Below are 59105 nucleotides of genomic sequence, written 5' to 3'. Positions count from 1 at the left end.
GTTAGGTTGACGGGCCGACTGGATAGCTAGTGCGAAATCCAGATAGGTTGACGGGTTGACCGGATATTTGGCAAGAAGCTCAGCTAGGACAACAGACCAACCGGATAGCTGGCATGAAGTCTAGACAAGTTGACGGGTTGACAAGATGTCTGACAGACTGGTAAGTTAAGGTAAGTCACTGGAGGAAAGTGACCGAGTAAGGATGCGTCCCGGTTGAAGGGACAGTAGGCGTCAGTCCAGTTTAGATCCATTTGGGATCCCTAAGCTGAGACCTTGACTAGTCCCTAGTCCTAAGAGGATAGGAACTAATTAATTCTGCTCATTATTATTATACTAACATTTATCTTGTAGGTTATTATTTTTGTTTATTGGACTAACGTTGTTTTGCAGGACAAAGGAGCATATTTGCCTTAGGATAAACAGTGTCCGAAGGCACCTTCAAGCTTAATAGAAGGCGCCTTCGTACTATTTATAGAAGGTGTCTTCCATAGCTATGGAAGGCACCTTTTGCAGGATACATTTTGGCCGAAGTTATGGATAAACACTGGGCTATTCGGGATCGAATCTGCCTCATTGGAGGCGCCTTCCATGGCTATGGAAGGCGCCTTCCATGCCTTATATAAGGCAACCTTGAGAAACCTTCAAAATACAACCGATATATGAGCTACTGCGCGTTCATTTAAGCTTCCGACTGCTCCAGGCTTTTGCTACGACCTTGCTACAAAACTATTGCGCCCAACGACTGATCCAAGAACTTCCGATCGCGACTGACAGACTGACATCTACACGAGCGTTACCATTCTGATCTTTAAGTGTCAGTAATTTTTTTTGTAATTAAATTACTGCAAAATGACAAGTGCAGTGTGTTTACGCATCGTTCTACTACTGTTGCTCCTCTTCCTTCCACTTGCCGGTGACTGACTTGAGCGTCGGAGGATCAACGTCGATGATCCCTTCCCTGGCCTAACACTAACATTGCTTGTTTTATAGAGCGGAGCAAGATCTACATCTGATCAATAAAACCACCACCTTCTCAATTTTCCAACTCCTCAGTTTCAGACATGATCAATTGGATTAATCACCCGTGTGTTACATACCTTCTCGGTGGCATTCATGAGAATTCTAAATGTTTATGAATGAATACCAAGCATTTTAATATTTGATTACTTGCATGTTATTCTGGAATGATCTTGGAGTTCTTTTGTGAGTACTCCTCTATTCTGTTTGAATACTAATAACAATCTTCTCCTGTTTAATTTCCACACATTTACCAGTTGTCCTTTTGCATCCACATTCATGAGATGAGGATGGTATTTTAGAGTTTCATTCTTGAAATATGCGGTCAAGAGGACTGGCGGCCGCTGATTGGGTACACAAAAACATTCCTAAAGTTAATATGTGGATTATGTTTCTGCTTTGCCACAGCAGAACTGGAGCACTTTGACAAAATACTGTTATTTTTTTAATACTTGGGGCTCAAGGAAGGAACTAACCTATCTCATGTTATTTCAATGTCAAAAGCAGTTGCCTTTTAGTTGTTAAGTGATTCTTATTGCCATTCTAAAATTAGGTAAGGAAAAAAATTTCACGGCATTATGTTAGTCTGCATCTGAAGACTAACATAACATAATTAGGTTGATGCTTTATTGTTCTGATGATGCTTTATTAGTCAGTCTTGCAATGAACTCGAGGATTCCAATGTTTTAGTTAGATCCGAGTAACTTTAATTTTTATTAGTTCATTTGCAGGACTTGGACCAGTAAAATGTTATCAACGCAAGCAATTGAACATCAGAAACAAAATAATAATAACAACAACAACACCACCACCAAGAGAACAAAAGGTAATAAAGTCGATGTTAGCAATTAGAATCAATGTTTGAATATCCAGGAGTTCTTCCTCCGGCCTGCTTCCTCTTCTTTCGGAGGGAAATCATTCTTGATGCATGACAGCAGGCGGCAGATCCCTCCCGGTTCCTTCCCTCTGATCATGTCGGCGAGGGTTGCAGCCTGTTCAGTCGATCCGTGACACAAAACCAAGACAAGAAAAAAGGCGTCTTTAATTAATTAGATATCAAATAACAGAATAATCATGAAAAGGGGAAAAATTAGATATCAAATAACAGAATAATCATGAAAAGGGGAAAAGAAAAAGGCTATGTACCATGAAGAGATGAAGAGATCGTAGAGGGAGGATGGGTTGAGCTTGACCAACTCTTTATCCCAGGCACTGAGCGCGGGATCCGAGACGGGCTTCGATGAGATAGAATAGGAGAAGAAGGAATCGGAGGATGCGGCGGCGGAGGAGGTCGACAAGAGAGAAGAATTGACGGTCCGGCAGTACTCGAGGGGGAGGGGGAGGGGGATGACGCTGTCGGATAGGAGGGCCGCCTCCTCCTCCTCCACCTCGATCCCTTGCTCCTCTATGACCTTCGATAGGACGGCCACCTTCTCCTCCAACTCGATCCCTTGCTCCTCGATGAGCTTCGACAGGAGGGCCACCTCCTCCTCCTCGATCCGTTTCGGCTTGCAGGAGGTTTAGGGGTCGAGGGTCGTCAATTATACACGGGCGTAAAATCTCGATTTGTTGTCCTTTAAATTTCACTCGATTTCCAATTACCTCTCCTGTCCAGTTTAATCATAATTTAAACTCCTCTGAATATCTGTGGGGCTGGACCCAGGGTGACGATTTCACCTTTGCATCGATCCGTTTCTTCATCGTTGCCGAGGGTTAGGGTTGTATGATGGTTTTATTAATGCTGCGGCTTATTTATGAATTATGATGCTGCACGAAAAAATTAAATATGGTATATAATTATAATTATAGTAATAAATAGATAAATTTATAAATATTATTATTTGCTATCAATTCGAGATTTGGTTAGAAGGCCAAATATGTCAAATTCGGTTAAAATGCCAAATATGGTAAAAAAAAAAAAGAACAAATATAATGTAATTAAGGCCGATAATTAAAAAGTCAATTCAAATTGGTTCTGTTCCGGAGATGATAGCAATTAGAATCACTAATTAAACACTTGAAGTTCTTGCTCCGAAGTCCGAACTGCTTGGTGGATACAGAAATAAATTTTAACAAGGGCTATAAAATACTAAATTAATAAATTATAATTAGATTGAGGGCTATAAAATACTAAATTAATAAATTATAATTAGACTATTATTTATTGAAGTATTGGTTAACACTTAGGCTGCGTTTGGTAGGGATGATATGATTAGAATTATGTTTTAAAAAAGTTATTAATATGTTGTTTGATAGAGTTGATTAGGGGTAGGATTAAGGTTGATTAGGAGTGTGATTCACAATCCCTAGGCATGAGGAGTGATTAATAATGCTACCCCTAATCGTATCATAATCAACCCAATTCTAATCCTATCACTCCTACCAAATGGAGCCTTAGTGACATATATTAGGTGGTCGTTGGATAAGAAACAGGAGACAACTTCGTCCTGCGATTTTTTATCTTTTGAAAACGTGGCAATATTTGTTCATTTTTAATTGTTGAAAAGATATCTTTTTTCGATATATACGACTAGAGTGACATTCATCCACTCGTCTCTCATTCTGTTAAGTAAATCAGTCTTTATTATCTTCATCGCAGAAAATACTCTTTCAACAGAAGCGGTCGCAACTGGTAAAACTAATATCATCTCAATCAGATGATATATAAACCAATGGATAAGCTTGATTTTTTAGAGTTTCAATAATTTTCTAAGCAAAACTTCTCAAATTTTCAATTCCAGAAAAATTTGGATCATGTCATATATTATGAATGAAATTCTTAAATTGTTGTTCAATAATTATATAATCATTTGTTGAGAAGTCCTCAGGATATAAATCACAAAGTCGAACTAGTTTCTAAACATTGAATTCATAAAAAGAATTCCTTGGATGAAGACATGTTATACAACTAAGCAATTCTGTGTCAACTTCTGAAAAACAAGTATTCATCTCTTGTATAACTAAATCAATAACCTAACATTGTAATTTGTAAGAATAATAATTAATAAGTAAAGAAAATCTTATTGACGAATATCACACAAAGAACTCGAAAAGGGCATATCACACAGGCAAGCAACCAAAAAAGGGCATATCACACTGGCAAGCAAACAAAAGGACATTTTAACGCATTTTCTGTTGGGATCTTAGATGGCTAGAGGGGGGAAGTGAATAGCCTTTTAAAAACTTAAACACAAATTTCTACAAAGAAACTTGTTAGCACAGCAGAATTAGGAAACTAAAACAAAGAGGAAACAAGCACACTAACACACGGATTTACGAGGTTCGGGGATAACTTGCCCCTACTCCTCGACGTGTCCATAAGGTGGACAACCCCTTGATCTTCGGTAGATCACACCCCGGATAAATTCCGGCTAAAGATCCTCCTTCTCAGTGGAGTAACCTCTCCACAAAGTCTCAAGAAATATATATGTTAAAGCACAAGACTTACAGGGCTCGGTAGCAAAGAAGAATGAACTAACGCTTACAACCACGCGAGGATCAGTGGAAACAGAGAACTCACAGATAGCAGTTTCTCACCCGAGAGCTCAAGAACTTAGCACACCTCAACGATCAACAGAACGTTTTGTTTTCTTTTTTCACTTTCTTGCTTTCTTGTTGTTCTTTTCTCTCGCTTTTTACTGCTTCTTAAGCCCTTGTTCTCTGCTGTCACGGATCGTGGTCAAACTGCACAGAATCATCGCTGCAGCCAATCCCTCTTCCTCCTTACCTGGTTCTCTGAACTCACACCAATGAAATCACAGTCTTCACTGGTGTCTTCTGAGCTCGAACCAATCACCAGGAGTCAAGCGGATCACAGCCAGATCACACCAGTAGCCGTTGATGCTTCAAATGCACCATGCGCCGCGAATCACAGCAGAAAGGCCATTTGTCGTATTCCTCTTATGGACTTAATTTGAAATTAGGCTTGGAATGATACCTGTGATCCTGCAAACTCAAAAGCTAACAGCACAGAGGGTTACATCACAAGAATCAGGCAGATCAAATGCAGTGGAGGAATCGCAGAAACAGCGAACAAATCTGATTGTGTGTGGACCGATCGATCCATGGACCGATCAGACATATCTGATCGGTCTGCAGCTCTGATCGTGGAGACCGATCGACTGCAAGTGGATCGGTCTCCACGACCGATCCCCGCCTTCTTCTCTTCGCAATACCATCTCCGATCGGTCTCCAAGACCGACGATTGCACTCGAGTGTTTCCGATCGGTCTGCATCGATTACACTTAGTGTGCTCGAGTGTTTCGATCGGTCACCGCACCGATCCATGGAAACTTGTTTCCACTCGGTCCGCCGACCGATCCACCGCCTTATCACTGGATCGGTCTGCCGACCGATCCAATGTACCATGGAATGTCCACTTAGGTCCCTCTCTGACCTAATCCGGAGAACAAACTACCGAGCCCTCTCCGACTTCGTCCAGTCCAGAGAACGAGCTACCGAGCCCTCTCCGACCTAGTCCGGAGAACGAGCTACCGAGCCCTCTCTGACCTAGTCCGGAGAACAAGCTACCGAGCCCTCTCCGACTTCGTCAGGTCCAGAGAACGAGCTACCGAGCCCTCTCCGACCTAGTACAGAGAACGAGCTACCGAGCCCTCTCTGACCTAGTCCGGAGAACGAGCTCTCTCCGACTTCGCGTGCCAAGTTTCCAACTTGGACTTTTCCCTTCCACTTGATCAACCTTGATCATTAATCAAACCGAATTTAATTAACATCTGATACAAACTTAAATCCGTGTCAACATCAAAACAACAGCCAGGTCAGACTGTATCAACATTTTCGACGACCTCCAATCAAATAATTGTCTTTCATCTCCGGCACTGGGATCTCACTCAACTCACAAAATGTGTTGTTGACTTTATCTGTAATTGTATCTCATCTTTCTTCCCTAAATATTTGAAATTGATCTTTCACACTCTCAAACAAACTTATGACTTGGACAATATTTTGATGCTTTTGTTGTAACATAAGTGATAACTCATGTGTCATTCCCAATATCATCTTCATCAGGTGAAATATGAAAACAAACTCATAATTCTCCATTTTATGAATCAAACTTTTGACAAACTCTCTACTATCAAAAGAGTACTAGAATCATCACAAATATTCTCCAACACTTGTATCACTGAAGGCTACATAGATAATAGACAACCCAATGTCAAGTAGTGTGATCCCCAACGAGTATCTCCTGGCCTTACTAAATTAGTTTCTTGATTTTTGTCACTGCTTGTACTAATCTCTCCACCCTCCAACATTGCAACAATCCTATCATGTTCAATTTACCTAAGTTGTTCTCTCCTTTTTACATGACGCTCCCGTCGTATTGACAATCATAGTGACATAGTTAAAAAAATCACTCACATTGAGATTTCTCTTGACAACAACAACAATAACTAACTGTAATTGGTGAGAAAAACACTGAATACACCTTGCATATAGATTTTCTTGCAAAATGAGAGATTTTTGTTAGAGTGTATACTAAAATCCTAGCTTTTTGTAAACATTTATTTTTGAAATAAAAAATCACATTGATCAAATGTCTACATTTATATGCTAAGTGTAGTTGTTCAATTAATTTATATTGTAGATAACATGGTGTGTGGTGTCACACATAGAAGATCAATTGCTTATAAATTATAAAAAGTAGCTCACGACTAAGATGGAAAGGAACAAGCCATTGGAATAGTCGTAATGTAATTTGATATTAGTTTATCTTAACTATAAAATTACACTCGTATACTCTGAGTGTATTGAGCAGGACCATTTGAGGTAGTTTCTTTTTATACTGAATGAATAAAAGAACAAGACCTCTGTTATTATGGAAGTGTGTACTCTTAATCCTAATATAATAACAAGCACATATACTTAATATTTATTTTTTTGATTTATCAAAAGGTGTGATTTAGTTCGATAAACCAATAGGCCCGATAAGTTGGGAAATGATATTATTTATATGTGTGTTATTGATTATAAAAAGAAATTGTATCCTAATAATCTAGGTTGATAATATCCCCAAGAGGAGCTCTAAGGATTGTCATGTAAACCTTGTAGGTGGACTTAGTCCGACATGACGATAAGGTTGAGTTGTACTACTCTTGGAGCTAGATATTGATTAAGTGAGTTATCAGTAACTCATTTAATTAGTGGGCATTAGATATCTTAAACACAAAGAGACTAACACACTCATGATAAGAAGAAGCCCATATAGTAATATGAGATTGGTGCGGTAGTTCAATAATAACTCTTTAGTGGTATGAGTTATTATTGATCAACTCAAGTTGGGTGTTCGAGGCGAACACGAGAAGCTCAAGTTCATCGGGAGACCAAAACCAATTCCTCCCCTCGGTCCCTATCGTAGCCTCTTATTTATAAAGTGTTATACCCACCCATACCCACCTTCTTACCCACCTTAAGGTGGCCGGCGAAGCCTAGCTTGGAGCCCAAGCTAGGGCCAGCCAAACCAAGGTGAGATGGTTTAAGAGGAGGCTGACCCTAGCTTGAACACAAGCTTGGTGTAGGCAGCCACAATAAAATAAAAGGAATTTTATTTTTTAAAATCTTTTCTTATGTGAAAGAAATGATTTTAAAAGAGAGTTTAAAATTTAAATCTTTTCTTTTATAGCTTTCTACAAAAGATTAAGAGAAAGGTTTGATATCTTTCCTTATTTGTAGTTTAAAGGAAGATTTTAATTTTTGATAAAAAAAAAATTTTTTGTAACCATCCTCATGATTTAAAAGAGAGTTTTAAAATTAAATCTTTCCTTTTATAGTTTTTACAAAAGATTAAAAGAAAGGTTTGATATCTTTCCTTATTTGTAAATTGAAAGGAGGATTTTAATTTTGGAGAAAACTTTCCTTATTGTAATCATCCACATGTTTTAATAGAGAGATTTTAATTTATAAAAGTTTCCTTTTATAACCAATCATGAAGGGATTTTTTTTTTAAAAGAGAAATTTTTATTTTAAAATTTTCGGAAACAAATTAGGAAGTTTTAATTTTGTGTTTAAAACTTTCCTTGTTTGGAGGACCATGAGGTGGTCGGCCATTAAGGGTTTAAAAGGAAAATTTTGATAAAAATTTCCTTTTTAAACAATGGCAAGGAATATAAGGAAGTTTTATTTATAAAATTTTCCTTATTTGCCAAGACCAAGGAATATAAAAGAGAGAGTAGAGGTGTCTCACCTCATAACCTATTATCTATTATTTCTCTTCTCTTCCTTGGTGTGGCCGGCCCTAATCCTCTTCCTTCCCCTCTCTTCTTCTTGTGGTCGAACCTCATCATCTCTTGGAGTTCTTGTGGTGGCCGGATATTGCTTGGAGAAGAAGGAGAGAAAGGAGGCTTTGTTTCTAGCATCCCTTGGAGTTTGGTGGTGGTGGCCGAACCTCATCTTCTCTTGGAGTTCTTGTGGTGGCCGAAAATTGCTTGAAGAAGAAGGAAGCTTGGGTGGATTCTCATTTCGGTAAATCGTCGCCCACACGACGTCCAAGATAAGAAGAGGAATACAACAAAAGATCGTGAGGTCTATAAGCTATAAAAGGTATAACTAGTTATTAGTTTCCGCATCATAACTAGTTTATCTTTTTATCTAAATCTTGAAATACCAAACACAAGAGGCTAGTGAATCTAGGTAATCAAATTTATGTTTTTGATTTTGTGTTTCTTTTGTTTTTCGAACTTGTGATTTGATTGTTCTTTTTGGTTAGACCTAGGGTTACTATAAGGAAATTAAATATTAAATTTCATTGAAAGACTTTGTCTAGGAAGTGGTGGATGGTCTCATATCCAAGAAGGCCTAGTGCCTCGCCATGTTTAACCTGGAAGCCAATCTTTGAAATTAATATTTAATTAAATTTGTAATATGGGTGGATTTGGATCAATAATGTTAAGCATCGTTTGCGATCCAAGTCTAAACCACTAAGAACATATAAATTGAATTTAGAATCAATAATGTTAAGTTCCATTTGCGATTCTAAATTTAATTTCTAAAGAACATAATAGGTTGTTAGGAAAGGTTTAAGACTTGTACAAAATTTTTATACAGGGGAACCAGTACGATATTCCGAATAGCAACCAACAATTTTAACTCATTGAATTCACCCCTATATTTGAAGCTCCATCATATCCTTGACCTCTCAGTCTAGATAATAATAATCCATGTTTCATAAATAAAGCATCGATAACATCCTTCAAAGAATGAGAGCTACGTCAGATACATCTATAATTGCAAGGAATCATTTAATCACCTGTCCTCTTTTGTTCACATATCTCAAAACAACTCTCATTTGCTCCTTCACTGAAATGTCTCGAGAGTCATCAACCATTAAAGAGAAAACATTGTTTCCAATATCTTCAAATATGGAAAGTGTGATCTCAAAGGCACAAGCATGTGTAAGGTCTTTTTGAATTCCTGGAGAAATCATTTGATTGTTTCCGGGAGCATTTCGATTAACAACCTTTGAAACTTCCTCATTTCGTTGATTGTACCATTGAAGAAATTCAAGAAATTTCCTCTATTTAAAGAATTACTTGACTCATCATGTCCATGGAAAGACAGACCCTACTTCAAAAGAAATGACGTAACATCCAACATTGTTGTTAAACAGGTGCGATAAAAAACCTCTATATCTTGCCCATGTGCTTGTAATATATTTGAAACACTATGTCTTTGATTTTGAAAAGATTTAAACTGTACTCTAGCATGATTGTGACAACTATCTATGACACTATTATGCAAATTAAATCTTTCTAAAGCATTTTTCCAATTAATGAATCCTGTTTTTACAAAGACACCCTCTTTATATTTGTGAAGACTCGATTTTAGACATGATGATGAACACTAGTGGAGATATCTTTGAAAGTTAAGTTAGGTTCGACTCCTAGAAATCTTAATATCATAAAATTTAACCCAAGTTTATGATTACTTTGTGTCATGTGTAGGTTTGGATTTTACTGATTTCGGGTGTTGGATCTAGTTACTCATATGTTTCTTATATGCACTTCATCATGATAATTTAATGAGTCACATGTTAATTTTATATGTTTTAAATTTTTATTCTAGTTATATCTATATTTTTCTTGCTTTCTAACAAAATGACTTAGTGAGTCATATGCTAAAAATTTATGCCTATGTTTCTTTTAATTTTATCATGATAACATAATGAGTCATGTGACAAACCTTTTATGTAATTTGGACTTGTTCTAGCTATGTCTATATTTCATGTGCTAAGTTGTAATGATATGGTGACCCTTCACCTAGCCTTTTAACAAATGACCCTCCATCTAACCATCTCTTCATATGTCTTGGCCACCCCTTCATCTAACCATGACCCTTCATCTAATCATGACCATTTACCTAGCCTTTTTAATGAATGACCCTTCATCTAGCCATGACCTTTCACCTAGCCTTTTAATGAATGATCCTCCATCTAGTCATCTCTTCATATGCCTTGGCCACCCCTTCATCTAGCCATGGTTGACCTATAAATAGCCAAGGCATTATCTTCCAAATGCACACTTGACTTCTTTGAAAAACTTCTTGTCCAAGTGCTCTAGAAATTCATCCAAACCTCTTCCATATTTCATACAAGTTTCTTCCTAAGTTTCAATCAACAAGTGCAAGTTTAAATCTCATAAAATTTCTGTCCAAAATCGAAGAAGTTTCTGACCAGGTTGATCCGGTGGTAAGGATGGGGGACCCTCATGGGCGGAGGATCAAAGACACGTGGAGGTCAACCCCAAGTTCGCGCCGAACGGAAGGATGCCCTGCCGAACAGAGGATGCCGGGCCGAACGGAAGGATGCCGGGCTGAACAGAAGGATGCCGTGCTGAAGGGAAGGATGCCGGGCCGAACGGAAGGATGCCCTGCCGAACGGAAGCATGCCGGGCTGAACGGAAGCATGCCGAGCTGAACGGAAGGATGCAGGGCCGAACGGAAGGATGCCGGGCTGAACGGAAGGATGCCGGGCCGAATGGAAGGATGCCGAGCTGAACGGAAGGATGCCCTGCCGAACGGAAGCATGCCGGGCTGAACGGAAGCATGCCAGGAGCTTCCCGGGCCGGACAGAAGACAACCTGACCATGGGCGGGTTTCCGACGCTCATAGTGAAAAGGGTCACCTGGCCGAGCGGATAGCCCGCTCGGCCGAAGCATAAAGCATCGTTGCTGTGGAACACTCTCAGCCGACCACCCGGTCGGACCGATACCTACGCCCGGTCGGACCTATGCCTGCCGAGCAGCTGGCCGCTCGGCGCGGGAACAGAAGATACAAAAGGACAAAGGAAACATCGGGGGAACATCTCCTGACAGCGGGTATGTTCAACGACCAGGCCATACGCAAGATCTTACAACAGAGGATCCCGCTGTCCCATCATAGATGTGCTCGGACTATAGCAGTATGGTGTCAGATAAGCTCTTCTGACAAGCCCATACCGAGGTATGGACAGAGGACACGTATGCAACTCGGTATATGTGCCCGAGCCTCTTCACAGCTCTATATAAAGGGTCCTCACCCTTCGTCGGAGGTACACATTCTTGCATATTCGAAGCCACTACTTTGTTGTCCACTTGCCTGACTTGAGCGTCGGAAGGTCGTGGCCGGGAACCCCTTCCCGGCTTGACTTCTTTGCAGATTCGCCGGAGCCCTATACGACCGGCCGGAGATCTACGTCATCCGTGCGGAGAGCGCCACGTGCCCAGCGTCCGTTGATTCAGCGTTCGGACAGGATCAATTTGGCGCCGTCTGTGGGAACGCTCCTACATCTGATCGGAAGCAATGGACGAAGCTGGACGATCGCACACGGTGATGCTCTCCACGAAGGAGCTCGACACTCTAATCAAGGCAAGAGCAACTAAGCTCGTGGAGCAACAGAGAGAGAATGCGCAAGCCGAGCGGCTGAAGCAACAAACAACGTCAGCATCAGGTGGCCGAGCGGAGGCACCGCCTGCCACGGTTGCATTTCATCAGGCCCTATTCCGAATGTCTCATGAAGTCGCAACAGGCAAGGCTTCCCGAGCAGACGCCTCCCCCGAGACAAAGATCCAACCGACATTAAAGGGGGAGCACCGCCGAGCGGATGAAGATGGATTAGGACTTGGATCAACCATGAAGCGCAAATTATCTCCAGCCTTTCCGGGGCAGGGTGAAAGGTGCGCCAATGTAATGTATGCTGTATATTTTCCGTTTGGCTGTATATTTGAAATGCAGGAAGCAAAATGTTAAAAAATGCAATTGGCATTATCCGCCGAGCGGCCTATCTCCATGATGTATAAGACCCGAGCCACCGACTCAATGGCGAAGATCCCGTGCCGTTCGGCCGGGCGTAAAAATTATCCAAGCCAAGTCATCGAAGACGAAGACCCCTCGTCGCTCGGTAGGGCGTATATCATCAGTGTTAAACTTGACGTTAAAAATCGAGAGACGAGCCTGTTGGTTGCTACTCGGAAAACCTAGAGGTTCCACTGTACAAAAAATTTGTACAAAGGTCTGAACCTTTTCTTAGCTACCATGTGTTCTTTTAAATTAAATTTTGGATCGCCTGCGGAACTTAACACGTTTGATCCAAAACTTAATCTATTCGTTCTTTTAGGTTTTGACTTGGGTCTCCTGCGGAACTTAACACGTTCGACCCAAATCACCTTAAGTTATTAATTCCATTAAATATTAATTTCCATAATTGGTTCCCAGTACTGACGTGGCGAGACACATGGCCTTCTTGGATATGGGAGCAACCACCATCGACTAGACAAAACCTTTTATGGAAAGATAATATTTAATTTCCTAAAATAACTTTAGGTTAACCGAAAAGAACAATCAAATCACAAGGGAAAGAAAACAAAAGAACACTATATCGAAAACAAATTCGAAACTCTAGAATCGTATGCCTCTTGTATTTAGTATTATTTCCAAAAATAACTAGTATGATGCGGAAACAAAAATTACTAGTTATACCTTTTAGAAAGACCTCTTGATCTTCTACCGTATTCCTCTTCTAACCTCGGACGTTGTGTGGGCAACGATCTTCCGAGATGAGAACCACCAAGCACCTTCTTCTTCCTTGTAAGTTTCGGCCATCAAAACTTCTTCTAGGATGAAGAGGTTCGGCCACCACCACCATGCTCCAAGGGATACTAGAAACGAGGCTTGCTTTCTCTCCTTCTTCTCCTTCCTTGATCCGACCACAAACAAAAGCTCCACCAAGAGATAAGTTTCGGCCAACAAGAGGAGAGAAGAGTAATAGGGCCAGCCACCAAAACCAAAGAGGAGAGGAAGAAAAAGAATAGAGATCATCAACCATGAAGCCTTCTCTACCCCCTCTTTTATAATCCTTGGTCTTGGCAAATAAGGAAAATTTAATAAAAATTTCCTTAATTCTTTTTCCATTGAAAAGGAAAAATTATTTAATTAAAAATAATTTCCTTTTTCAATTTATTTGGCCAGCCACCTCAAGCCCCAAATCAAGGAAAGTTTTAATTAAAACAAGAATTAAAACTTCCTAATTTGTTTTCAGAAATTTATAAATTTCTCCAATAATTTAATCCCTTCATGATTGGTTTATAAAAAGGAAATTTAATAAATTAAAATCTTTCTTTTAAACATGTGGATAAAAAGAAAGTTATCTCTAAAAATTAAAATCTCTTTTAATCTACAAATAAGGAAAGATATCAAATCTTTTCTTAATCTTTTATAGAAACTTATAAAAGAGAATATTTAATTTTAAACTCTCTTTTAAATCATGAACATGATTAAAAAGAAAAGTTTTCTTAAAATTTAAAATCCTCCTTTAATCAACAAATAAGGAAAGATTTCAAATTTTAAACTCTCTTTTAAACATGTAGATGATTTACAAATAAGGAAAGTTTTTACCAAAAAATTAAAACCATCCTTTTAAACTACAAATAAGGAAAGAGATTAATCTCTTCTCTTAATCTTTTGTAGAAAGTTATAAAAGAAAATTTTTAATTTTTTAAACTCTCTTTTAAAATCATGATATCCACATAAGAAATAATTTTAATAAAAATCCTTTTTAATATTCTAGTGGCCGGCCACCTAAGCTTGGGACCCAAGCTTTGGCCGGCCACCTACATGGCTCATCCACTTGGTCTTGGCCGACCCTAGCTTGGGTTCCAAGCTAGCTTGACCGGCCCCATTGGATGGGTAAGAAGGTGAGTATGCGGTGGGTATAAATCTCTATATACTAGAGGCTACGATAGGGACCGAGAGGAGGAATTGGTTTTGGTCTCCCGATGAAATTAAGCATCCCGTGTTCGCCCCGAACACACAACTTAATTTCATCAATAATAATTCATTTCACTAAAGAACTATTATTGAACTACCGCACCAATCTCAAATTACATTTTGGGCTCCTTCTTATTATGAGTGTGTTAGTCTCCCTGTGTTTAAGATAACAAATGTCCACTAATTAAGTAAGTTACTGACAACTCACTTAATTAATATCTAGCTCCAAGAGTAGTACCACTCAACTTCATCGTCATGTTGGACTAAGTCCACCTGCAGGGTTTAACATGACAATCCTTATGAGCTCCTCTTGGGGACATTCTCAACCTAGATTACTAGGACACAGTTTCCTTCTATAATCAACAACACACACTATAAGTGATATCATTTCCCAACTTATCGGGCTTATTGATTCATCGAACTAAATCTCACCCATTGATAAATTAAATAAATAAATATCAAATATATGTGCTTGTTATTATATTAGGATTAAGAGCACACACTTCCATAATAACTGAGGTATTTGTCCCTTTATAAAGTCAGTATAAAAGAAACGACCTCTAATGGTCCTACTCAATACACTCTAAGTGTACTAGTGTAATTATATAGTAAAGATAAACTAATACCTAATTACACTACGACCTTCCAATGGTTTGTTCCTTTCCATCTTGGTCGTGAGCTACTGTTTATAATTTATAAGGAACTGATAACATGATCTTCTGTATGTGACACCACACACCATGTTATCTACAATATAAATTAATTGAGCAACTACATTTATCATAAATGTAGACATTTGACCAATGTGATTCTTATTTCTAGATAAATGTTTATACCAAAAGCTAGGCTTTTAGTATACACTCTAACAGAGCCGGCGTCTATAAACCCGCCGAGCGGAAGATCGTCGAGCTCCGACGTTAAAAATAGAGAGACGAGCCGGCGTCTATAAACCCGCCGAGCGGAAGACCGTCGAGCTCCGACGTTAAAAATCGAGAGACGAGCCGGCGTCTATAAACCCTCCGAGCGGAAGACCGTCGAGCTTCGACGTTAAAAATCGAGAGACGAGCCGACGTCTATAAACCCTCCTAGCGGAAGACCGTCGAGCTCCGACGTTAAAAATCGAGAGACGAGCCGGGGTCTATAAACCCTCCGAGCGGAAGACCGTCGAGCTCCGACGTTACAAATCGAGAGACGAGCCGGCGTCTATAAACCCTCCAGCGGAAGACCGTAGAGCTCTGACGTTAAAAATCGAGAGACGAGCCGGCGGCTATAAACCCCCAGCGAGCTCCGACGTTAAAAATCGAGAGACGAGCCAGCGTCTATAAACCCTCCGAGCAGAAGACCGTCGAGCTCCGACATTAAAGATCGAGAGACGAGCCGGCGTCTATAAACCCTCCGAGCGGAAGACCGTCGAGCTCCGACGTTAAAAATCGAGAGACGAGCCGGCGTCTATAAACCTTCCGAGCGGAAGACCGTCGAGCTCCGACGTTAAAAATCGAGAGACGAGCCGACGTCTATAAACCCTCCGAGCGGAATATCGTCGAGCTCCGACGTTAAAAATCGAGAGACGAGCCGACGTCTATAAACCCTCCGAGCGGAAGACCGTCGAGCTCCGACGTTAAATATCGAGAGTCGGACCAGCGACTATAAACCCTCCGGCCGGAAGTAATGTTGTTTAGCGGTAATTCCAGTTAAAGCCATGCATGTATTCAACTAAGCGAGTCCGGCGGACCAAGTGTGCAAGCGGGTGGGTTACCAAGAGTACCCCTTAAACATCTGACGAAAATCCCATTTGCGAAACGAGATATATCCAGCCGAGCGGACTAGCTATACAAAATACTTCGTGAGAAATCCCTTGCAAAACGCAAGAGAGGTGGGATGAGAGGCGATTAGCGAGGAGAAGCGGAGGATGGTTTCTTGGATGCGCCGCTCGGCACTACGGACGTCCAGTCAGTCGGACTATGAGCCTCCTTCGACTAGACTTGAAGGGGAGGCATGTGATCCGGTGGTAAGGACGGGGGACCCTCATGGGCGGAGGGTCAAAGACACGTGGAGGTCAACCCCAAGTTCGCGCCGAACGGAAGGATGCCCTGCCGAACGGAGGATGCCGGGCCGAACGAAAGGATGCCCTGCCGAACGGAAGCATGCCGGGCTGAACGGAAGCATGCCAAGCTGAACGGAAGGGTGCAGGGCCGAACAGAAGGATGCCCTGCCGAATGGAAGGATGTCGGGCTGTACGGAAGGATGCCGGGCCGAACGGAAGGATGCCGGGCCGAACGGAAGGATGCCCTGCCGAACGGAAGCATGCCGGGCTGAACGGAAGCATGCCAGGAGCTTTCCGGGCCGGACAGAAGACAACCCGACCATGGACGGGTTTCCGACGCTCATAGTGAAAAGGGTCACCTGGCCGAGCGGATAGCCCGCTCGGCCGAAGCATTAAGCATCGTTACTGTGGAACACTCTCAGCCGAGCACCCGGTCGGACCGATACCTACGCCCGGTCGGACCTATGCCTGCCGAGCGGCTGGCCGCTTGGCGCGGGAACAGAAGAGACAAAAGGACAAAGGAAACATCGGGGGAACATCTCCTGACAGCGGGTATGTTCAACGACCAGGTCATACGCAAGATCTTACAACAGAGGATCCCGCTGTCCCATCATAGATGTGCTCGGACTGTAGCAGTATGGTGTCAGGTAAGCTCTTCTGACAAGCCCATACCGAGGTATGGATAGAGGACGCGTATGCACTTCGGTATATGTGCCCGAGCCTCTTCACAACTCTATATAAAGGGTCCTCACCCTTCGTCGAAGGTACACATTCTTGCATATTCGAAGCCACTGCTTTGTTGTCCACTTGCCTGACTTGAGCGTCGGAGGGTCGTCGCCGGGAACCCCTTCCCGGCCTGACTTCTTTGCAGGTTCGTCAGAGCCCTGTACGACCGGCCGGAGATCTACGTCATCCGTGCGGAGAGCGTCACGTGCCTAGCGTCCGTTGATTCAACGTTCGGACAGGATCACAGGTAAATGGACTTTTCATTTCGAGTATAGCTGCAGAATAAATTACATTTCATCAATTTATATTGCAAATTAATTTCTTTTTATTCCAAGATGCATTGTTATCACTCAAGTTAGATATGGTAAAGGGAATTTCTGAAAATACGATAAGATATGACAAGTTATGGCCCTGATACGGTGGGTAATAATAATCGATATATGACCTCACCCCTTAGAAGAATTGTATATAGGGGACTGATCAGTAAAGGAAATTTTTGAAAATATGATAAGATATGACAAGTTATGGCTCTGATGCAGTTGGTAATAATAATCAATATACAGCCTCACCCCTTAGAGGAATTACATATAGGGGACTGACCAGTAATACCATGGAAAACAAGATGATTAATAGTGCTATGTTTTTTATTAAGTTATGTTTCTATCATAAATTTTGAATGTCTTTCTAAAAGTTATGTTTTCGATTAAGTTATGTTTCCGTCATGTTTCATTTAATATGATTTCGTCATGAATTCCGAATGTCTTACTATGTTTTGTATTCTGTCGTGCTATGTTCGATCGATCCCACTTACTGAGTGTTTTCCCAAGCATTCAACCCCCCTTACTCCCATCCCTAGATAAAGATGAGGAACAAGTCGAGAAGGAGGAGCGAGAGATGTTTTGGGGCGGGTAATGAAGCCGTGTCCAAGTGATTCATCCTTTTAGTTCATGTTATCTTTATTTGTACGCTTTTACTTTTGGATTGAGTCTTTCATTATATTACTACTGGTTTAGTATGCACTTTATGAGGCTTATTTGTTTTCGAGTATTTATATTCACGAGCAACGCCGGTGTCACGTGCCTAGGTCATGGGGCGTGACAATATTGACCTCCTTTATTTGATGGTTTAAAAAGATAATACCATAAGCAAAATACCGTATCTTTTGATATACTATATTCTAGCCATGTATATATTTTATACCAACTATCTTGGAAACTCTTTTCTTGATTACCAAAAGATAGGGGTGAGCATTCGGTTAATTCGGTTAATTTGATATTAATTTTGTATACTTTTTTTTATTGTTTCTTTAAACAAATTTATTTAATTCGGTGTTAACTAAAATAATTAATTCGGTTAATTCAATTTTAGTAAAACTTTGATTTGATTCGGTTAGCCAACACTAAATCGATTTTTGGTTAATTCAGTTAATTTATGGACCGAATTAACCGAATACTCACCCCTACCAAAAGATCTTTTTGGATACATATGCCCAATTGGTTGGTGGGGCCCCCTAGTCAAGTACTTTCTTTGGACTTGATCTCGAATAGAAATATCAAACTCTTCAATTAATTTTCGTAATCCCAAAACACTAACAATATCATTTAAATCAACATGAGATTGAATTTCCATAGCTTCACTAATTTTAGGATTATTGGAAGAACCTTCATGAAAACTTTTAGGTTTAAAAAACCTTTACATAATCTACCTAAATAAATAATTAAAAATAAAGTCATGTACATTATGTAATAAAATTAATATTCACAATTAATTTAAACCCTAAACCTCTAATTTAAATTTATATAAAAAAGTAAAAAAAGAAATAAGAATGGTAAAAAAATTAACCTTGAATTATGTGAATGACTTGACCGGTGGTAGCCTAGTGGCCGGGGGCTTCCCAATAAGTCAATAACTCTGCAAAACAAGCAAGAAAATAACCCAATGAGTTTACTGTTTACCTCGAATAGCACTATGCCATTAAATAATATTGATTTTCATACTTGATAGTGAGTAGTCAATAAAACAATTTAAAACACAAGAGATTAAGAGAATAAAGTCACACATAATCCCATCAATGAATCAACACAAGAAAAAAACAAAAGTATAAAAAAAAACAAGAGAGGGAGGCAGCGGACCTAGTGGGTGGCTGCTGCAGTCGGTGGGCGGCAGACCGACGGGTGGCAAACTGGTCCATGGTTGACTGGTGGGTAGTGAGCCGGTAGACAGCGGAATCAATACAAGAAAAAAAAGCAAAAGTAGAGAAAAAAAACAAAGAGGGAGGTGGCGGACCTAGTGGGCGGCTGTTGCAGTCGGTGGGCAGCGAACCGACAAGCAGTAGACTAGTCGGCGGGGGACCGACAGACAGTGGAAATGCAGAATCAACACAAGAAAAAATAAAAGTAGAGAAAAAACCAGAGAGGGAGGCGACGGACCTAGTGGGCGGCTACTATTCTACGGACCGGCGGGCGGCATACTGTTTGGCGGCGGACTGGTGGGCGACGGACCAGCAGGCAATGGAATCAACACAAGAAAAAAAATAAAAGTAGAGAAAAAAACAGAGAGGGAGGCGGCGGACCTAGTGGGCGGCTGCTGCAGACAGCGGACAATGGACCGACGGGCGTCGGACTGGTGGGCGGTGGACAACGGGCAACAGATGACTAATGGTGGATGGCGAAACAAAGCGTTGACTGTTGAGGCGGAGTTGCTAGAGGGAGAGCAACACAATTGCAACGAAGGGCAAAAAAAGATATAGATACTTATTGGGCTTGGGCTGCAAAGTGAGGCTTATATATTTTATTTATAAAAAAAATTTAAAAATAGATGAAAACCTTCTTCCACTTCCATATCTGTCCTGTGGCTGTCAGACGCCAAACTTCTCACGCCACAGGCTCCACTTTGGCTCTTTCTCTGTCAAATCTTGGCGAGGGCTTCAGCCCCCTCCAATCCTCACCTAAATCCGCCCCTGCGAATGACTTCCTCTTCTTCATCAGAGTGAAATTGTTCTAGCTCCGGACTTCTTCCTCTTCTTCAGGAGTTGTAGAATTCTTGATGCGAATAACTAACATGTCTCGTTCGATTCTACCCCTTTAATCATTGATCAAAACTAGAGAAATGGCATGCTCACCACAGTGGCTTGATTGTTGATTGAAGAAGACCTTTTGCTCGGATAAGAGACTTCCCTTCGATCCTGCGCACACTTAGATGAGCAAACAAAATGTCAACGTCCAAAAATTAGGAGAGAGTTCCTGACGAAAACCCTCCGACACTCAAGTAGTATGAGTTCCAGCCGGACAAATGAAGAACAGTGCATGCGAGAGTAAGCTTGAGATGTTGACGAAAAAACCTTCCTTGTTAATGAAGAGGACCCCTTTTAATTTATATGTCACCTCTCATAACTTCTATAATCATAAAATAGTATATAATGTTAAAGGTAGTTGGATAATGAAAAGTACATAACCTGTGTAATAATTATCCGAGAAATCTTTCCTTATCCACATATATACCTCTTTTATTATTTATAACTTAGACTTTTATTATTTTCATTCTACTCCTATAAATCCATCAATTTTCAATCTTGTCTACTTTAGAATTAATAAATTGACCAAACAAATAAATTTAGGGGTTTAATGTTATTAGCGTAACTTTATTTGTTAGTTTTCCTTGATTAAGGGAATTTATTGGGGGCAGAGAGTAATTAAATGTGGCTCTTTGGATTCGCTGGATTATTAATTATTATATACATTTATGTCAGCTTCACTCTTCCTCAACTTCCTTCGAATTCCAAGCGACATTGGTGGAATTTTAATTTTGGATTCATATATTTAAATGAATTAGGAGGACAATTAAGAGCCATCAACCAATTTTACAATGAATCAAATAAATATATGCGGACTCGTCCCTCTCACTTACTTTGTGCCAATCCGTCTCAAGATCAATATAGAAGAGATAAATCATGGACGACTATTAGTTTTTGGAATAGTGACTAACACATAAGAGAAGTATTTACCTCGGCTTTGTCGAGATTCAAACTCCAAACCTCATTATAGCAACATCTCATATGCTAACCACTAGATCCATCTGAAGAGATAAAAAAAATATACTTACACTAGCCTGTTGGAATCGTCCCTCTCACGTTCTAGTTAAAGTATACTTATACTCTACTATAATAAATCAAATAAATATAATTTCCAAAAAATATTCAGTTGACTAAAAAATAATAATTTTATTATAATGGGATAAAAGGTTAATTTCTTAAAAAAAAAAAATCTCATACCCTCTAATTACTTAGACAGTCGATTATAAACTTATACCATGTGATTCTCTCCCTTCGTATAATTTGAAAATGAGCTGTGAGAGAGTTAATTTTTAGTAAAGTCGGTAGAAATATGACTGATTAGATTTTCTAAATTATTTTTTTTATAGATGATTGTGAGGTCAACCGTGTAGGATATGATCTTTGTAAAATAAATCAAATAAATAGGCTTGGATCAATTCTCAATAGGTGCGAAATATCCCACTGATTGTCTCAACTCCTACTTGCATATGTTGTTGTTGCTGATGAAGTAATTCATGATTTACCTCTCTTTCAGATAGTGAGAGCCACTTTAGAAGATCGTCGAGGTGATGATTTTACTTTTACTATCAATAAATCAAATAAATAATCCCCATGAATTGACACAATTGGTACTTATATATATGATATTATAATAATAGATCGTTAGATTAATCTACAGTGTGCACGACATACATTACAAATTACTTGACCCTTATACAAAGGGTCACTATGTCGGAAAAAAATTGCCCCCATGGGCTAGATCAGTTGGAAGGGTGCCTAACGTTTATAACGGAAGTTCAGGGGTCAAGGGTCGCCAGTTGTACACGGGCGTAAAATCTCGATCTGCTGCACTTTAAATTCCACTCGACCCTTAGTCACACCTCTTACCCAACTTAATCATGATTTATCTCCTCTGAATATATATGGGGTCGGATTCAGGGACCGCTAAGATAGCGGTTCCACCTTTGTAACTATGACGGAAAAAAATTTCATGATTTATGTCCCTTCCTAATCATGTAGGACAATTTTAGAGAGGTCTCCGAAAGAGAGTTATCACTTTTCAACAAATCAAATCAAATAAATTCCTACTCATGATACAACGGACGTTCCATAACTTTGATCCTAACTACGATGCACTTAGGACATTTTCACCCAAATAAAAAAAAAATCTGACGTCAACGGCTGGGCAAAGGATATTTGTACTTTCCAATTTATGTTGATTGACCAAAAACTTAAATTAATTACCGTTCAATTAATTAGTTGAACGGTAAACCTAAATTATGTAAATAAATAAAGTTATTAACTTCTCCTCCGTCACGTGCAATTATCAACTTGTATAATTATATGTTTTGCAGAATGAATTATTATTATTTAAAATAATAATAATAATAATAATAATGTAATACATCTTCAAATATAAATAATCTACAAATGGTGTCACTTGGTTAATTGACAAATACAAATTGTTTTTTTTATCATTCTTCAAGCAAAAAAAAAAAAAAAAAAAAAAAGAATAATAGAAAAAAAAATGAACTTGTAGGTATGAATTGGAATATTCTTAATAAAAAGCTAGAAGAATAGTTAATTATCAAATAGCAAGAGAAGAATCTTGCAAGGATGTTATGTTGTGTGATGCTAAAGTTGGTATAGGAAAAACATATATTTTTGTCTTATTTTTTTATATTATTTTACAATTTAATTTGGGCTTCGTTAATACAGTGATACTACAATAGAAGTAGTATCTTTGTATACACTTTAATTAGTCCCCAGGACGTAATACAACTGGGGGCATATGATTTTGTGACTGAAAGGTTCAGGATTTGATCATCAGGGTGTCATTGTCTGGGATTAGCGTCTCGATTATGCGCTTTCAACTATGTACTTGTATTTATCTCCCTCCATATGCATGAGACCGATTCTAGGGGGATTGTTGATGTGACAGTTCCATAATTTTTTTTATACACCTTAATTATAAGAAAAAAAATTCAAATTATTTTTATTTATTTGAAAAGTAAATTGATTAGATTCAGTTTAAAGGGTCGGGTCGGATCGGGTTGAAACATGCATCTGTTGCGAGCGTTAATTAATTGGATTCTAAATGGGCTTCAAAATGGGCCATAAATACTGATTACTACCGCACCCTCTTCTCCCTCACGAAACCCTGCTCCGCTTTCGGACGCCGACGCCGACGCCGACGCCGCCGTCGCTTCATGACCGTATGAGATGGGCGGCGGCCGCCAAGAACGCCCCTTTTCTTCTCCGGAGAATGGGGGCCTCCTCCCTCCACTCATCCTCCTCCGGAGCCTCCTTTTTCGATGCCCTCGGGCTCGCCGCCTGCGATCGCGTCCTCTCCGTCATCAGCACCGTGCCGGACTTCGAGCCCCAGCTCGACTTCCTTTCCCCGATCCTCACCACCGCCGTCGTCGCCGAGGTACTCGCCGACGCCCCCGCCCCCCGCCTCGCCTTCCGCTTCTTCTCCTGGGCCTCCCGCCAGCGCCATCTCCGCAGCTGGGCCTCCTACAACGGATGCATCTCCATCCTCAGATCCCCCGGAGGCTTCGACTCCGCCTGGTGCGCCCTCAACGAGCTGAAACAGCAGGGCGTCTCTGTGTCGCCGGCCGCTTTCACCGCGCTCATATCTGCCTATTCGGCCTCCGGACAGGTCGAGAAAGCCGTGGAGGCCTTCGAGAGGATGCCGGAGTTCAGTAGCCGCCCCAACACATTTGCCTACAACACCATGCTTCAAATCTTCGTCGAAAAAGGTGTGATTGTTCTTGCATTGGCAGTTTACAACCAGATGATCAAGTCGGATTGCCGTCCGAATCGGTCCACCTATGTCATTTTGATGAGTGGGCTGTGCAAGGCTGGGAAGACGGAGGACGCACGATTGTTGTTCGATGAAATGCTACATCAAGGTATAACCCCAAACACAGCTGTGTATACGGTGTTCCTCTCATCCCTCTGCAAGGCCAACCGGCATGATGAAGCAAGTGCGCTGCTGGAATCCATGAAGCAGAAGAATTGCAAACCAGATTTGGTCACTTACCATGCACTGTTGAATGGCTTTTGCAACTCAGGGAAGATCAGTGAAGCTTTTGAGCACCTGAGAAGATTTAAAGAGGATGGCTTTGTGCTAGGATTAAGTGGTTATAGTTGTTTGATAGATGGATTGTTCAAGGCCGGGAGGTTTGAGGAAGCGTGTCATCATTACAAGGAAATGCTGGAGAACGATGTGGTTCCTGATGTTAAATTGTACACAATAATGATCAGGGGTTATGCAATAAATGGCAAGGTTGAAGAATCATTCTCGTTCTTGTCCGAGATGACTGGTCGTGGTTTAGTTCCTGATACCTCCTGCTATAACACCTTAATCAAAGGTCTTTGTGACATCGGACGCTTGAATAGGGCTCGCTCATTGGTCTTGGAGATCTCACAGAACGATCGATTTGTTAACTCTGTCACGTACACTATTATGATTTGTGGATTGTGCAAGGAAGGACTTATTGATGAGGCTCACAAGATATTTGATGAGATGGAAAGTCATGGTTGCATCCCAACTGTGATGACATTCAATTCTCTGATCAATGGGCTTTGCAAGGCTAGGAAGTTGGAAGAAGCTCGGATTTTATTTTACAAGATGGAGATGGGCAGAAATCCCTCTCTATACCTTCGGCTCTCGCAAGGCGCAAATAAGATTCACAACAAGAGCGACCTTCGCCAAGCGGTTGAGGACATGTGCCAATCTGGTCATGTGCTTAAAGCATACAAGCTTCTGCGTAGTATCATAGATTGTGGGGTGGTACCTGATATCGTCACATATAACACATTGGTAGATGGTTTATGCAAGGCAGGGAACCTTGACGGTGCTATCAAACTCTTCAAGGAAGCTCATTTAAAGGGGCTCTCTCCAGATCCAGTCACATATGGGACACTCATTGATGGTCTTTTAAAGGTCCATAAGGAGGATGAAGCTTTTGCTCTTCTTCAACATATGTCACCAAGTGGTTGTGCTCCAAGTCGATCAGTATATAGTACTCTAATGAGGACATTGTGCAGGAAGAAAAGGGTTTCACAAGCAGTTACTCTTTGGTTGAATTATCTCTCACAGTCCTTGAAGCTTCCTGAGGATGCTGATAAGATTGCCACGGTGCGGAAACTTTTCTTGGAAGGCAACCTGGAAGAAGCCATTAGAGGCTTGGTTGAGCTGGATCAAAATCATGGTGTACTTGGTCCGTTCCCCTACACAATTTGGCTCATTGGGTTTTGTCAGGTAAGAAAGATCGATGAAGCCTTCCTGATTTTTCAGATCCTGATGCAGGCCAAGATCCATCCAACCCCTCCCAGTTGTGCACTCCTTATCAATTACCTATGCAGGAGTTGGAAGCTAGAATCTGCATTGGATGTTATGTACTACACCTTGGACAAGGGATTCATATTCGATAGGCAAGTGGGAAATCGCTTGTTGAAGAAGCTCTGCCAGCAAAACAAAAAGGATGCTGCCCTAGATCTCGCAGAAAGGATGCATCTTTCGGGCTATGATATGGATGCATATCTCCGAGTAACTACAAAATTTCTGTTGTACTATTGGCCTGGTGAAAGATGAGTTGTGATGCTACGCAAGTGATTGAACTGATGAAGATGCAGTTGTGATTTTTTTATTGTTTTTCTTTCTTCACTCAGAACAGGTTGATTGATAACCATTGTTGAAGTGGACATTTGTGGGTTTCTGTAAGCCACATCCACATTCTGTAACATTAATGAGGAACTGGTTATTGAAAAAAATATATATGATTTTGAGTTTTGTTGCCCATGAGTTTATTCTTTTTGTCAGGGATATGTTTATCAAAAGTAACTAATAATATAAATTCTGAGCAATGTTTGAATCATCTCACTCATATTTATTCATCCTCATAAAGTTAGATAAACAATTTTCATCTATTTCAGATGAGAGAAACACAACTTATCTACAATTACAATTAGCTGAAACCATCATGAACACCATGCATCACCGATAGCTTAAATACATGGAACTGAGCGTCACTGCGAAGAGACAGAGCAATGCTGGCAACATTTGTTGATTGACTGCTTGATGGAGTAGTTGTAGGAGGAGTAACGGCCGATGACTTTTCCTAGAGGTCGGCCACCGGTGGTAGTGCTGGATCTTGAATGTCTGAAACTTGAAGAGCAGGGGCAGGAGCTTCGGCTGGAGGCAATGCCTCAGGTGGAACCAGTGCGATATGAGCACCGAGCTCTATGGGTAAGATTTGGTAGGCCAACTTGGCATTTACATCAGAGCAAGGGCTCCCTACAAAATGGCTCAAAGTTGATTTAGAAAATTTTGTGAATGGTAAAAACACAATGCAGCTGCAGTTGCCGGAAAGTCTGTCACAATCCCATCGACTCCAATACCTGCAACCAGTGTCGCAATCTCAACGATCGAGTCAAAGAAGTAATCAAATGCTAGTGCTAGGTACTCATTCCTGAGGACTGAAAGATGAACAGAGATATTTGCTTCATGCATCTTATTGACAACATCTATGAAGCCAGAGATGAAGGAGCCTGTGTTAGTGACAATGGATGATCTGGGAAGGTCAACCACATCAACAAATTTTTTTATTTCATCAACTGTTAGTTCTGGAGCATCATTGATGGCTTCCTTGATAGTCAACACACGAGCGTAGCCAGGATTTTGCTTGAATGTAGAGAGGACTTGAATGCCATCAGACTGGATGAAAACTTACTTATTTGGTTGTTTGTTAAAACTAGCATACGACAATGCACTATAGACCACATCTACTATTCCAAGGCCTTTCTTTGAAGCAAGATAAGCAGCATTCTACACAAAGATGCGACATAAGTTATAGACTTATAGCCATGAGCTGAATGATATAAATCTGTAAGGAAGATCATCTCCTAGCAATTGTCTCACTTGATCTCTTAAATGTACAAATGCAAGCATGAGCAGATGTGTCAGTGTGTGCCTGATTAGTAAGATACATTGGTCTGATAACTGGTTGGCCAACACAAGGTGGTCGAGCAGGTTTATGGATTTCAGACTGGCTTTACTTGATTCAGTGCTCATACATATATCAAGTTGACTAGGAGCTATGTTGACTTGCTTAGATATCATGCCTACCTAAACTGGTGTTATACGAACTGGCACGGTCTCAGTTATGTATAGGACTTGGTATGTTCGTGAACGGATACTATGCATGCTATCGACTACTTGATCTGTGAAAAAAATAAATAAATCATCTAATGGTGTGAGAGGTAGCAGCAATGGTATGAAGTGATTCATTAGGTCACAATATAAGAGATCTCTTTCCAAGTGAGCATGAACATAAGTAAATAATTTGTCGCTTACTGGTCTGGTTGTCTTGCTTTCTGGTTGTTGTGCCTTTCTAATATTCAATTTTTCTAGGTTTGAGGCATACAACTCTATCGCTTTCTAGCACGTAAACCTTTTTCAAATGTTTCGAGGAATAATTACATGCCTAAGTTGTGAAAGAGGAATAGTAAAGAGATAAATATGTCAATAAGAAAAATATTTGAAATTCCATTTATACCTCTATGTTAATCAGAATTCCAGAGATTGTGCTATTTTTCGCAAAGTTAAGAAAGTCATCCAGGGTCATAAACTTGCCCTCATTTTTCACAGCAAGATTTCTTGTCATGCCAGACACAGATAATGGGCTTGTTAACTCCACTGAAAAAAAATAACAAAAACAGGAGATTAGTGTAACTACAATATTACCTTAAGGCTATTCACATCATCAAAAACAAAAAAAATTCCTTCTGGTTTGAGCAGTTCTAGAGAAAACTAGATAGTTATCAAGAATGAATTATGGGAATTTTTATCAAAAAACTTAATTGAAGAGATAAATCAACAGTTATTTCAATTTTAGCACAAAGAAATAGCTATTTAATTATAGCACTTTAGTGATATTATGATATCATATCTTACATAGAGCTCAATGGAGATGCAAAACAAAACACAGCTTGATGATGATGATGACTAACATTATAATATCATGTGATTTATCCCATTAAGACTGATTACACCAGGAACCAAAGATGACAAATGAAGAAAGTTTCTTACGCTTCAAGCTTTGGATGTCGCTCCATGACGAATCAAATGAGAAGATTCCGTTGCTCTTTTGTATCTCAGGAACCAATGTTGCTTGTGGCATAAAGGTTTTTACTGCTGTTGTGTGACCCATAAGATCTGCTGATTCTAAACAAAAGGCAACTCCATTGACATCTGGACTGAGCAATCTATAACATCTGCTCCATCTTCGACTGCCTGTTGATAAGCGATATCAGTGGATCCAGCATAGATTCCACTCGCACCATTGTGTGTGATAATCAATGCTCGATCTGCATCAGGATTGTGAAAAGCGTATGTGCATCAGAGACAAACAAAAAGTTTTTCAGCACAAAAAGCAGCGTGTTCATTGAAATAAGATTTATTTACCTTTTCCAGGGCGAGTACTCTTGTTGTTGTGTGCCAAGCAAGCTGCATCAGACAAAAGGGATAAATAATACGAAATTTACATCAATAAAACAAACTTTCGGACATCGTTGTTGGTAAGGCTTTGTTTTTTAGGGCATTTAGTTAAATATGTATACTAAAATAGTATAAGATGTTTGAGGAAAAGTAAGTTATCAATTAAAGATAATGATTTTATGTATTCTATCAAATGTAGCATCCTAAACCCAAAACCCTAATCCTATTCTTCGTTTAATTTTGTAGCACTAAGCATTCTTTTCTTGACGCCATAATTTATAGTTTCAAGAAGTATTGTCACACTAAGAAATCTAGATTAATGGATAACTCTTTTAGTTCCATCGAAACATATTCTGGATTATGGCATTAAAGATTAAAAAAATGGAAGATGAGTAATATATTCTTACATATAGCTTCTGATGCTGTCGAAGGGAAATCGGTAAGCACTCCATCTACTGAGAAGTTTGAATTGTCAATAAATTGCAAATATTCAACTGTTGGATCAAAACTATAGTTGTAACTCCCAGGACTGTCATTGGAAAAATCAGATGCATAAACTTCGTGGCCAAGACCATGAGCATCAGTCACCAAAGAAGTCTGGGGCTGCAGATATTGATCTTCATTAACTGGCCATATGTAACTCTTAGGAACAAGGATTCCAGAAGCAAATGACTTGATGTGAGAAAGATCAATGAGAAGAGCGCTATAAGTTTCATTTGTGGAAGGTTCCACATCATCCACATTTAAGAATTGGAAAATGAGCTTTGTCTTGGCCCTTCCGAGCATCCCATTCATACTTTTTAGGAATTCTACTTCTGGAGAAGATATAAAATCAATAACTATTTGCTTTGAAACTGATGTAATATAGTCCACAGCATCCAGATTGTGATCCTTGAAAAATCTATTGGACTACAAGTTGAAAGACATCATAAAGTTAATTAGTATCTCAGATATTGAATTTCCAGATAGCTGTGGAATATCAAGTTCATAGAAATAGATGGGACATCTTAGTGATAACTCCTTAATATTAGTTTCTAAAGCTTCATTTTACATACTTTTAAGCTCAAGTATTTCACTGAAGAAAAGATAGATGTAGAAACATGAAGATGAAATAAAGATTTTTCTCCAAAGAACATCGTAAAGATGAAATAACTAAAATTTTGAAGCTCTTACATGAACATTTATCCAAAATTGAGAAGGGTGAAGCCCAACAACATCTTCCACCGTGGATATTGGCAGACTTGTATCAAATATGCTTGGTCGAGAAAAGACACTTTGATAAAACATAAAAAGGAAAAGTTTAGATGACTTATTATATTGATACGAAACAAGGAATTAGTCATTATCTGAAATTGTTATAACACTTCAAATGGTAAAAAAAATCACTATCCATGTCAATGCATATTGTTTTTAAGATTATAACTATGAAGAATCTTTTCATCATTAAAAAGAATAGGAGAAGCTTCTATCCATGCATACAAGAATGCAGCAGCTAAGAGTAGATGTGCAAATAAATAATGGTGCTATTGTACACTTTGTGCATCCAAACTTGGCCTTTCTTTCAATAGATGTGCATTAGATTCATATATCGATATATAAGTAATAAACCATGTGGCAATAGCCATAAAAGGAATACTGTCTGATCAGATAATTTTGTACCACCTCATTTAACATTCAAAGCCCAGTTGAGCATGCAAGGTGAGGCTTGACTAGTTGATAATGTCCCCTTTTAAATTTAAAGATGCTATGGGTATTACAAACTCCCAATTCACACTTTCGGATCACCAAAAAGGCTTATATACACTATGTTTGGAGACTTTAGATCCCCTTATGCGAGTGTTACATGATTGATTCATGTCTGTTGGACTAGGGACTGATGCTCAATAACGAGGCATAGTAGGTTGAGGATGACTGAAAACCATCAAAAAATACCTGATCATTTCACCCATAACTCAATACATTGCTTGTCTCCAAACAAGAATCCTCGCCAGTCAAGGACACCTTATTTGTCATTGATGGATATAAATACTGAGTACTACATGCAAAGAATTTAAATTCACTACAAAACCAATGCAAACAACAGGTAATCGATTGAGGAACCTTTTAATAACCTACATTATTAGTAAAATGGAAAGTTTCTTTTTAGTATGATCAATGTTATATACAGATATTCATCAATAAACTTCAACATGGGAAAGTACCATTTACTAAATAAAAGAGAAACTTTATGAGAAGATTCCTAATTAAAATAATCTATGGAATTTGCGATTGAATAAATCTTGGTTGTCACTCCCAGTTAAATCTTAAACTGACTGCATAAAAAAGTTAATACAACTCAATAGTAAACATATAAAAGGTACACTCACATGAGACAACAAAAACAACAACAACCAAGCCTTTTCCCACTAGGTGGGGTCGGCTGTATGAATCCTTTTACGCCATTGAGCTCTATCTCCTATTATATCATCATCTATATTTAAATAAATTTTATCTTGTTTTATTGTTGCTAACCAAGTCTTTTTTGGTCTTCCTCTTCCTCGTTTGATATGCATGTTTATCATAGTTTCATATCGCCTAACTGGAGCATATATTGGTCGTCTAAGTACATGTCCGTACCATCTTAAACGTGTCTCTCGGAGTTTTTCCTCAATAGATGCAACTCCGACTTTCTCTCTAATGCTCTCATTTATTATTTTGTCCATCTTCATATGCCCACACATCCACCTTAACATCCTCATCTCTGCAACTCTCATCTTATCATTCAGCTCCATATAACATAGTAGGTCTAACTGCGGTTTTATAGAACTTACCTTTAAGTTTAAGAGGTACTTTACGGTCACATAAAACACTCGACGCTCCCCTCCATTTCACCCATCCTGGTTGCATTCTATGTAAGACATCTCTCTCAATCCCTCCATCATTTTGTAAAAATGATCCTAAATATTTAAATCGCTCGGTTCCAGGCAACTCGTCCTCTCCTATCTTAACAATTGTTTCATTACTTCTAATATTGCTAAACTTAAATTCCATATATTCTGTCTTTAATCTACTAACCTTAAAACCTTTCCCTTCTAGTGTTTCCCTCCAAGATTCTAGCTTAGCATTTACTCCTTCACGTATCTCATCTACCAAAATAATATCATCTGCAAACAACATGCACCACGGTACTGTGTCTTGAATGTGCGCAGTGAGTTCGTCCATAATTAGTGTAAAAAGATAGGGACTTAGAGTTGATCCTTGATGTAACCCTATCTTTATTGGAAATGCTTCAGTTACTCCGCCTGAAGTCTTTACTCTGGTCGTTACATCCTCATACATATATTTAATTAGTTCAATATATGTTACGCTAACACCTCTCTTTTCTAAAATTCGCCATATAATTTCTCTTGGGACTCTATCATACGCTTTTTCTAAGTCAATGAATACCATGTGTAGATCTTGTTTTTGCTCCCAATATTTTTCAATTAATTGTCTAAGAAGATGTATAGCTTCTATTATCGACCTTCCAGGCATGAACCCAAATTGATTTTCTGTCACTGTGGTCTCCTTCCTTAATCTTTTTTCTATTACTTTTTTCCAAAGTTTCATAGTATGACTCATTAGTTTAATACCCCTATAGTTTGCACAATTTTGTACGTCTCCCTTATTCTTATATAAGGGAACTAGAGTACTTATCCTCCATTGATCAGGTATTTTTTTCATTTTCAATATCATGTTAAATAATTTTGTAAGTCATTCAATACCTTGTTTCCCTAAGCACTTCCATACCTCTATCGGAATATCATCTGGTCCAACGGCTTTTCCATTGTGCATCTCATTTAAAGTTTGTTTTACTTCTAAAGTTTGAATTCTATGATAAAAATTAAAATTTCGATGCTTATTTGACCTAATTAAATTACCCAAGTTAAGTTGGTCTCCTAAACCTTCATTAAAAAGTTGATGAAAATACCTCTTCCACCGCTCTTTTATTTCTCCATCGCTTACTAATACCCTATTACATTCATCTTTAATACATTTTATTTGGCTAAGATCTCTTGTTTTTCTTTCTCTCACTTTAGCTATTCTATAAATGTCTCTTTCCCCTTCTTTTGTATCCAATTTTTGATATAACCGTTCAAAAGTTTCATTTTTTGCTTCACTCACCACTTTCTTAGCTTCTTTCTTGGCTATTGTATATTTTTTTTAAGTTTTTCTCATTCTTACAAATATATAATTCCTTATAAGCTATTCGTTTTTCCTTCACTTTTTCTTGTACTTTCTCATTCCACCACCAAGATTCTTTACTTGGTGCATTCCTTTGACTCACCGAGGACACTCTTAGCTACTATCTTCAACTTTGATACCATCTTATCCCATGTTGTATTAGAGTCATCGTATATTTCACCTAATGCTTGTACTTCTACCTTCTCCTTAAATATATGTTGCTTCCCATCCTTTAACTTCCACCACTTAATTCTAGGAATTGTATATATTTTCTTTCTATTGATACTATGTTTAAGACGTATATCCAACACTACTACCCTATGTTGGGTAGTTAATCTTTCTCAAGGGATGACTTTGCAATCTTTACAAATCTTTCTATCCTTCTTCCTAACCATAAGAAAGTCAATTTGCAATTTATTATTCCCACTTTTGAATGTGACTAAGTGTTCTTCTCTTTTCTTAAAAAACGTATTAGCTAATATAAGGTCATATGCTATCGCAAAATCTAATATAGTTTTCCCTTCCTCATTCCTCATTCCAAACCCATAACTCCCATGTACTCTCTCATATTCCTCATTTTTCACTCCGACATGTCCATTTAGATCACCTCCTATTAAAATCCTTTCATTTGGTGAAATATTTTGTAATATTTCATCTAAGTCCTCCCAAAACCTTGATTTGGTAGCTTCATCTAATCCTACTTGTGGTGCATATACGCTAATTATGTTCATAGTTTTTTTCGCCACTATTATCTTAAGGGCTATAATTCTATCCCCTTTTCTAACTACTCCTACAACTTCATCCTTTAACAAACTATCTACAATGATACTCACTCCATTTCTTGCTTTACTCTTTCTAAAGTACCATAACTTAAAACCCGTGTTCTCACCTGTCCATTTTGTCTCTTGTACATACAAAATATTAATTTTTCTCCTAATCATCATATCTACTACCTCCATTGATTTACTAGTAAGAGTTCCTATGTTCCAAGTTCCAAATCTTAGATTATTAGTTTTCCTATCATATTTGTTCTTATCTAACCTATGGTGTGAGAACTCTTGCCTATTTAACACTACACCCAAGTTCTCATGGAGATGTAGCGGTCCTTGCTGAGACGTTACAGTCGGACCCTGTAACGCGAACTCTTGCATATTTATCACTACACCCGAGTTCTGGAGATGTAGCGGTCCTTGCCGAGACGTTATAGTCGGACCCTGCAACGCGTTCCTTCCGGGGAACAACCTAGCATTAGCACAATAGTTTAATGGATTCATTCATGAAATATTTGCCATAGTTTGACGCTGGCTGGCAACCTAACGCAACCCTCCTCCTTTATCTGGGCTTGGGACCGGCCATGACCGGTCATCATGGGCGGAGTTCACTCACATGAGACATTGTTATATAATTGATCTGAAGTGAAATCAACAGAAAATCAACCTTGAAGCTGTTTTCCATTGACAGGATAAGTTTTTTGTCATTCCAAGAAGACAGATGAAATAGTTGTTGAATTATCAAGTCTATAATCTGACTGACAGATTCCAGCTCCATCTTTTGTTAATTGAAGGTCGCAATATAAAATGACATTTTTCGCACTATTTGCCAGTGCAAATTGGTAAGCATACTGGCTAGACTCTGGGAAAACTCCAGAGAAATCGCCACGTGCTATAACTAAGGGAGCATTACCTGCGAAATGGATGCGAAAGTAAATAGATACTATGATAAGTCACATAAATTATACAGTGGCAGCTTGCAAAGTAAAATTTAATAATTTCCATTTTAGTTAGATTGTAATTTAGAATACAGAATTGCTCCTGAGTAACCTTGTAACAAATATCCAATAGTAACATATGATACTATTGGCAAATTACAACATGTAAGTTAATACTGAGATGTACTAGTTAAAGAAAAACTATGGAAAAAAAATTGGATCATCTTTGATAATGGTATCATCTAATTATGCAGGAAAATTGTTGTGCCCCTTGAGGAATTTCTTAGGGATTATTTCTCATCTATATGGAACAAAATCTCTACTTTCCAACCATTCAAATTCAAGAGTATATTTTTCTTATGATTTTGGTCAAGAATAAATGCATAATATCAAGTAGTATAATAGAAAACCAAATTTTTACATGAAAACTTAGGGTTCAACTTGTAAAGGAAATCAACTTAACTCGTACAAAGAGGAAACAACATAAATTTGATGCCTTTGATGGAAGAAAGTTCGTTTTTTTTTCTCAATTCTTGTACAATACATCCATTGAGCAGAATAACGTTATGCATCCTCAAAGCATAGTACTGATAACAAAACCCTTAATCATACCACTCAAGGTCTGCCATTGTGCGGCAGAATTTGCAGCTACAGCCCCATGAAGAAGTGCGACACAAATAAACACATTTAACAACATTCCACAATCCCAAAGATAAATCCTGCAAACTTCAAAACCAAAATGTTTTTTTATATAAAAAAAGGAAAATAAAAAAGAATCCCCTTTCAATAGGGTCCCGATTGATGGTTTCCTGATCCCAGGAAACCTAATAATCACTCGATTCGTCAATCTATGGAGACAGTTAAAAAAAATTACAAGGAAAAGTAACGGAGGAACTTAAATCTCTCACAATGCTCACCCTTTTAATGGAGAAGCACTACCCGTTACCTCCATTCCGGCAAACGCTCGCCATCCTCCTCGTTGCCAGAGTGAACGAGACGAAACTTGCGCAGTTTAAAATAAACTGATATTTATTGAAATATTAGGAGTATCTTAGAAAAGCTATTAAATTAAGGGTCTTTTGATTATTCTCCTATTTTCTCTCTCATTTACCATAAAATTTAAATTTCAACCATAAAACATTGATTTTATATAAATTGATCATATACCACCACATCATGTGTATTAATTACTCTAAACTAAATACATTTATAGGATTGCATTCATAACTACTTCAACCAATTAACTAATCCAATCGACGACATCGTTCTTAACTATAATTTAATGTCCAATCCCTGGACTTGGACCCTCATCCATCCAATCAAGTGAGTTGTTTTTGTTATTTTCCTTCGTGTGCTCCATTATTGGGTGTTCAATCCCCGGACTTGGTCCCTCATCTTGACGAGGATGGTTGTTGTTCTCTTTCGCGTGCTTAATTATGGGGCTCGACCCTCCTACCTTCGTTGCTTCAAGAGTCATTTGATCGTAAACAAACTCGACCATCTTCCTACCATCTTGGAGTACTCCAAGCTCCTTCAAAGTGCGCGCCTCAACCGGTGGGAGCACGCCATCAAGAGCTATGTTGATCGCTAACAGAATTAGGAAGAGTGAGCGCACAACAAAAGTCATGACGAAACAAGGAGAAGGAGAAGGTAGGCGAAGCTTGACGAGTGAAATGGAAGGTGGAGTTGGGTTTATATAGGGGTTTTGGGGTGAGGAGGGGCCTAATGGAAACTGATCATTAATGGAGGTGGTTAGAGATGCTCACGTGGCGGAATGCATGGGGAATTAATGTGGAGGGAAGCATCCAAGCGAGTGCCCAAAGGAAGGAGACTTGGCGGGCGATACAACTCAAACAGAATTATTCTTCATGCATTTGTGGAAAATTTAATCTATTTATTTGTTGAATTTTAATTAACTTTTTAGTGTTCCATGATGCAATTCTCAATGCAAAGGCTGCTTGACCAAGTTAGTTGATGGAATATAATGTGGGAAAATTAATCAAAGTTGTATGTTTTTTTTTCCTTTTATTTTCTATTACATTTAGTGTGATTGAGTTTCTGTTTAGATATTGTGGAAAAAGGTAGTTGAGTTGATGAAGAAAAGCTTAACGAGTTGAGACGGCTGCGTGGGTGCGTGTGTCCACCATTTAGTGTATCATTTCGCTAACTTCCTTTTCTACAATAATGTGCATGTATGTGATGCAAGAACATCTCTTCCACTCTCGTCAATGCCTTCAATCAACTCCTCCAGTAGTAGCTTCACACTATCGATATCTCGCTATCTCCTATCTCACCTTCCACTTTTGTAGCCTCTTCTTCCTTGTTGTACTTCTCCCTCGGGCTCTTCTATGTCAATCTCTTCTTCACCTTGATCTTCTTATATATATATATATATATTTACTTCATAATTATGAAGTAATTTTCAATCATAACTTGTTATTTATTTTGTTAATGATGCATAATTATGGAATACATGATTTTAAGTTGTTTACGCTTTCTTGCGTGCGTGTGTTAGTTTGGTGGGTGTCGGACGAACGATGACTTGCCATACACTCAAAAATCTCTTCATCTCTCTTTTTGTATATAAAAACTTAAAAATTTAGAGGGATTTTATTTTGTCGAGGGAGTCAAACCGGTGATGGTTACATGTTGGAAATGAAATAGTAGATTTATATGCGAAATTGACGAGTGGACTTATTTGTTTGGAATAGATTAATTGTGGAAAAAAAAAAGTGCACGAGTCGAGCATTGGATTCTTGTAATAGATGCCATTCTGCCTCACGACTCTTTTCCTTTCCTTTCTTTTCATTTAACATTTAATAAAAAAAGTGTCTCAGAGGCGTTTAACACCTCAAATTTTCATCGGTGACACCTTGACACTTGTGCATGCTTAATATTTAACCAACATCATTTTGGTGCCCGGGAAGGATAATGACTTTCCAATATATGCAAGAGTATTTTTACTAGTATTAACTTAATTCTCATTTATAAGTTGCTTAATGCCAAACCCCACATCAATAAACAACCCCAACATCAACCACTTCCTAAATAGACAAGGATCATGCTAATGGCATTAAAACTTTTTTACTTATTTACTTCCTTATACATAAATTTAAGACGTGTACAAATTTACAATGAATAATCATCTTTTACTTAAAAAAAAAAAAAAAAAAAGACCATGCTAATGGCCATGCAATTACCAAAATACGCAAATGCCTAAGAGCAAGTAGGCAAAGGAAGTATTCCAACGTCAGATTAAATGTTCAGAAACAAAGAAAGAGAAGGGAAAAAACAATTGAGGTGTGGTTGCTGAGTTTAAATAATGCTATAAATTTAATATAAAAATCTATGCATTATGATAGGTTTTTAAAAATTATAAAATATTTAATACATTTTTTTCATTGAGATGAGAGATAGAGGAATCAACCCAAGAATAACAATTGCTTATTTCAAAGTTTTCATGAATTAACGTAAGGGAAAAAAACCTTTTTTGCTCACCTAGTGTCCTATCAATCTGAAAAAGAGATAAATTATAATTATTGAGAAAGAAAATCAGGATTCAACCTCTATCTCAATTATGCTAGTGGAGGCATATATTCTCCAAATTAGTACGAGTGATTGCTCTAATAAATCTTAACTCTATTTTTAATAAATGTAAAGAGTCATTATGTTAACATAGATATTTTCTTAATTTATTTCCTTCCAAACAATATGAGCATCTACATCAAATATCCTATTCAAAAATTTTATCTTAAATTTTAGATAGAGTAGCTAAAAATTTTTTACATCAACTACCCTATCGATTCCCTAAATTATGCATTTATGAACAGTACTTCTCTAAATTTAAGGAATGGATTCCATTCCCTAAACATTATAGAGGAGAAAGAAAAAATAGGAAAGCTGATATATGATGTATTGAAAAACGGATATCCAAATTTAATAAAATAATTTTTTTATCCTAAATTATGCATTTTGAATGGGGAAACTGGTGTGAATAGTCTAAAGAGATTGCTAAGACGACCATTACTTATCTTTGGAAATAAATGAATTTGATAAAAGAAAATGACAAGAGTTTCCGAATAACTACTACCCATTAGTGCAAATAACTAAGACATGAAATGACCTACTAAGGCATGAGAGAGGATATGCTCGAACGCGTCGAGTTTCGACCTAAGATGCATTTGAATTTCGACCCAAGATCTCATATGACAATATCCCATATGCACCGAGGGGGAAAAAAACTATACTAAACCATGCACCACCTATGATTTGGCAAAATAGACCTAAAATTAATTTAATTTAGATGAATTTCCTTAATAAAAAAAGCTAGAATCAAGCAAGGAATTAGAATACTTATTAATTATTCAAAAGATCCGACTGGAAATGGATCTGAAATATTAATTAGTACATCCTTCCTCTATCATCGAAAGGGTCATCGCCCTCTAGCTCCTTCAAGTAATCAAAAAATAATAACAAAGAAAACAAAAAGAATCCCCCTGATGAACTCCCACCGCCTCCTCCCCCACCGCCTCCGCCACCACCAAACCATGGAGGAAACCCCTGGCCCCCATCGTCAAGCTTCCTAGGTTTCTGGGTATCTAATTCAAAGGAGGATAAGAGTTCATTTAAAATATAAATTTTCAAATAAGATCTGCTCAAATTTGGACAAGCAACTGCACTAAAGTTAGGAAAGTCACCATTTGTGGGAGTGGTTGAGATCGTCGATGATCGACTTCTTGCAGTTTTCTTTTCGGTCTGAGTTGCTGCACAGGTGGCGTGCTGAAGCATATAATTGGATACAATCAATAATATAGAGGAAGAACAAATGCAAGTGAGCTATTAAAAAAATACTGCCAAGAGGCAAATGATGTATGTATATTGGACGACTGATTGTTCTATTGTGCCACAAACCGAATTGACGACACGTAGCCTTGCAGGTGTCGAAATTTTTCTGGCAAATGCAACAGAATGTTCATGACCATTCTGGCTAAGTTGAAGCCTTCTTTTCTCTGTATATAAACAAGAAAACAACAATATCAGCTCTGACAGGGTCTATATAAAACAAGAAAACAACAATATCAGCTCTGGTAGGGTTGAGAGACAGTCATCCCATTTGGTTTACTATCTACTTTATTGGGCCAACTAGGCATGTTTGGTCACATACTGAGAAATAAGAACATAATAAAACAAAATGAATCTCGGGATCTGGTTTGGAAAAAGAAGGAAAAAACAAAGAAATCCAAAAATGTAGAGTTCCTGAAGTAATTGACTTCCATAAGAGTACAGCCCAACCTAGAGTATCCAAAAAAAAAAACAAAGCATGAAGCTTACCCACAGTACAAGACGGATTCAGAGTGGATACAAGTAGTAGGTAGGAGTATAATGGAGATCAAACCTTTATTGATACCATGGAATCCAGAGTTGCTACAAGAGCCATTGAAAGAGGTTCAAAAAAAAAAACTCACTGTTTATATAATAAAATCTGATGTAAACCCATCAGATCCATTGGATTAAAGTTCTGGGCCTTTGTTAAGAATTCTTGATCAGTAAAAGGCCTAACTAGATCATGAAGTTTGGCTTACGGAGGTGATTTTAACTGGGTAAGTTGTGCCAATTGACTATTGTAGCTAATCAAAGCTATTCCAGAATTTTTGTTGAAAACAATTTTTATTTGAAAAAAAAAAAGCAATTCATTTTCATGTAACAAACAAATTATGAGTCTCAAAACTGGAAATGGATTTTTTTTTCCCTTTTACACCACCAATGTTGTTGAAAACCTGATTTCCCTCCTAACCAAAAAATGAGTTAAATACTAACCTAAAAGGTAGTTCTTGCTTTCATCAAAGGTTCTGGAAGCAACTTATATCTTATAAATCTTCAAATTGATCAAGCATTGAACGCTTGCACCTCATAATGAAGAAATTATCTAAATAAACTCTCATGATACCTAATTAAATCAAACAATTATCCCTTAGTCTCAGTCGTCAAAATGTGCTCAATGAATTGAGACGATGTAAAATTGCAAAACTGCAGAGAAAAAAATATATCGGCACATACTCGGTCAAAATCAATATCCGCACATACTTTTTAGCAGTGTCATATTTGTACCTAATAATCTTTGAGACTGAAGAAAAGCTGGCCATTGTACTGTTGGTGCTGGTGATGTAACAAATTTGTGCGTCACCATTTATTCGAAGGCCTACAAATTTTAAGTTACACACTGATATAAAGAGAATGCAATCAACCAAATGCTCATTGATATTGAAAAAAATGCTGTCTTAAATAATAAAATACAATCTAATTAACATGGTTTAAAATGTTCCAAACCAAAAATTGATAAAGATAAATTTTAATCCGAGTTACATAGAACTTTTTTTACATGGTACAGCATGTGTTATTTGAGTTCATCAATCTGATTGCTTACTAATGCCCATTTCTTTGGCGGGAAACCACCCAATACAACATATTTAATTTCTAAAACAATTTGTGAAACAAAACCGTGGCAGCCTAATCTGAACACCCTAGAATCTTCAACGGCCTCAACTATGTCCCTTCTTCTACTGAAGACACGCTTAGCATACATCTAGTTCCATCATGCAGTAGAGGTGACAGGAAGATGGAAAGCAACACCTGTCTTGGCTGGTGTGGTCTTCTACAGTTGGACAGAAACACCACATCTTGGACTGGAGCCAAGCAGTATAGAGACTCCAATGAGCTATTCCTATGTCTGGGAAGTGCAGCAGTATGTCTGAGAACACTCCCATGATCCTTCCACATCAATCACTGCGTGCACCCTATGTTTTCTTAATGAATGGAAAAAGTCTTTATTTGAACAAATTCTCACATGAATTTCTCCCGGTTAAAATCCTTCACTAATGGTCAAATGTTCTAAGTGGAATGAAAACATCTCATCTCATCTCATGTGATTATAAATATATTACACTGAAATAATAGCCAGCATCCACACCATGTGTTCTCCTAGGCACTAGAAATGTAATTCACTGTGATTATACAAATCTCATATTTAGATTGAATACAACATTCAAATTTCCCATCAACTACTGAACACAGAAAACCTAACAACAAACAAATATTCCTAGTTGTAAACTTTGTTTACGTCTTGCTAAGTTATCTGATTTGCCCACAAAATATTTCTACAGAGCATATGTACTTTACTCCAATCTACTACTTACCACATGAAGCAAAATTGAAAATATCATGTCTGCTTTGATCTTGGACAGTTGCAATTCAGAAAAGTTAGGCAACACGTACACAAGCAAGTTAGGTCGTATACTTTGTATACGGATTATAAAATTCTGTAAACTGTAAGGTAATATGGGTGATACAAAAAAAAAAAAAAACTCGACTTGCAGGATGTCAAAATAGCAACATGAAAATCAAACTGCGAGTTGGGAAAAATCAACCTACAAGACTTGCCAGGAACCACTATTCAGAGTGAACCTGTTGAAAGGAGTATTTTTTTTTTTTTTTTTACCAATCTAATATGAACCAATCCACTCGCCAATAAATAACTCATGATCACAAAATATCTAGATCTTATGATGATACCCTGCGATATTTTGAATTTCAATGTGTCGAATGCATCGAATATCGCTTTTCATCGGAAGAAGGAATTCCTAATCCTAGGGTCTGATCGTAGTTTCTATAATTCTCACCAAAACAGAACTGAAAATTAAACATATAACCTAAAAGGGTTTGCCCCATTCGTCTCTAGCTCGTACAAATTGGCTCCCGTAAGAATTAAAAAAAAACACACCATCAACATCCGAGATTAAAAAAAAACAAAAGAAAGAACGAAAAGAGAACGCACCAACAAACGAAAAGCAAGGAGAGAGAACGCACCAACATCCGATGCGTGCTTAGAAGAAACGAGGTAAGGGCCTTCCTTACCCTTCAAAGGCGTCCTCCTTCCGCCGTAGAAGAGGAGAGACGAGGAGGAAACGGCCGGCCGGAGAAGGCATCGACTGAGCTATTTATATAGTCCTTTTTTTTTCTTGCACCACAAGATATCCAACAATCGGACAGTATTCGAAATTGCGATTTGACCATTTCTGACATTTTCTATTTCGACCCTCAAACTTTTCTCGCCTCACATTAATCACCTCCACTTGACGGGCCAGGGTAGGGAGGTCAGGCGCGAGCCTTATTGGGTATTACTCAAAATGGGAGTCCTGTTTCAGAATATCCCATTAGTAATTGTCGATTTAAAATGTATTAAATAATTAAATTTCTTTATTAATTATGTCGGTTTGGTGAATTATTACGTCACTATTCGTGTTATTTTTAATAAACTATAAAATATATTAAAAAAATATTTTTTCTTGAATATATTATTTTTTAATAAATAAGTTAATTCATGTTCCATATTTTCTTATTTGGAAAAACATATTCTCTTACTTTTAATTATTATTCTAAAAATTTTTCATGATTTATTTCTTTCGTATTGATTTAATTGACGGGATGTTAGACTTTAGAAAAATGTATTCACTTTTTATCATAATTATTTAAAAAAATATAAAATTGAATTAAAAGAAAATAAAAAATTATATGGAAAGAACAAAAAGAAGTTAGAAAACCTAGTTCTCGTTGCGGCAAAGCAAATAAAGGAGGAAGATCACTTCTTCCATCAAAATCTGACCTTCGAATGTCAAAAATCCTGCCTTTTTTTTCTTTCCCATTTCAATTTCTCAATGATTTCACTTCCAAACGCGCCAAAATTTTTCACCGATGAAGCTCATCAATCCCCTCGCAGAGCTCTTGAATCCGTTAATGGTGGAGTTACTGGCACGATCGTCGCACTCGTCGCCGTCGTCGTCATCCGGGAAGTGCGTCGCCTCCGGCGCCGATTTATCTTCCTCTGCCGTCGAGGTGGCCTCCAAGTCGGCTTCTTTCGTCCTCCGCCTCCGGCTGCGGCGGACGCGGCCGCGTTCCTGCTCCTTCCACTCGATGCCTTCCTTTCCGCTTCGGCGATGCGTCCCACCGCGCCCAGAAGCTCTTGTAGCACCCGAAGCAGCGGTATCCCAGCTCCGGCAGGTGTTCCCGCTGGCGGGGCCACTCCCCACCAGAGGAGAGCAAGTAGGCGAGGACCTCCTGCTCCTCGGCGGACAACGCGATCGCCAGCGCCAGCACCAGCACCGCCGACGGTCGAGCTGCGGTGGACCCCTGGCGCCGCGACGCCATTGGAGGGCTTCTTCATCTGCAAGATCGCTTTTTGAAGGTCTGGGTGTTGGAAACAGGAAGTTTTTTAGCTCCCGTGTAGCGGTTAGCCATTAATTAATGAAGGAAAAGGGCTCCTGGTTTGTGTTTTGTTTGGTTTAATCAGAGGGTTTGGTGGAAGAAGGAAAGGGGCCTCGGGTTGTATGCGTAAAAAATCAACAGCAATTTTGAATATCCACTCACATGAATTGGAAAACAAGATGCTGCCATTGCAAACCTTATAGAATATGGTCAAGAGAGGGTACATGATCTCTTCTATTGCCAAGCTCAAGCATGATCGAAAAATTGCGAAGAGAAGTTGGTGATGGTCTTCATGAAGAACTCTTCAGATGAGCCGTGATCTGTGGTTGAAGATGCAGCAATTCTTCAGTGGTGACAGAATGGCCAACATTAGGATCAGCCTGTAAATTCAAAAGGAACTTGGATGATAATAGTAGAATGGAGCTAACACTTTTGGGAACAAAGTGGAAGAGCTGAAGGGAGAAAATATACGAAGTTTTTTCTTTTTGACTACTTAATTGCAGATTAGAAGGAAGAGTTCATTAAGCTTCTTTTGCCTGTTTTATTAAGGAGGAAAAGTCAAGGGAAAAAAGGACATTTTAAAGCCTTTTTATCTTCTAATTCCGATGATGCAGAAGGCAAGAAGATAACAGCAATACCTTGAATTCGCAACTTATACCAGCTTGCTCAAGAAAAGGAGGTCCAGCTCGCCCCAACTCAAATAATACAGTTCTGTCAGCCATACCATGAGACAATCCCATATAACAAAGGAACATAAGTAAATATAAATCAACTTAGATATAGTGGGGAAAAAAATGTTCCTAGGTAAAATGCATTTCTTGCAAATGCCTGACCAACTAGTTTTCAATATGTTTGTTCCCTGCCGCTCATCCTTAAAGAATTGTGTATCGTTGGGTGCAATTTAAATACTGAACTAGAATAACTAAAAGGTGATCAACAGGGAACTTAAAAGTTAAAACATAAATGGCGATCAACAGGGAATTCTCTTCTTACAACCCAGCCAATTCTGACACTAATTGTAAGAGTTAAAAATATATATATATATATCTAGAGAGAGAGAGAGAGAGAAAAGCATAGATTTGATATGCTGAGCGACACTTTGTGCGCGATCGTGAGCGGAATCCGACGTGGACTATCTAACGCGGTCAAAATCTAATTTTTTTAATCTCTTTCACATCTGCATGCAACAACTTTTTTTTTTCATCTGCATACAACAACTATAAAATTTTTTAATCTCTCTCTCATCTGCATGCAATAATTTTTCTCTCTTTCTTTTTAAATTAAAATGATATTTTATTTTCTCTCTTCTATTATTACATACAAAACATTATTATGATAGTGATGATATTACGTTGTAGCAGCTACTGTGCAGTAGCTGCTACAACTTGTAGCAGTTACTGTGAGTAGCTGCTACAACGGTGCAGTAACTGCTACAACATAGTAGTTAGACAATAACACTACTACACGTTATAACAGCTACTATACAGAAGTTGCTACAACGTGTTCCTCCGACTGCTCCCAGTTCCTGCTGTGACTCTACTACGAAGCTGCTGAGCCCGACGACTACTCTAAGGAGATCCGATTTCACCTGGCAGACAGACATCAACACAAGAAGAGCTCTCATTTCGATCCATAAGAGTGTTGGTAACTTTATCTTTGTACTTAATTACTATAAAAGGGCAAGTGCAGTGTGTTGCATTTGACCAATTTTTTGTACTCGATTCTCTCTTCCGAGGGTACCGGAAAATGTTTTTAGTGGATTACCCATCGATAGGTCCGCGGGACCTAAGCCTTGGAGTAGGAGTCACCGAAGGCTCCGAACCAAGTAAAAATCGCCTGTGTTTTCTTGTGTCTTGGTTTTTGCTTTCTCATTTTCGTTTTTCGCTGCGTACTCTACTTTTAATTTTTAAAGAATACAAGTTTTGAAAACCACGTGATTCACCCTCCTCTCATATGCGTCACGATCCAACAAAAGTGTCCTCTTTTGTTTTCTCTTCCCTGTGTAATGTCATTCATTGTGCCGGACGGAAGGTCCAAGTGGCTCGCTTTCCTACTGGACGAGCGGTCCTATCGAACCATGACGTCTATTCATCTGGCCGACACTTCTAGTCCGCTCGGGCACTCTTGATCTGCTTGGCCATTCTTAATCCGCTCGGCCACGCCTGTGCCGATTGGGATAACCAAACAACCACCTTTGGCAGAGGCTCTTTCCGTAAGCCTTGACATTGATTGTCTTAACTTTGACCAATACCGTGTCAATTGACCCATGACAGATGGACTTTCCCTTATCGCTGCATCACCTAGTATGAGTCTTCTTGAGCTTAGCGGAATGCTCAACTTTCTCTGATATAAAGGTAACTTACGTATAGTTCTCCTGAATTTTATAAATTGTGCTTAATGGTATATTGGGCATGTGCAACATACCTTGGAGATGGAAGGCCTCTACACCCAGATTCATACATTTGGTCAGCACTATCATCGGCAGGAGGAGGTGCACTCAAAATTGAGAGACTAAATTAAACACATGAGTGAGGTTATCAAAGGAAGTTCCTCACATGTACGTACTGAGATGGACCAGGGTTGCCTCGTAGTAGAATTGGTTCAGAAAAAAAAACAGAGAAAATGGCAGTTGTCGTAGTTGTGAGTTGGGTTAGACATACTTAAACGTGATCCGAAGGCTACAAGTAAAACTGGTTGAGATCCAAATTGTCCTGAAGACCGCTGAGGAATCCGTTAACAAGGTCCAAGAGGAGTTGACTCGATCACAACAAGAGTTGGTTGTGGCCACTACAAAGGTAGTTGCACTATAAAAAATATATATCCGTATAGAAGTAGTGTTTTTTTTTTTTTACTTCCAAGAGTGATTTTCAACTACTTTTATATTTTTACTATTGATTTGAAAACTGCTCTTTTTGTTGTCGTCTTAATATCTTATAGAAGTGATTTACCTAACTAATGATAAAAGTTAGAAAATTACTCCTATTATGATTTTAAATTTTTATTCGTTCGGAATCATGGGCTATCCTTGATATAAAATTGTGCTAACTTCAAGATCTTTAATTTAATTTTACTTTAGACTTATGATAGAAAATCATATTTAGATATGCTAAAAGATTCCACTGTTGAGGTTGTAAGGTTGCAAACATAGTCTCATATTGAAAATACATGAAAAAGATCATGGGTTTATAAGAGAAAGATATCTCCATTGGCATGAGGCCTTTTGAGGAGAGCCCAAGAGTAAAACCATAAGGGCTTAGGCTCAAAGTGGACAATATCATGTTATTGTGGAGATATCTAAATTCTTTTCGATCCTATATCCACAAGTGAGACACGGTCATATTAAATTTTAAGATTTTATATCAAGGACAACCCATAACTCCTATTATGGTTTTTCTTTAAATTGAGATTTACTTATTTTAATTTTATAAATGAATATACTTATAGCACTTAGCATATAGGTAAGCCCAAATAAATGGATAAATACATTTATGTATTATGTAAAAGACATGTAACGTCACCACCTACGAAGCATTTTAGATTCGATCCCCCGCCGTCTTTCCTAGATTATATTAAAAAAAAAAAAAAAAAAAAAAAAGCATACCAATGAATTGTTTAGATAAACATTTTAAATAATATAAAAATTATCCCATTTTATTTATTTTATTAACATTGTTCAATATATACCTACTAAATCTAGAGTTCAGAGCACATAATTTTCTTTTTTATGAAATTGGATAAATAAATTAAAGAAAAAGTTATTATATAATTAATATAAAATATATTATAATATTCTCCGTCAGGTTGGAAAATAAATGTTATAAAGTACAACTTGTTGTTTAGACTATAAGGGCTCTGTAAATACATCATTCATCTATAAGTTTGAAAGAGAAAAAAATTTATCCATTGTGATTGGCCTACCTCACGGGAGTATATTTTTTAATTTTATTTATTAAAAAATAAAAAAATTTAAATTAAAAATTGAATATATTTAAATTTAAAAATAAGATTATTATTAAAAATAATAATAATATTTTAAATATTTTGAAACATATTTAAAATGTATTTATTTAATATGATATAATTTTGAGATGATTGAGTGGACTGTAAGAGCATCCACATCAATTTCTTTATTACTATATCTAAAATTTAAAATAAATGATCAACTTTATTAAATTTAGATAATCATTTTTCACTACGCACTATATCAAATACCCTAAAATTTTTATCATCCTTATTTTTTTATTATTTTCTTTTCTTTCTTCTATTTTTTATTATCATATTTATGGAATGAGTGGAAGGAGAGATTGAAAAGATTGAGTGGAAGGAGAGAGATTGAAAAGAAATATTATTTTATTTTTAAGGTACAAGTTTCATTCCCTAAATTTAGATAATTATTATTCATCAAATCTAAATTTAGGGAATTGATAGACTAACTGATGCAAAGGGTTTTTAATTATCCTATCCAAAATTTAAGATAAAATTTTTGAATAGGGTAGTTAATGTGGATGCTCTAAGACCCACAAATAATAAGTGTTAATATTAAAAGAAATATGGGTGAAAATAAATATTGTTATAATGAGTATGTGATAATAAACCTCATATTTTTTAATAAAGTATGGGTGTTATAATAGGAGTGAATTGTAGACGCTGTAAATGATGTTTTTGGCACAATAAGGTCCCTAATCTGAATTACAAAAGACAATAGAATTACAAAAAACTAGAAAAATGGAACTTGATGTTGAGGTACACTGATTAGCTTAAAATAATATTAGGAAACCCCTATGCCACACGGGAGGTCACTTAAGTTGTGTCGATTATCTTAGAGGTGGAATGGTGGTAGTTGTAAGTTCAAAAGGAGTGTTCGACATATTTGAAAGTTGTAGTATAGTTTTCGCTTCTTGTATGGATGTGGGAGGCTGCGTGATGTCAATGGGAAAAATAGGTGTGATTTGCTTATGTGTGGGAGAGATGGATTCATGTGTATTAGTTGTTTTTGTTTGTTAAAGCTGTTGAGAATGAGTGTTAGAAGGAAATTGTGATGAGATAGAAATTGGGTACTACAAGATCAAAATTTGATGGCTTTGGGGTGGACAAAAAGGGGAATGTGGTTTCATGGAATTTTATATCATGTCTCGCAAAAAAAAGGGGAAATGTATTCTTTTTGTCTAGTCGAATATCCAACAAGGATGTATCATTTGGTAAAAGTTTCAAATTTATGCATTGGGTGTACAATAATTACATAACATAAATAATTAAAAACTTTTAAGGTTATGTTTGGTGAGAGGTAATGAGTATTGTAGTATAATTAAGATTATTTTACAATAGTAATTACTTTGGTTAAAACAGTAATGTAATATAATCTGGATTATAAAAAATAATAAAATTTTGTAATTTAAATTACAAGGCCAATAATATAGAATTCAATTATATTTCAAGCTCAATGTTTAACTAAAATTTAAATGTCAAATATATCCTTAATTCATTTCCCGTACCAACCAGTTGTCGATGTCGCAACCACCAACCACAGGCCGTTGCCCACCACGACCGCCGCCACATGCAAAAATCATAGTATATTTTTTTATCATTTTATAATAATATGAATTACATTTCTTATAAAAAATAATAGACATCAAATAAAACAATGTAATCCTCTTTTAATCAAAAATTACATGCATAATATATAAACTCTTTACTAAACATAATAATATAATATTAATTATCTTTCCTTACATTATAAACTTAATTACATTATCCCTAATTAAACTCAACCTAAATGACCAAGGGAGAGTGATTGTATAGAACTTCAAAAGGTGCTTTAATAGAGAGCAACGGGGACTATAACTGATTAATGAGATAAATAACAGTAAAAACACACCTATCCAAAAAAAAAAAAATACAAAGGTAAATGGGATTGAAAAAATAATGCTTCGATGAAGTGTAGATCAGTTGATAAATTAATAATATAGATATTGACAATGATTGATTTTAGTGGAGCCACAGATCATATCAACTCTTATTTCACTTAAACTCTCTTAAATATTTATAATTTGATTCTCAACTATGTCATATTACAATTAAAAAATATTAGACTTTTAGACCGTCTATAAATACTTTCTGACTTATTCTGATGATCGATAAAAATTTTCTATGGAACTAAATAATCACTCTAAACTCAACATTATCCAACCTAATTAATCATTTCTTATTCCACACTTTAGTATCAAGGAAATGAACAGACTTGTTATACTTGCACAAGTATATATTTTTATTGCCAAGATTATGCTTTGATTTTGAGCTAATCATTAATAAAGCATGGGATAAGTATTTTTATTATCAACACTATGATTTGTGCTCATTATTAATAAAGCATGAGAAAGTTGACAATGTCGCTACCTTGTTGGTTATAATCTGTTATATTGGTTAGAATCCTTTGAAATCTAATAGTCTACCATCAAAGGCTTAATGAGCTCAAAGCTGGCCAACTTATTATTACATGAACAAGGCAAATTGGGTTACTCTCTTCTTTTGAGCAGGCATACCTCACCATCACACACATATTCTTCGCCATTTTCCTTCTTTTCGTTCAGTGCACATTTTGGGTGCAGATCAAAATCACACTCTACGCAACTGTAAGCCCGACTATGTCCCATCTCTCTACAACCATCACAGTAATAAGTGACCTGACGGGTAAGGACAAGCTCATGCTCATCATGGAGGTCAAGCTTTATCTTCTCAGGCCACCCCTTTGCCATTTCTTCAATTGGATGCTCCAACTCTTTGATCTTCTCCTCGGTGAATGGGTAAGCATCAGTTCCATGTATCATCAACAACTCCCTGGCTTCTTTGGTAACCGTTCGTCCTGTAGGACCTATAACAACCAGGGTAAGACCTGGAAAACATTGTCCTCGGGGATGGAATTTGAATATACGGTTCAAATATTTCTTTCTCTCATCACCAAAAGGTAGTGCCAACCATGGCATGCGTGAGAAGAAAATCTGAAATGAATCCTGATCCTCATCGCTGGAGATGAAGATCATCTCAAAATCAGAATCCACATTCTTGATCTCATGATACTCTTCGATCAGTTTAGGGAGGTAATCACGGCAGTGCGGATCCGAACATGCTGAGTACAGGAGGATGGTCTTTCCAACTAGCTCTTTTATTGGAACCTAAAGGAAGAATAATACCACGCACGCTCAGTTACCCGATTATAAGGAAAAAAATGTACTCCGGCAAAAAATAAGAAAAGTTCAGTTAGGAAAATGTAGAAGTTGTTTAATATTAAGCAAAAAATTCATTACCTTCAATCCTTTTTTGCCAATGACATAGTCTAGATCCCCCGAAACAAGAAGTGACTCGAGTGTCTGTGACTCAAGTTTGGCCTGTGCTTTCTTTGACAACTCATGCAACTTCTCCTGAGAAAACGGGAATGCTTCCCATGCCTCAAATCCATACTCATCAATAAGTTCAATTAAATCAATATTCATAGTTTTCCCATCCGATCCAATCAAGATGATATTAGGCCACACAGATTCATGGAGATCAAAATAGGCAAAAAGCTTATCACAGCTTTTGTCATTGAAAGGAAAGGCGAGCCAGGGCATGCTTTCTATGGCTTCATCATAACGGGATTCCTCGTAGTCCCAGGACACTAGCACAACCTCAAAGCCCCCTCCAATTTCCTTGAGCTTCCTATACATTTTTGCAAGTTCTGCAGTGAACTCACGGCTAGAATCACCATTGTGTGTGAAGTACAAAGCTACCATTTTTCCTTCGAGATTTGAAACAGAAAGCTGCATCAAAATCAGCATATATCAGCACACAATAATTATAGACGCAAGTAATTAAGCATTTAGTATATGTTGAGGCATTTAGTGTGTTAGTCAACAGAAACATTAAACATCTCAAAAAACTACTGGAGCATTGCATCACCTTAGATCTATCGTTTGCAATCAAGTAGTCACGGTGAGATGAAACTAACAGACTTTGAAGAGTTTGAATCTTCTTAGCATTCTCCGCTTCCTCTCTCAATTTACTAATCTTTTCGACAGTAAATGGATAACCCTCTGCACCATATCCTGTTACAGCTTTTACACCTTCTCTATTAAGAACCTTCCCATTGGCATCAAGGATGACAAGGGTAGGAACACCCCATTTCTCGAATAAAATTCAGAGTTTTGTCCTCATCTCACTGTCAGAAAATGGTATTGCAAACCATGGCATTTTTGAGAAGTACTCATTAAAAGAGTCCTCATCCCGATCACTAGATACAAAAATAATTTCAAAGCCATTATCCTGGGAAGAGAGCTCATTATACACTTCAATCAGCCTAAGATTGAAGAGTTGGCAATGTGGAAGGCATGAGACTGAGAAGTAAAAAGCAATCATTTTCCCTTCAAGACTACCAATAGTCACCTAAACAAGTAAATAACTGATTAGTCGCATGATTTTCCAAACTGTTCATAAGCTCACTCATGTTAACATGCAAGAGGGCATTGGCTATGAAGTGCAGATAAAGTAGAAAAAGAATCAAAAGGATATTCTGATATGATTCGACAATGAAGAAGATATTTGCACGAAACAGAACACTCAAGTTGTGTGTCCTGCGTTCAAAGCTTATGCATATAACTTTAGTAATAAGTCACCACCCGAGTTGTTACTAAGTTGTCAATAAAAGATTTGTGCATTCCATGTAGATAAATTGCTCATTAAAGTTTGGATTGAATAATTTGTGTTTTTTTTCATAAGTTGAGTGTGCTTCAGGATGTATACATACTTTCGCATAAACTTGAATCTTAACTTAGCACAAGTACAATAAGCAAAATAAATAGTAGGATCTCTAGCATGATGAAAAACCACTGCAATGAGTTTGTGATGATTAGTATGTAATCCACTAATACAGTCAATAATGGAGAGGAACCAAGGGTAAGCCCGTTTACCTATAATTAGTTGGGTTAAGTCTAGATACCTATATTATATTTATAAAAAAAAATGGACAAGGGAAGCAACTGCATATCCAATTAATTTGGAATTTTAAGCTTTCCTGTATTCTTAAAATATTGGATGGGCTGGATTGACAGTCAATCATAGTGCTTAGAACTACACAGGACGTAATTCAGAGGAGTAGGCTCAAGCTAAAAAATTTTGACAAAATGAGAAACTAACAGAATAAAACTCAGCTAGAAAGGAAATTCTAAGTGCAACGAAGAATGCTCAACTACATCCACTTCTAAATAATTCAAGGTAAAAAAAAAAAGAAGAAGAATAAGTGTTCCTCCAATTGTATCGTCCCTTCTCATCCAACAACTCCCACAAACTACTGTAAAATCTCTCATCAAAGATCGAATAGGATTGCCAGCAAAGGACAAAATTTTCACGCCGAAAGAGTACTTACCCAAAACCAAGGCTTAGCTTAGAGTGATCGAAATGCAAAGAACAAGATCCCAACTTTCCACAGTAATCGACCTATCCTCATAAACTACAACAGATCAGAGTGCGTAGTGAAAAGGGACAAACCTTGTCGCCGTTATTCCGGATGAGGAAGTTCCTCTCGTCGGTGGAGAGAAGCGATACGACGTCTACCGCATCCACCTCTCTCTCATGGAGGAACTTCCTCTCGTCTTCCATTTTCGATCGCTTACTTCCTCCGTTTTCTCATGGAGGAAGTTGCCAGGGAGACCTAAGTCGCCCTTCTTATAGAAAATACTTACCACCCTTCCGTCTTTCGATCCTTTCCTTTCCTATAGGATTAAATTTTATAAAATCAAAATTTGTATTCAAAGAATAAAAAATTAATTTTAATTTTATGAAATATTAATTCTATATAAATGTAGATTATAGAGTTTTTTTTTAATTTGGATTTTCAATTTTGTAAATAGTACCTTTCATTTTATGAAATTTTCATAAAAACCATAATCTTATTTCTGCGATTTTTTTATATTAAATTTTAAAATAGAGTTTTAAGAATTTAATTTTTTTTACAATAAACGTATTTGTACAAATCCAAAACTTGGTTGTTCGATTTATTGAAATCTAAATTTAGATTTATATTTATTTATTTATTTTGTAAAAGTTATTATTAAAAAGTTATATTTCATGGAAAGTACAAGTATTTTAATAATTTTCTAAAATTAGATATATAGTCTTTTATATTTCTCAGAAATTATTTTTAAATTAAAATCTAAATTGTTTTATTAGCAAATCCTCAGGTCAGGATGTTTGCTCTGGACTAAGAGAAACTCTGCATATTTATTAGTAGGGTGAGTTAGATCTCATCTGTTTAACAGATAGAATATAGTTCATCTCATCAATGAATAAATAAGGACTTAATACTGATTTGCATCTCAAATGAGGTGGATTATCACCGCTAAGGTGAAGGAAAAGATTCTAATTTCTATTCATTAAATTATTTGGATAGAGTTCTCACTCAATTTCCAATAAACTTAAATAGAAAAAAAAAAATTAAATAACAATAGAAAAAAATAAATTGAATCGAGTACCGTATCTCATTGATTGAGGGAAAAGGTTTCGGTGACTCGAGCTTTGTTAATCCACGACCTATTATATATATTGAAGCTATATATTTTATTTTATTAAAATTTTATTTAGATTGGGTTGTGTAATTGAGAAATAGAAAATAAAATAAATATGTTATTCCACAATAATAACTGTTGTATAAGAATTGAGATTATATATATCAAGTTAACAACTATATGTTTAACCATATACTAATGTTTAGAATTTAGTGTTATTATGGTTGTTGAATAATATTTCAAGTTTTTTTGAGTTATTTTATATATTGGTTTTGAAGATATGGATTATTGGATTTGAGTAGAGCATGTTAATTTACGAGCATTTAAATGTAGCTAGCTAGCTAGCTATTTTTTACTTTCTTTTTTTTTTCATATATGTTCGATAATTCTTATATAAAATAATACCTAATTAACATAATTTATGTTGTCAGTTGATTAAACTAATTATTAAGATGTGAATTTAGAATAAAATAGTTATAGTTGGTAAAAAGAATTGAAGTAAAATAATAAAGATGTGAAATAGAGAGGCAAAATACTAAAAATTGAAATTTTGAAATCTAACCTTATATTATTAAAGTATTTAACTGTACGTAAGAAGATATGGAGTAGTGAGAGTCATCTAAAATCGACAATTATTTGTAAATTCGTACTATATTGTTGCATTCCATCGGTGAGATGACTTTTAGCACACAAGCCACATGATATTATTATACTCTCAGAGACTGACTGAAAGTACTTGGATAGTAGAACAAGACAAGCAAGCCAAGCAATCTATGAGCAGCTCTAGAAACATCCTCTTACTAAGGGACATAAATTAGACATCCCTATCTATCAATTAACTAGAAGTCAAACTTTTAAATATGACAATTAAATAATAATATAATAATCATAAAATAATAAATTAAAATAAAATAATTACTTTAATAAAATTTTGTTTATAATAATTTTGAGGGGATCAATCTATTAATCATTGAATAAGTCTTATTACTTAAGTTGAGAGTAGAAATGATAATAAAACGAGACGGGAACGTATTTGTCATCCCATCACCATCCCAAAATTATATCTCTCTTCCATTTCTGATTTTGTTTAATCAGAGAATTTCCATCTTCGACACCACTTCCTATCCCCGCTTTCCATCTCCAAGACAAATCTAAAAGGATAGTCATTTCCGTTTCCCATCTAATATTTACCGAACTAATAAAGGAATCCCCATCCCCGTCTCTTGTCGTGTCGTATCGGGACAAGTTCAGGAATGGAGATAGCATCCCCTTACGTACCCTGTTTCAAATGTGAGGGTTTGAAAACTCAAAACCCATACTCAAAAATATTCTCCGAATCCGCTCCCGTTTCAAGTTTTTCCCATGAGACTCCAAATCTGTAGAGAAAATTATCATCCCTGGTTGGGAGTTAATAACTTCAATTAACTTAAGTTTAATTTATTTTCTCATTCATTCCATTTCTCCCATGCCCTTCTCTTTGACGCCCCCATCACCTCTCTGCGGCCGATCGTCGCTATCAACGCCTATTCCTTCATCATTGCCACGAGCCACCTCCTCGTCGGGCCGCCCTTGCGCGCGACCACAGCCACTGCGCGTTGGGCCACCTTTGCACGCGATCAGTCGCAGTCTCATTGGTCTTTGTCCTCGTTGCGGCAGTAGAAATCGAAGTCGCGTGTCGCCACCGATGCGGTCATGCCATTAATAAAATAGTCAAGGATTGTGATTAATTAGTGGTTATTTGAGTCATTAATCAGTGGAATGATTAATTTTAGATAACTAATTTCATAATGAATTATTTGGTCAATTTAATAATTATAATGGATAGTTTAAGTGGATAATTATCCGGTGTTAATCAGTTTAATGGTTAAATTAGAACGTATAAGGTTATATGTGGGTAACAAAATGTGTTAATAAATAGGTTAATGACTCGATTTGAGTCTATTACTAGATTGACAGTGGAACTTAGATATATTTTCTATCTATTGCAGGATTCTGATTAGAGATAGGTGCTCAGACGAGAAGACACCTATAGACCTTTGATCTTAATGTATGAATCTTACTTATACCATTAGTTGATTACCTTGAATTCAACTCTTTATTATGCTCGGTTAATATTTATGTATTTGACCTTAAAGATGATCTACTTGACGTCTCTATCGTCTCTTTTTATTATCGATGTTGTTTAGTAGACCTATTAATTTTTTATATACATTATTTATAGTTTATACTTCTGGATATAGTTGTGTTACTGTTGCATAGTAATAATTATATTTGTGAATATGATTATTTATATCTTGCTCATCATTGTATTACATGAATGTTGTTTACCATTGTCTCTCTTGTGGTTGAGAAAGTCATCAGCCGTATCTGCCCACTTGGTCACTCAAGGTATTGATAGCTAGAGTTGTGTGCAGCATGTTATGTCATGCCCACTCGGTCACTTGGGATAGTAGTGTTGGAACCGCAAGGTTTTTTTTGGTGTGATCAACCAAATTAGATTAGGTTCTATTCTGGTTTAATTCCTGTGTCTAAGTGTGCAGGAAGTCGAGCAGAAGACGCGGCTTGCGAGAAGGACGACACGGGAGAGAACCGATGGGCTCGGTGCGTCTAAGGGACGAGGTGCCGCAGAAGAGTACACCGGTGGACGAGAAGAACGTGCGCAACATTCGAGGGACGAGAAGTTGGAGCGGAAGCCTGCTCGAGGAGAAGGCCGAAAATTAGGTTTGAGTGAGCCCTATTTCGGTTGACCGAAATCACCTAGGCGATCGGACAACAGAAGAACTAAAGTGGAGCTATGGAGTTGCTAGAGGCGCCTTCAACAAGAATTGAAGGCACCTCCACAACCTTCAGGCAGAAGGCGCCTTCAACGGCTGAAGGCACCTTCAACTAGCCATGGAAGGCGCCTTCCATGGCTACGGAAGGCGCCTTTGTCCATGCAATCTGGCAGTTGCGGAAGAGGATAAAGTTTTATCCTTAGCCTTGCTGGAGGCGCCTTCCGGCCCTATGGAAGGCGCCTTCAGCTTGCGGATAAGATTTTCTAGGGGCTATAAAAAGGCCCCTGGACCTAGGAAATTAACAACAATTTGTGTATTCATTTCGTAGCAATAGTATGAGCTGTTAACGAGTGTAAGAGGCTTCTCTGCCTTTACCGAAGGAGATTCTTAGTACAATCATCTAACTTGGATTAACAACCACCCCGGTTGTAACCAAGTAAATTTTGGTGCCTCTTTTTTTAGTTAATATTTAATTGTTGGTTGCTACTCGGAAAGTCTAGAGGTTCCACTGTACAAAAATTTTGTACAAAGGTCTGAACCTTTTCCTAGCTACCATGTGTTCTTTTAAATTAAATTTTGGATCGCCTGCGGAACTTAACACGTTTGATCCAAAACTTAATCTATTTGTTCTTTTAGGTTTTGACTTGGATCTCCTGCGAAACTTAACACGTTCGACCCAAATCACCTTAAGTTATTAATTCCATTAAATATTAATTTCCATAATCGGTTCCCAGTACTGACGTGGCGAGGCACATGACCTTCTTGGATATGGGAGCAACCACCACCGACTAGACAAAACCTTTTATAGAAAGCTAATATTTAATTTCCTAAAATAACTTTAGGTTAACCGAAAAGAACAATCAAATCACAAGGAAAAAAAATAAAAGAACACAACATCGAAAAACATATTCGAAATTCTAGAATCGTAAGCCTCTTATATTTGGTATTATTTCCAAAAATAACTAGTATGATGCGGAAAGAGAAATTACTAGTTATACCTTTTAGAAAGACCTCTTGATCTTCTACCGTATTCCTCTTTTAACCTCGGACGTTGTGTGGGCAACGATCTTCCGAGATGAGAAACCACCAACCACCTTCTTCTCCTCCTAGCTAGGTTCGGCCACAAAAAGTTAACCAAGGATGAAGAACAAAACACCAACCAAGCTCCAAGAGATGTTAGCTTTCTCTCCTTCTTCTTCTCCAAGTAGTATCCGGCCGCCACAAGAGCTCCAAGCCTTTGAGAGTTTTGGCCACCACAAAGAGGAAGAGAGGAAGAGGATGGCCGGCCACTCCAAGGAATAAAAGAGGGAGAGAAATAATAGAGATTGTGTCTTGTGAAGGCACCCTCACCCCTTCTTTTATATTCCTTGGCCTAGGCAAATTAGGAAATTTAATTACAATAAAATTTCCTTAATTTCCTTGACATGATTTAATTGAGAAAAATAAAATAAAATTTCTCAATTTAATCTCTAATGGCCGGCCACATTAAAAGAGATAAATTAGACAAGTTTTAATCAATAATTAAAACTTCCTAATTTGTTTCCGGAAATTTTTAAAATTAAATTTTCTCTTTAAAAATCTCTTCATGGTTGATAAAAGGAAATTTCTATAATTTTAATTTTACAACATGTGAATAATTTTTAAAGAGAAAATAAAATATCTCACCAATCTACAAATAAGGAAAGAGATCTAATCTCTTTCTTTAATCTTTTGTAGATCTTTTACAAGAGAAGATATTTTAATTTTAATTCTCTTTAATAAATTATATCTCCCACATAATAAAAATTAAAATTAAAATCCCTTTTTAAATTAATATGGCCGGCCCCTCTAGCTTGGGTTCAAGCTAGGGCGGCCACCCCAATTTATACCTAGGCCGGCCCTATTTTGGTTCCCAAGCTAGCTTGGCCGGCCCCCTATTGGTGGGTATAGAAGGTGGGTATAGGTGGGTATAGTACTCTATAAATAAAAGGCTACGATAGGGACCGAGAGGAGGAATTGGTTTTGGTCTCCCGATAAAATTAAGCATCCCGT

The 59105-nt window shown here is 37.6% G+C and overlaps 3 protein-coding genes, 1 long non-coding RNA gene and 2 pseudogenes across 8 annotated transcripts; 1 reads left to right on the top strand and 5 right to left on the bottom strand.

The window, feature by feature from the left end:
• Nucleotides 1-1767: 1767 nt before the first annotated feature.
• On the bottom strand, nt 1768-2608 carry LOC121994558. The gene is made up of 2 exons (XR_006115775.1): nt 2164-2608; nt 1768-2009 (listed from the first exon to the last, which is right to left on the bottom strand). It is a non-coding gene; the product is annotated as an uncharacterized LOC121994558 (long non-coding RNA).
• A 20625-nt stretch (nt 2609-23233) lies between these two features.
• Nucleotides 23234-25910, top strand: LOC121998661 (pentatricopeptide repeat-containing protein At1g79540-like). Its single transcript, XM_042553663.1, has one exon. It carries the CDS (start codon nt 23311-23313, stop codon nt 25693-25695), a length of 2385 nt encoding a protein of 794 aa, XP_042409597.1. The 5' UTR covers nt 23234-23310; the 3' UTR covers nt 25696-25910.
• Nucleotides 25911-25969: 59 nt separating this feature from the next.
• Nucleotides 25970-35576, bottom strand: LOC121998660 (annotated as a pseudogene).
• Nucleotides 35577-38842: 3266 nt separating this feature from the next.
• LOC121994556 (protein YELLOW LEAF 1, choloroplastic-like) lies at nt 38843-42559 on the bottom strand. Of its 5 annotated transcripts, none has more exons than XM_042548553.1 (5): nt 42342-42559; nt 40619-40709; nt 39422-39519; nt 39208-39289; nt 38843-39108 (listed from the first exon to the last, which is right to left on the bottom strand). In XM_042548553.1, the coding sequence occupies exons 2-5, from the start codon at nt 40695-40697 to the stop codon at nt 38912-38914; spliced, it is 456 nt and encodes a 151-aa protein (XP_042404487.1). In that variant the 5' UTR covers nt 40698-40709; nt 42342-42559; the 3' UTR covers nt 38843-38911. The 5 variants fall into 5 exon arrangements, with proteins under 5 accessions (XP_042404487.1, XP_042404488.1, XP_042404486.1 ...); XM_042548554.1 differs by having other exon boundaries at nt 40619-40730; nt 42374-42559; XM_042548552.1 differs by having other exon boundaries at nt 42374-42555.
• A 610-nt stretch (nt 42560-43169) lies between these two features.
• On the bottom strand, nt 43170-43793 carry LOC121994555. The gene has a single exon (XM_042548551.1). The coding sequence runs from the start codon at nt 43709-43711 to the stop codon at nt 43379-43381; it is 333 nt and encodes a 110-aa protein (XP_042404485.1). The 5' UTR covers nt 43712-43793; the 3' UTR covers nt 43170-43378.
• A 6404-nt stretch (nt 43794-50197) lies between these two features.
• Nucleotides 50198-53488, bottom strand: LOC121998659 (annotated as a pseudogene).
• Nucleotides 53489-59105: the final 5617 nt, after the last annotated feature.

The sequence above is a fragment of the Zingiber officinale genome, chromosome 6A (genome assembly GCF_018446385.1).
Source record: "Zingiber officinale cultivar Zhangliang chromosome 6A, Zo_v1.1, whole genome shotgun sequence".
NCBI classification, from domain to species: domain Eukaryota; kingdom Viridiplantae; phylum Streptophyta; class Magnoliopsida; order Zingiberales; family Zingiberaceae; genus Zingiber; species Zingiber officinale.
The sequence above is the reverse complement of the archived record's forward strand: the minus strand, read 5'-3'. Positions and strand labels throughout refer to the sequence as shown.

Coding starts and splice junctions, on each gene's coding strand:
- LOC121994556 (XM_042548553.1), bottom strand. CDS start 40,697: ATGGTGACGCACAAATTTGTTACATCACCAGCACCAACAGTACAATGG. Junction 39,520..40,618: donor TCAGTCTCAAAGATTATTAG/GTACAAATATGA, acceptor GTTTATATACAG/AGAAAAGAAGGCTTCAACTT. Junction 39,109..39,207: donor CTCAACCACTCCCACAAATG/GTGACTTTCCTA, acceptor CCTTTGAATTAG/ATACCCAGAAACCTAGGAAG.
- LOC121994555 (XM_042548551.1), bottom strand. CDS start 43,711: ATGGCGTCGCGGCGCCAGGGGTCCACCGCAGCTCGACCGTCGGCGGTG.
- LOC121998661 (XM_042553663.1), top strand. CDS start 23,311: ATGAGATGGGCGGCGGCCGCCAAGAACGCCCCTTTTCTTCTCCGGAGA.